The sequence below is a fragment of the Canis lupus genome, chromosome X (genome assembly GCF_011100685.1).
Source record: "Canis lupus familiaris isolate Mischka breed German Shepherd chromosome X, alternate assembly UU_Cfam_GSD_1.0, whole genome shotgun sequence".
In the NCBI taxonomy this organism is placed as follows: Eukaryota; Metazoa; Chordata; class Mammalia; order Carnivora; family Canidae; genus Canis; species Canis lupus.
In genome coordinates this window covers 103,086,412-103,158,500 of record NC_049260.1, presented here as the reverse complement: position 1 = coordinate 103,158,500, position 72,089 = coordinate 103,086,412, and the positions used below count along the sequence as shown (strand labels likewise).

General features: G+C 41.9%; 1 protein-coding gene across 3 annotated transcripts; it reads right to left on the bottom strand.

Moving 5' to 3' along the window:
* Positions 1-32,009: 32,009 nt before the first annotated feature.
* Positions 32,010-63,382, bottom strand: ARHGAP36 (Rho GTPase activating protein 36). 3 transcript variants are annotated; one of them, XM_038586607.1, is made up of 12 exons: positions 63,196-63,382; positions 39,648-39,806; positions 38,386-38,451; positions 37,635-37,870; positions 37,189-37,381; positions 36,923-36,978; positions 36,623-36,773; positions 36,019-36,167; positions 35,628-35,804; positions 35,273-35,370; positions 35,039-35,145; positions 32,010-33,259 (listed from the first exon to the last, which is right to left on the bottom strand). In XM_038586607.1, the coding sequence occupies exons 1-12, from the start codon at positions 63,251-63,253 to the stop codon at positions 33,102-33,104; spliced, it is 1,608 nt and encodes a 535-aa protein (XP_038442535.1). In that variant the 5' UTR covers positions 63,254-63,382; the 3' UTR covers positions 32,010-33,101. The 3 variants fall into 3 exon arrangements, with proteins under 3 accessions (XP_038442535.1, XP_038442534.1, XP_038442536.1); XM_038586606.1 differs by lacking the exon at positions 63,196-63,382 and having other exon boundaries at positions 39,648-39,952; XM_038586608.1 differs by lacking the exons at positions 39,648-39,806; positions 63,196-63,382 and adding an exon at positions 38,641-38,913.
* Between the last annotated feature and the right edge of the window lie 8,707 nt (positions 63,383-72,089).

The following is a 72,089-nucleotide window of genomic DNA, read 5'->3' as shown; positions in this document are numbered from 1 at the left end:
TCCCTTCTCAACAAAGCAGACAGAATGATCTAAAAATATAAATCAGATCATGACATTCTTTTGTTCAAAGCACTTCTTTGGATCTAAATAGTTTTGCATTGTGGTAGAATACAAAATAACATAAAATTTATCATTAGACATATTTAGCACATTAACATTAATCATTACCACTATCTAGTTATAGAACATTTTCATCATTCTCAAAGAAAACCCCATATCCATTAAATATTCACTTATATGCTCTAACCACCCCCTTGGCAATCACTAATCTGCTCTCTGTGCCTATGGATTTACCTAGTCTAAATATTTCATATAAATGGAACCATATAATACGTAGCCTCTTGTGTTGGCCTTCTTTCACCTACCATGATGCTTTCAAAGTTCATCCATACTGTAGCATGGATCAATACTTCATTCCTTTTTTATAGCTGAATAACATTCCATTGACTGGCTACACCATATTTGTTTATCCAGTCATCTGTTTAAGTTGTTTCTACTTTTTATTTTTTTATTTTTGTTTAATTTTTATTTATTTATGATAGTCACACAGAGAGAGAGAGAGAGAGAGAGAGGCAGAGACATAGGCAGAGGGAGAAGCAGGCTCCATGCACCGGGAGCCCGATGTGGGATTCGATCCCGGGTCTCCAGGATCACACCCTGGGCCAAAGGCAGGCGCTAAACCGCTGCGCCACCCAGGGATCCCCTTTTTAGCCTTTAAAAAAAAACGATTTTATTTATTTATTCATGAGAGACAGAGGTGGGGAAGGGAGAGAGAAGCAGGCGCTATGCAGGGAGCCTGATGTGGGACTCAATCCCGGGACTCCAGGATCACTCCCTGGGCCAAAGGCAGGCTCTAAACCACTGAGCCACCCAGGGATCCCCACTTTGTGTTTTTTTTGGCCTTTTAAATAATGCTTCCATGAGTATTCATATATAAACATCTGTTTGAGTCTCTGTTTCCAATTATTTTGAGTATATACTTAGGAATAGAATTGTTAAGTCATATGGCAATTCTATATTTAACTTGTTGAGGAAATGACAAACTGTTTCCTACAGTGGCTGGATCTAAATTCCTCTCAGAGAAAATTCTATACAAAAAACTAAAAGGTCCTATATGATTTACTCTACTATATATTAACTATCTGACCTTACTCACACACATCCCCACCTCAGGGTTTTTGCACTTACTATCTCCTCTGCCTAGAACACACTTTCCCAGATATGTCTGTGTGATGCTCCCTACTTCTAGATTTTTTGCTTACATATCATCTTACTTCTCTAGGTAAAATTGTAACCCTAGTCCTACCACAGCACTCCTTATCCCCTCTTTCCTGTTATATGTGTCCCTGCAGTCTGCTAAGGCTACCATAGACTGAGTAGATTAAACAACCAAAATTTCTGGAGGGTAGAAGTCTGAGATCACACAAGATTTATTTCTTTTTTTTTAAGATTTATTTCTTCTGGAGCCTCTCCCCTTGGTTTATAGATGATCATTTTCCTCCTGTGTTTTCACATCACCTTCCCTTTGTATGTGTCTGTGTCCAAATTTCTTCCTATAAAGACACCTACTATATTGAATTAGGGAGGGCCTACCCCAATGGCCTGAGTTTAATTACCTCTTTGAAGACCCTGTCTCCAAATAAAGCCATATTCTGAGGCACTTGTGGTTGGAACTTCAACATATGAATTGAGTAGGGAGACACAATTCTGTTCATAACAACAGCTTTATATTTTCCTTAGCACTTATTCCTGTCAGACATACTATATATTTTACTTGTATATTAAATGTATTCTTTATTGTCTTTCTCCTACACTCATATGTAAGCTCAGTTATATCAACCACATCTATTTTCCTGACAACATATCCTTAGTGCCTTGAACAATGCCTGGAACACAGTAGGTTCCTAATAGGTATTCTGGGATGAAGGAATATTACCTTCATCAGATTGGAGGCTCCTGAAGACTGGAACTCATTAGAAATGAAAACTATCTCTCTCTCATCATCCAGGCTTTCCTCATGGTCAGGAACCATATCTTCTCCTGACTAAGCTGTGATTCTTCTCTCATTAAATACCAAAAGTAGTGTTTTGCTTTATATGAAATCATTCATTGCAAGTCCAATGCTAAAAGAAAAAAATCAATGCCTAGTGAATAAATTCTCTTTAATGTGAGTCATGTTAACAAAACTATAGATTTATGACCCAGCCATCTACCCTCCCTACTTTGATATTGGGCTTTTGATGTTAATTTGATTCATTTATCTCTTACCAAAGTACAAAACTGCTGAGCAAAGGAACTTTTTGGTGCCATGGAAAATGTATTAAATAAAAACTAAATAAAAAAATGAGTCCTGGCTCCCCATTTGTCCCTAATTTTTTTGTTCAACCTTGGCCACACCTCTTCCCCTTCAAGGGACTCCATTTCCTCATATTAAAAATGAGACGACAGGAAAAAAATTATTCTATGTTCCCAATCTTACCAAATGCCACCATCATTTACTCAATTGCTTAAACCAAAATTCTTATTATAATCCTGGATTTGTCTCTTCCTCATCCTTTATATCCAATCTATCTACAAGCTCTGTCTTGTCCTATCCATTCTGTCTCCTAAATATATCTTCTATCAGATATATACTCTTCATTTCCACTACTACTACCCTGAGGTAAGCCAGCATCATCTCCAACTTGGACTACTGCAATAATCTCATCTTGGTGTACCTATTTGAGTCTTTTTAAATAGTGTATATGGGTTTTTTTAAGTTTCTATTTAAATTCCAGTTAGTTAACATACAGTGTAATATCAGTTTCAGGTGTACAATATAGTTATTCAACACTTCCATACATCACCCTGGTGCTCATCACAAGTACACTCCTTAATCCCCATCACTTATTTCACCCATCCCCCACCTACCTCCCTTCTGGTAACTGTCAGTTTGTTTTCTATAGTTAAGAGTCTGTTTCGTGGTTTGCCTATCTCTCTCTCTTTTTTTCCCCTTTGCTCGTTTTTTTTTTGTTTGTTTGTTTGTTTCTTAAATTCCACATATGAGTGAAATCATATGGTATTTGTCTTTCTCTGACTGACTTATTTTGCTCAGCATAATACACTCTAGCCCATCCACATTGTTGCAAATGGCAAGATTTCATTCATCTAACTATGTTATTCTCCTGTTTAAAACCAATAGACTCCCCTCATTATTATCAGGATAAAGTTCTATAACCTGGTGTCTAAAACTTTTATAACCTGGTCTCTGCCGAACTCGTTCACTTCATCTCCAGCCTCATTCCTCATTTTCAGTCTTTAAGTATTCTTCACATTGGGATATTACTTGCTCCAGAATCTTAACCTAGATGTGAACCTTGTCTACAATCCCCACCAGCTATACACTCAGATTCTTCCCCTTCATCAGACCACTATCACTCATCTGACAAGACACACCTCAGGTGATTTCTCAGGCAGGAATTTTCCCCTTTATCCCCACTTTGAACAAATTGTCTCTCATTTGTGCTTCCACAAAGTTTTGCCTCCACTTATAACAACATTATATCCTTGTGTGTAATTATCTATTTAGCCACCATTCTCCTCCATGAGACAATGAACTCCTTGATAGCAAGAGTAATATTTTATTCATCTTGATATCTCCAGTGCTAAGACCCAGTTTCTCACAACTAATAAATACTCAGAAGCTGAGTTGAAAATGAAGCAAAAGTTCCTTTCTAGGATAAGTTGGAAAGAGTCATGAGCCAAGTCATAAAACATTTGTTCAGGGGTGCCTGGGTAGCTCAGTTGGTTAAGCAACTGCCTTCAGCTCAAGTCATGATCACAGGGTCCTGAGATTGATCCCTGCATCATCAGGCTCCCTGATGAGCAGAGATTCTGCTTCTCCCTCTCCTTCTGCCCCTCCCCACCCAACTCGTGCTCTCTCTCACGCTCTCTCTCTCTCTCTCTCAAATGAATAAATAAATAAAATCTTAAAAAAACAACACTTGTTCAAGTCCCTACTCAGTCTCCTACTAACTGTATGACTGAAGTGTATCTGCGTGAAATAGATGCTAACCAATAACATTTAGTGAGCTTGTACTATGTGCTAGGCACTGTGCTAAGTGCTTTACCTAGAAAAATCTCACTTAATTCTTGCGAACAACCCTCAAAAATAGATATTATTATTATGACTGTTTTAGAGATGAATAAAGAGACTTCATGATGGTAAGTGAACTGATTAAGGTCATAGAAGTTGAGATATGGAGTACTGTGGACTCTACAAAGGAGCAAGAAGGCACAAAGTCTTCTTGCCTCTAGGTTGAGGACAGTGGTGAAGAGAGACAATAATAAATCATGACCTTCTCTGGGGAAGAGGGTGGCAGTGGGTACAACAGGCTTGAGGCCAGCAGCCCCTATACTGCAAGGAGAAACCTTGTTATCACTTCAAGGAAAGTGGTAGGGTGGGCAAAGGAAAGCAGGAATGAAGCTTTATATTTCCATTGGAGCTTATTTTGTGACCAACAGCTGTAGATATTGAGAGACAAGTAATCAGCTTCTAGCTTTGCCTCCTTTCCTTTTTTTTTCCCTTAAAAAGGTGTGTGTGTGTGTGTGTGTGTGTGTGTGTGTGTGTGTGTGTGTGTGTACACGTACTTGGGGGGTGGTTGAGTCTAATTAAGTATGAAATACATACATGGAGCATGGTGGCATTATTTTTCTTTTATTAGCTACTGACTACCTCTCTCCCTACCCCTTCTTTGGCTCCCTTAAGTGACTGCATTTCTCAGGCACCCTGTTCTCCAAAGCCATAGGGTCCCCCAAAGATAACATCTCCAGTTTGTCCTTCCTCTGAATGTCTCGGAGTTTCTAGGAAAAAAAACAAGAGCCATTAACTCTAGGTCTTGGCATAGAGTCACAGGAAAAGTGTTCAACTGGCATCTGATTTGGATCTGAAACTATCTTGGAGGGTCATTCCTCATTGTACTCTAAGATGGTGCTCTCAGACAGAGGGAAAATAATGGAGGGACTGGGTCATCTGATAATTAGAACTTATAGAATAAAACGCATTCTCTATAAAGCTGGAAAATTTATTTTTAAAATGGGCAGAGGAACATAATAGGCATTTTTCCAAAGAAGTCATGTAAAGAGCCAATAGGTACATGAAAGCATGTTCAACATTACTATTCATCAGAAAAGTACAAATCAAAACCACGTTGAAATATCACCTCACATCTATTAAAATGATCATTACCAAAGGACAAGAAATAACATGCATTGGCAAGGACGTGAAGAAAAAAGAACTCTTGTGCACTGTTGCTGGGAATGTAAATTGGTGCAGCCACTTTGGAAAACAGCATGGAGTTTCCTCAAAAAAATAAAAACTAGACATAGAAGTGCATATATCTTTTCAAATTAGCACTAGTGTTTTCTTTGGGTAAATACCCAATAGTGGAATATATAAGCAACTCAAGCATCCATCAACAGATGATTGGATAAAAAAGATGTGGTGTGTTTATAAATACAGTGGAATATTGCTCAGCCACAAAAAAGGATGAGATCTTGCCATTTGTGACAATATGGGTGGACCTAGAGGGTATTATGCTAAATGAAATAAGTCAAAAAAAGACACATACCATATTATTTCACTTTTATGTGGAATCTAAAAAACAAAACAAAACATGAATAAATAAACAAAAAGCAACAACATATCCATAAATACAGAGAATGAGCTGATGGTTGCTAGAGGAGAAAGGCATGGAGGGATGGGCAAAGAGGGTAAAGGGGAGTGAGAAATATAGGCTTACAATTATGAAATAAAAAATTCATGGGGATAAAAGGTACAGCATAGGGGATAAAGTTAATGGTATTGTGATGGTGTTGTATGGTGACAGTAGCTACACTTATGTAAGCAAACTGTAACATATAGACTTATTGAATCAATAGGTTGTAGACCTGAAACTAACGTAACATTATGTGTAACTATACTTCAATAATATATTATTTTATATATAGTATATAATAAAAATAGTAAGTAGAACTGACGATAATCTAGTAATTCCACTTCTGAGTATTTATCTCAAGAAGATGAAAATACTAACTCAAAAAGATAAGTCAGAAAGAGAAAGGCAAATACTGTTTGATAAGACATGTATGTGGAATCTAAAAAGCCAAATTTGTGAAAAAAGAGGGTAGGATGGTAGTTACCATGAGCCAGGAGGTGGGGGAATTGAGATGTTGGTCAAAGGGCACAAACTTGCATTTAGAAGATGAATAAGTTCTGGGGATCCAAGGCACAGCATTGTGGTTATAATTTACAATACCATATTATATATTTGAAAGTTGCTAAGAGACTAGATTTTAAATGTTATCATTGCAAAAAAGAAATGATAATTATATAACCTGATGGATGTGTTAGCTAATTCTACAGTGGTAATCATATTGCAATATGTAAGTGTACCAAATCAACATACTGTATATCTGAAACTTACACAATGTTGCATGTCAATTATATCTCAATAAAATGAGATATTTATGGATATATGTATACACAGTGATTATTTCTTTTTAGTCAGTGAGATGAGAACCCCTAGAAGCAATGTAACAATCAACAAGTATACCTAGCACCCAGATCTGGTTTCTATCACCATTCTCTGATAAAAGAAACCAGGGCTTCTTGAAAAAATGGCTGATTCTAGCACTGGAGCAGGAATTGTACATGACTACTTTGGAATATTTTATAATATCAGAAATAAAAATGATAGTAAATAAAATGGGACTATGTGAAAGGAATACAGGAGCCAATTGAAATGGCTTCTAATGACCAAAGCTGGAACAATTTGAATAACAAAACAAATAAAACAATACAAGTTTGTAACCCAGAAACACAAAATAAATATCCATGAGTCCTTCCTGATATAAATAAATTACTAAATAAATAAATAAGGAAAAAAGGCAAATCTTGGGTGCAGAAAAATCCCAAATAATTTATACAGATTCTGAACCCTTAAGGAGGTAAAGGATGACTCTCCACTCCCTAAGTGCGGGCTACACATAATGACTTTCTTAGAAAGAGTACAGTATGGAAAGAGAAAAAATAATAGTGAAAGGGAATATAAGGGAAGGGAGAAGAAATGTGTGAGAAATATCAGGAAGGGAGACAGAACATAAAGACTCCTAACTCTGGGAAACGAACTAGGGGTGGTGGAAGGGGAGGAGGGCGGGGGGGTGGGGGTGAATGGGTGACGGGCACTGAGGGGGGCCCTTGACAGGATGAGCACTGGGTGTTATTCTGTATGTTGGTAAATTGAACACCAATAAAAAATAAATTTATTAAAAAATAAAACTGTTCTAACATTAAGAAGTTTATTTAAAACAAATCGACTACATATACATAGTCAAAGGGAGATAGTGTAAATATCTTACAATGTGATAAGGATATAACTGAGTTATATCCTTGGAGCATAAAATAAGAGCAATCGAATTTGCAGTGGAACAGAAGAACCAGAGACAGTTCCATAGAAGTGGTTTTCGAGCTGGATTCATTTCATTCTTCCTTGTCCTTATTGCTAGAGATACAACAATGAGCAGTACAAACATGACCCCTGATCTCTTGGGTTTTATATTCTAGTTAGGTGTGACTCAAATAAACATAAGCAAAAAATTAAAATTGTCTTTAATTATGAAAAAAGAGGGATGGTGAAAACAAAAGAAACATTGCAAAGGCACAGAGGTGTAAAGGTACCTCGTGTGTTTAGGGACACAGAGTCTATCATGAGTGGTTCCTGCTATATAAGCAGGATTGGGACTAGGGTAAGCTGAATGAAACACCCAGGGCACAAAAATCCAAGGAGACATTCACTCTTAGATTTATGCCCTAGGTATCTCACCCTATTCCCACCTTTGAACACAAGGTTTGCAATGGGGTGTTGGGAGAAATTAGATCAAGAGACCAGACTGGAACTATATTGTGTAAGGTCTTGTATGCATTAATAAAAAGTTGAGGCTTTAGTTTGTAGTTGGTGGGAAATCATAGGAGATTTTTAAGCTAAAATGAAAATGAGCCAAATCTGTGCTTTAGAAAGGTTGTCTTACAAACTGTGGAAAAAAGGAGTGAAGGCAGTGGAAAACAGGAGACTAGATGGACATTAAGAGGACAACTGGTTTTCTCTTTATAGGACACTTATGTCTATTTTTGAGGGCCAAGAGAAAAAAGAGAGTAGGGAAGAAAGGATCCAAGAATTGAACCGAGTGAGCTCCATGAGGATAAGAACATTGCTGTTTTATTCTCAATTGTAAACCCCAAAACCTTGGACAGTACATGGAAAGTAGGAATTGGAATTTTTTTTTTTTTTTTTTTTTTTTTATGATAGTCACAGAGAGAGAGAGAGAGGCAGAGACACAGGCAGAGGGAGAAGCAGGCTCCATGCACCGGGAGCCTGATGTGGGATTCGATCCTAGGTCTCCAGGATCGCGCCCTGGGCCAAAGGCAGGCGCCAAACCGCTGCGCCACCCAGGGATCCCAGGAATTGGAATTTTTTAATAACTCTTTGTGAATAGATACATGAACAAGTAGAAAATATAGAAGCAAGGTCCTTCAGGACCTAGAAGAGAAGAGATTTTAGGGTAGGAATTTGTCTTGTAAAGGAGAAGTACTTCTCCTTTTCTTGGGAGGAGAAGCTAACATGCAAGTGATAAATCTTCCAGGAAAGCTCCACTCTGAAGACGGTTGTGATGCCTGTGGTCTTCTTAGGGATTGTAGAGGACAGTAATAAGATTGAGGATTGCAAGACAGTAAGGCAAGGTATGCATGGTCATTGGTCAGTTGCAGGATGACTTGTAAGTAATGACCACTAAAAGACATTCATGGCCTACAAGGGTTTTCCATGGGCCAGGATAGCTTCCAAGTTGTTGAACTGTGATTTTCACAGAAGCTAAAACAACTATATCTATAAATCTCCAATATCACCCTCCTCATACACAGGAACCAGAACCTTCCTATGATGGTAAGGAATACATTTCCCTTAGGATTGTTAATGCCAAGTTTGAATAAAAGCAATTCAATAGTGCAACTCAAAAAGTTACATATTCAGGGATGCCTGGGTGGCTTAGCGGTTGAGCATCTGCCTTTGGCTCAGGGCATGATCCCGGGTTTTGGGGATAGAGTCCCACATCAGGCTCCCTGCAAGGATCCTGCTTCTCCCTCTGTTTCTGCCTCTCTCTGTGTGTCTGATGAATAAATAAATATTTTTTAATTTTTTTTGAAAAACCTTTAAAAAAAGTTACCTATTCTATCCAGGGAAAATAACCAAACAGAACTAAAGAGCTACAGTGGGACTAACAATTTAAAAAAAAATAACTTCATTCTTACAGGAAAAAATAGGCCGGATAACCTGGTATTCCCAAAGGATATATTGTTCTGTAAAGTCATCAAGGGTACTCAGATACTCTGGGATGAAACAACACTGGACAGACCAAAGGTTAGACTGAGGAGTTGGTTCTTGGATGGCATAGTCATGCCAAGCTATTAACCCAAACCCCTCTTGCCCTTTATAACTGTCCTGCACTGGAAAGTTGATGTCTGAAGCTGGTTATGAGTCATTTTGTAGATAGTGTCCAAAATACACCCTTCAGCAGGATGTTAATAGATGTGCCATGAAAAATAGGTTCTATAGTCAAATGAATGTGGAAAATTCTGGGCTATATACAGTTAAACTCATGCTTTATTGCGGTGTGTTTTGAAACCTTTAACATAGTAAATGGGTACTATAATTACCCAAGAAGGGATAAAGTTTGCAGTGTTCCCAGTTACTTAACCTGGAATACCTGACTAGTGTTTCACAGACCACCATTTGGGATACATTGTTCTAAAGCATTATTTCTGTAATTCCATTTTTAAAATGCAAATAGAATACTTGGAAAAAGTAATTTACTATTAGCACCCACTTACATATTTGATGGCAACATGTTCCTGGAGAGATAAATTATCAGAAATATACATTGATCTTAGGAAGTTCAGAGTCTACAAGTGGGACACAAGAAATAATAAAACATGTAATAAATATTATGTAAGAAATTACATATGCTGTAAAATGGTGTGGTGTTTTGGATGAGAATGGTGGCGGTGCAAATGGAAAGAAATAGGCAGATATGGGATATATTTTAGAGGCAAGATCAATAGGACTTAATAAAGGTTGGAGGATATAGCATGAAGGAAAAGAGAAAGTTAAAAAAATGACCTGAAGGTGTTTGATTTTGCATCTCATGGATGGTGATGCCACTCATTGTGACGCAGAATGGAAAAAGAGTAGGTTGTGGGAAGAGGAGTTTAACCTATGGGATTTCTAAAGACAAATATTCTCAAGATCATTTTACATGGCTATTATTACTCTCTCCACTCTGCTACATGGTAAGGTGAAGAACCGGTTCTCATGAGAGGTGTCACGTTAAAGATTCTGTCTAAATCATTTATCCTTTCACTTAATCCTATGGTAGCTTAATTGATTAACTGAAATACCAGACATAGCCTACAGCAGTTAGGATTTCATAGACAGAACAGGGCTATTTCACAGAATAAGATTGTTTCTGATCAAATATAGAAGATAACCAGATTATTAGATTAAGATTGTTAAAATTTATAAAATTTCAACATTAAAGGAGTTAAAACATAGCAACTTGTATATAGTTTTAAACTTTTTTCATTTACTCAATCAAACAGTATTTATTTTCTGTCTAGTAATTGCCAAGTTCAATATTGAATTATTCAAAGATGAACCAGTCAATGCTCTTTATAGTAAATTGTTTGGTTTTGGGGTACGTGAGTGTCACAAAAATGTAAAATTAAGTCAAATAGTTTCAGAAATTTTGTGATGGAAGGGCCATAATGCACTTAGTAAGAAAACAATGCTGGAAGTATTCCATATTAGTGGAGGGTGGGCAAAGAACTTGACACTTGAACTCATTCTTGCAGAATAGAAATTTTCCAAGTAGACAAAAGGGTGAAATAGAATACAGATATGATGTTCCAGTAAAAAAGAACATATTGCAAAGACTTAGATATTTGAAATGTATCTTTCAGGTAGTATGAAGCAATTTAAGGATTTTAAGAAGTAATAAATCACATTTATGATTTATAAGGATAACCTTGGCAGTTACATGGAGGGCAAATTGGGAGAGCAAGATTCTTCCTGAGGGCAAGAAAGTCAGTTAAAATTTTCCAAAAGAGTTCAAACAGAAGATAATGGAGCAGAATCTGTGGGTTTGAGGAGGAAACTGATCAGAGACATGTCAAAAAGGTAGAATATAAGAAGCTATTGACTTTCTGTATGTGCAATGGATATCAAGAATGGAGTCTAGGGGTGCCTGAGTGGCTCAGTCTTTTAAGCATCTGGCTCTTGATTTTGGCTCAGGTCATGATCCAGGCCTGAATCAGGCTCCACGCTGGATATAGACTGCTTAAAATTTTCTCTCCCTCTCCCTCTGCCCCTCCTCACCACCTCTGACTATCTCTCTCTCTATCTCCCCCTCCCTCTCTCTCTCTCTAAAAAAAGAATGGAATCTAAAGATAATGCTCTTATTTTTTTCTACACAAACAACTTAATGGTACTATTTTACTTATTTTTATCAACAAACATTTAAATTGAAAAAGAAATTTAGTAACATTATGATATAGTTCTATGTCCACCTAGCTAGCTATAGTCCCCAATTATTCAAATACTTATCTAGATGTTGCTGTGAATGTATTTTGTAGATGTGATAAGCATGTATAATCAGTTGACTTAAAGTAAAGAAGAGTATCCTAAATATGAGTGGGCATAACTGAGTCCACTAAATGGCCTTAAGAGCAGAAATTAGGTTTCTCTGAAGAAGATATTATACCTTTGGTTGCAAATTCAGCTTGTGCTGAAGAGTTCCAGACTGCTTGTCAGTCTGCCTTATAGATTGCAGACTTCCTAGCCCCCACATTCATACATATATGGTTCCTCTTCTCTAGTGGAACCCTGACTGATAAATATATTTCTTGAAATAGATCTGATGACAGATGCAAAAGACCTTTATACTGAAACTTAAAATTATGTTTTGAAAAAAATTCTAAAGACATAAATAAATGGAGAGATAGACTATATTATGGGTCAAAAGACTAAATATTGTTAGGATGCAAAAATCTCTCTAATGAATAGAGAGATTCAACACAATCTTAATGAAAATCCAATGTTTTTGGAGAATTTACTAGGTGATCCTAAAATTCATAAGGAAAAACAAAAGGCAAGAACAATGGAGATTTTGTAGAAGAGGAGCAAAGAAGATAAATTCACTACCAGAGAAGAATACCTATTATAAAGAGATAGTAATTAAGAAAGTGTAAGTTTGGCAAAAGGATAAGCAAATTAATTAATGGAACAAAACCTAGAATCCAGAATCAGACACACACACATATATGCTGATTGTATTTATGAAAAGGAAACTGTAATACTTTGGAGAAAGAATGGTCTGTTTAGTAAATACTTCTAAGTCAAGTGAATATTCATATGAAAAAATCAATTTTGGATAGAATTCCAGAATGATAATTTGAGAAGTACAGAGTATACTACCTCCAGGAAGGCAACCATTTAACTACTATAAATTATTTTTGGAAAAAAAATTTTTAATCTCTGTAAATTTCATAAGTGCCTAAAGCAAATGGTGAAACATCTAATCAAGAAAATCATCTAAATCTCAACAAGAACAATGGGAGTTTGTGGCATGTGAGCCTTGACATGTTTGTATCTCCATCACTATCAGCTCAGTGGGATGGAAACTTTACTCTAGGCATCTGCAGTCAAGAATATAGGCTCCCTCTCCATCTAGCTGCCAGTCTATGACCAGTTTCATCTTGACAGGGGCTGACAACCAGCATCACTTAACAGCCCAAACTCCATATTGCAGAAATTCTATTCTAGGTAGTTGCAGTGAACCAGTCTTCATTCCCTTCACCAGGCTCTACTCATAGAATTGAAACTGTTTCAAACATGGCAGACAGAGTATGTTTGACTCTGAACAAACCTGACCCAACTTTCTAGAAGGTCAGAGGTTATACTTTAAAAGGGTCAAGCAGAGAGCATCAGGGCCCTCTCTGTTTCATGCTCAGAACTTCAAACTTTGTTCCTTGATCCCTTGCATTGGCACATAAGTTCTTCCCAGGAGAAAAGACAGGCAGAAAAACAAAAAGATACACAGATCAGACTAAGGGGACTAACTATCTTGAAGAATATAGGGAAGTTCAAGCACAAGGAGATTGTTGAAAACAACTCAAACTTTACCAATGACCAATTAAGAGAAAACTGGTAGCTCTGTGATACCTACAACAACAAGCTAAAAGATAGACCAACTAGAAATTTATTAACAATAGCCAAACTGTGGAAGGAGCCTCGGTGTCCAACGAAAGATGAATGGATAAAAAAGATGTGGTTTATGTATACAATGGAATATTACTCAGCTATTAGAAATGACAAATACCCACCATTTGCTTCAACGTGGATGGAACTGGAGGGTATTATGCTGAGTGAAGTAAGTCAGTCGGAGAAGGACAAACATTATATGTTCTCATTCATTTGGGGAATATAAATAATAGTGAAAGGGAAAATAAGGGAAGGGAGAAGAAATGGGTGGGAAATATCAGAAAGGGAGACAGAACGTAAAGACTGCTAACTCTGGGAAACGAACTAGGGGTGGTAGAAGGGGAGGAGGGCGGGGGGTGGGAGTGAATGGGTGACGGGCACTGGGTGTTATTCTGTATGTTAGTAAATTGAACACCAATAAAAAAAAAAAAAAAAAGAACTTAGCATGAAAAAAAAAAAAAAATAAAATAAAGATAACCAGGAAAAGATATAAGAAGAGTCCCCATCAGGTCCTACAGCAAATAGGTTAGCTGTGGATTTTAGTAGACGCCCTTTATCAGATTGAAAAACTTGCCTTCTATTCACTGCTTGTCAAATGTTTTTCTTATGAATAGGTATTGGATTTGCAAATGTTTTTTCAGCAACTATGGAAATGGTCATGTGATTTTATCTTTTATTCAATTAATATGCTGTATTATTTTGATTGATTTTTGCATGTTAAACAAAGCTAGAATTCCTGGAATAAATTCCACTTGGTCAAAATGTATAATACTTTTTATATGTTACTGGATGCACTGCTACTATTTTGTTGAGGATTGTTTGTCTATATTCACAAGGAATATTGATCCATAGTTTTATTTTCTTATACTTTCTTTTTTTAATTTAATTTTTATTTTTTTATAAACTCAATTTACCAACATATAGTATAAGACCCAGTGCTTATCCCACCAAGTGTTCTCCTCAGTGCCCTTCACCCAGTTACCCCATTATTTTCTTATACTTTCTTTTTCTGGTTTTGGTATCAAGGTAATATTGGTCTCAAATAATTAGTTGGGAGTGTCCTCTTCTATTTTTTGAAAGAGTTTATAAAGGATAATATTTAAAATGTCCAGTTTTCAATAAAAAATTCCAAGACATATAAAGAAACAAGAAATTACAGCTTACTTAAAAGAAAAAATTAAGAGAAGCTGTCCTTGAGAAAGCACAGACATGAAACTTCCTAGACAAATATTTTAAATCAAATGTATTAAATGTCACATTTTTTTTAATTTTTATTTATTTGTGATAGTCACAGAGAGAGAGAGAGAATGAGGCAGAGACACAGGCAGAGGGAGAAGCAGGCTCCATGCACCGGGAGTCCGATGTGGGATTCGATCCCGGGTCTCCAGGATCGCGCCCTGGGCCAAAGGCAGGCGCCAAACCGCTGCGCCACCCAGGGATCCCTAAATGTCACATTTAAAAATGGATAAACACTTAGAAAGAAGATCAATAAGGAAGTAGTGTATTTGCACAACATTATAAACTAACTAGATACGTATAGAACACTGCATCCATCAAAAACATAAAACACATTCTTTTCAAGTGCACGCAGAACATTTTATATGATAGGTCATATGTTAGGCCATAAAACCAGGCTCAAAAATTTTTGAAGTTTGAAATCTTACAATGTGTCTTCTCTGGAAACAAGTTAATAAAGCTAGAAATCAATAACAGATGAATGACTAGAAAATTCACAAATTCATGGAAATGAAATAAAACACTCTTAGCCAGTTGGTCAAAGGACTAATCAAAACAGGAATTAGAAAACATTTTGAGATATATGAATATAGCATACCATATACCGTACAAAACATACCAAAACTTCTAGTAAGCAATCTTAGAAGAGAATGTTTAACTGCAAATGCCTACATTTAAAAGAAGTAGCTTATCGAAAGATAAATGGATAAAGAAGATGTGGTCTATGTATACAATGGAATATTACTCAGCCTTTAGAAACGACAAATATCCACCATTTGCTTCGACGTGGATGGAACTGGAGGGTATCATGCTGAGTGAAATAAGTCAATCAGAGAAGGACAAACATTATATGGTCTTGTTCATTTGGGGAATATAAAAAATAGTGAAAGGGAATAAAAGGGAAAGGAGAGAAAATGAGTGGGAAATATCAGAGAAGGAGACAGAACATGAGAGACTCCTAACTCTGGGAAACGAACAAGGGGTGGTGGAAAGGGAGGTAGGCGGGGGGTGAGGGTGACTGGGTGATGGGCACTGAGGGGGGCACTTGATGGGATGGCACTGGGTGTTATGCTATATGTTGGAAAATTGAACTCCAATAAAAAAATAAAAAATAAATAAAAGAAGTAGCTTAAATAATTTAACTTTTCACTTTAAGGGACTAGAAAAATAAGTGAAAATTAAAAAGTTGGTAGGAGATAATAAACATTAAAGAAGAGATAAGTTAAATATAGAATATAAAAAGCAATATGTAACTCAACCAACACCTGGTATTTTGAAAAGATCAACAAAATTAACAAAACTTTAGCTTGACTGAGAAAAAAAGATACAGATGCAATCAGAAATGAAAGTGGGACATTACTAATCATATTATAGAAATAAAAGATTATAAGAAAATATTATGAACAACAGTAAACTAACAAATTAAATAACCTAGATAAAATGAGAAAATTTCTAGGAACACACAAACTACCAAGAGTGATTCAAGAAGATATAGAAAATCTGACCAAAGGAAACAATCAACAAAACTAAAAGGTAACCTTCGGAATGGGAAGAAGATATTTGCAAATTATATGCCTGGTAAAGTATCCAAAGTCTATAAAGAACTTATCAAACTCAACACCCAAAAAAACAAATAATCCAGTTAATAAATGGGCAGAAGACTTAAATAGACATTTTCCAAAGATATCCAGAGGACTAACAGACCATGAAAGGATGCTCAGCATTACTCATCATCAGGGAAATACAAATCAAATATCAAATCAAACGTGTGAGGTATCACCTCACATCTTTCAGAATGGCTAAATTTAACAACACAAGAAATAGGTATTGGTGAGGATGTAGAGAAAGAGGAACATTCTGGCAGTATTGGTGGGAATGCAAACTCATGCAGCCAATGTGGAAAGCAGTATGAAGTTTCCTAGAAAAGTTAAAAATAGAACTACCCTACAATACAGCAATTGCACTACTGGTATTTATCCAAAGGATACAAAAATACAGATTCAAAGGGCTGCATGAACCCTGATGTCTACAGCAGAATTATCAACAATAGCCAAAATATGAAGAGAGCCCAAATGTCCATTGACTGATGAATAGATAAAGAAGATGTTATATATGTTATTGATGTTAATGGAATATTATTTGGCCAACAAAAGAATGAAATCTTGCCATTTGCAATGACATGGGTGGAGCTAGGGTGAATTATGTCGAGCAAACTAAGTCAGATAGAAAAAGACAATTGCCATGTGATTTCAGTCATATGTGGTATTTAACAAACAAAATAGATGAACAGAAGGAAGGGGAATGGGGAAAAGAGAGAGGAAAACAAACCATAAGAGACTCTTAAAGATAGAGAACAAACTGAGGGTTGATAGAAGGAGGTGGGTAGGTGATGGGCTAGATGAATGATGGGTATAAAGGAGGGCACTTGTTGTGATGAGCACTGGGTCCTGTATGTAAGTGATGAATCACTGAATTCTACCCCAGAAACCAATATTGCTTTGTATGTTAACTAACTAGAATTTAAAGAAAACTTTAAAAAGAAAAAAAGTGGGGCACCTGGGTGGCCCAATTGATTAAATGTCTGCCTTCTTTTTTTTTAATTTTTATTTATTTATGATAGTCACAGAGAGAGAGAGAGAGAGAGAGAGGCAGAGACACAGGCAGAGGGAGAAGCAGGCTCCATGCACTGGAAGCTTGACGTGGGATTCCATCCCGGATCTCCAGGATCGCGCCCTGGGCCAAAGGCAGGCGCTAAACCGCTGTGCCACCCAGGGATCCCAAATGTCTGCCTTCTGTTCAAGCAATGATCCCAGGGTCCTGGGATCAGACTCCCTCATCGTGCACCCTGCTCAGTGGGGAGTCTGTTTCTCCCTCTGCCTTTCTCCTCACTCATGCACTTTCTCTCTCTCTCCCTCTCTCTCTCCCTCTCTCACTTTCTCTCTCACAAATAAATAAACCTTTTTGAAAAAGGAAATCTGGGGATCCCTGGGTGGCGCAGCGGTTTGGCGCCTGCCTTTGGCCCAGGGCACGATCCTGGAGACCCGGGATCGATTCCCACGTCGGGCTCCCGGTGCATGGAGCCTGCTTCTCCCTCTGCCTGTGTCTCTGCCTCTCTCTCTCTCTGTGACTATCATAAATGAATAAAAAAATTAAAAAAAAAAGAAAAAAAAAGAAAAAGGAAATCTGAACAGACCTACAACAAGTAAAGAGATTGAGTCAATAATCAAATATTTCTCTAAAAAAAGAAAACCCAGGACCAGATGGCTTTACTGATGAACAGTATGGGGGTTCTGCAAATAAAAATAAAAAAATAAAAATATCACCCAGTAATTCCACTACTGAATATTTACCCAAAGGAAACAAAAACACCAATTCAAAAAGACATATGAACCCTTATGTTTATTGCAGCATTATTTATAATAGCCAAGATACAGAAGGAACGTAAGTGTTCACTGATAGATGAATGGATTTAAAAATATGATATATACACACAATGAGATATTACAAAGTTATATTATTTTTATTTATATTTTATTTATATTATAAAAATGCGATCTTGCCATTTGCAACAACATAGATGGATCTAGAGGGCATTATGCTAAGAAAATAAATCAGGCAAAGACAAACACTATATGATTTCACTTATATGTGGAATCTAAAAAACAAACCAAGTGAACAAACAAACTAATAGAGACAGAATCATAAATACAGAGAACAAATTGGTGGTTGCCAGACGGGAAGGGACTGGGGAATGATCAAAACAGGTGAAGAGGATTAAGAGGTACCAATGTCCAGTTATAAGATAAATAAGTCACGGGGATTAAAAGTACAGCATAGAGAATATGGTCAATGATATTGTAATAACATTGTATGATGATAGATGGTAACAACACTTACTGTGATGAGCACAGCATAATGTATAAAATTGTCAAATCACTGTGTCACACACCTGAAACTAATATAACATTGTACATCAAGTACATTTCAATTAGAAAATAATTCATTTGAAAAAATAAAGGAGAATCATTACCAATTTTTCTCAAACTATTCCAAAATATAGAATAATAAGACACCCTCCTAACTTATTTTGTAAGACCAGCATTAGCCTGCTACCAAATGCAGACAAAGACATCACAATAAAATAAAACCACACACCAATACTCCTGATGAATAAATTTAGATGTAAAACTCCCTCAACAAAACACTGGTAAATTGAATCAGCCACATATTACAAAGATTAACACCATGACAAAGCGGGATATATCTGTAATGCAAGGGTGGTTTAACATATGAAAAACAGCCAATGTAATACACTACATTAATAGAATAAAGGAAGAAAATATATTATTTCAATTGATGCAGAAAAGCAGTTGGCAAAATCCAACATAAAGGTCAGTAGACCCTACACTTAGGATTACAATGTAAAAAAATCACAAAAGACCATTGCTCTCACTCTAAGAATGAGACCAAGCTACATGACATTAAAAAGTATGGTGTTTTCTCAATACCATCAGAAAGTTGAGGCTACAAAATAACAAAAATGAACTATTTTCCAGAAAAAGATAAGCCATTCCTGAGAGACTCATGGCCATTTCATCCCTAGAAGAATGTCATGGATAGAAGTAAGATGAAATCTGCTGAACTTCTTAAGGAAACATTAAATATCTTATATTGATTGATGTGACGTTTCAGATTCCCAAGGAGTTTCATTCAATAAGTTAATTTGTACCCATTCACCAACTACTTCCCAAAGTCTTCCTAAGTGCATGGAGGTAATAGAACAAAATCTGATAACAGGGTTAAAGCTGACAGATATCCCACCCCAAGTTGTGTTGTGCAGGAGAACTGAGCAAAACTGTTACGAGAACTGCAGGTCTTCTATGAGTACAAGTCAGAGGCTGATGAACGCTAATAATAGTTGAAAGACAACTCTCCACAACACTCCAAATCTTGAGCTAGTTAGTACAAGATAGCAGCTAAAGTAGTCCTCTAAAGACTGGGGGCAGAGCATTAATGTGATGTAACATCTTTTGAAGCACAAAGAACTAGAGGCAGGACTGGAGAGCTAAGAAGACATATCAAAGAACTGAGACGTTCTCCAAGCTCTGAAATAAAAAGAAATTCTCCATAGTTTTTAAAGTGGGCAGCACGTTGTAATGCACATAAAAAATATCTTCACAGTTCCATCTGTGCTCAGATCCTCTGCTCTGATATAGGGAAAGCCTGCACACAAATGTTTATAGCAGCTTTGTTCTTAATTGTCAAAACTTGAAAGCAACCAAAATGCCCTTCATGAGGCAAATGAATAAACACACTGTAGTATATCCTTACTATGGAATAATGTTAAACAGTGCTAAAAAGAAATGAGCTGTCAAGCCACAAAAAGACATGGAGGAAACTTAAATGCACATAACTAAGTGAAAGAAGCCAATCTAAAAAAGCTATATACGGTATGATTCCAAGTATGTGATATTCTGAAAGGCAAATTTATGGAGACAATGAAAAGACCAATAGTTGACAGGAGTTCTGTAGGAGGTAGGAAGGGATGAATAAGTGAAGCATTATAATGGGATTTTTAGGGCAATAAAACAATTATGTATGATACTATAATGATGAATACATGTCATTATATATTTGTCAAAATGCACATAATTTATAACAAAGAATAAACTATCATGAATTATGGACTTTATTTAATAATAATGTATCAATATTGGATCATCAATTGTAACAAATGTATCACAGTAATGCAAAATATTAAATATAGGGGAGTGGTGCCTGGGTGGCCCAGTCATTTGGGCCTCCCATTCTTGGTTTCAGCTGGGGTCATGATCTCGAGGTGGTGAGTTCAAGCCCTGAGTCAGGCTCCAAACTCAGCATGGAATTTGCTGAGGTTTCTCTCTCTCTCTCCCTCTGCCCCCCCACCTCATCCTGTGCACTCTCTCTCTCTCTCTCTCTCTCTCTCTCATCTATCTCTATCTCTATCTCTATCTCTATCTCCATCTCTCTCTCTTTCACGAATAAATAAATCTTAAAAAAAACAAATATAGAGGAAATGGGGAGTGGTTTGTGAGGTAAATGGAATGTCTATTTTTTCCTATTTTTTTTCTTGTAAACTTAAACTGCTAAAAAGAAGTCATAAAGACTATCAATTAAAAACATTTAAAATGCACTGAAAGTAGTTCTTAGAGGGAAAATTGAGAGGTATAAAATGTACAACGAAAAGAAGAAAAATATCAAATGAACAACCTAAGCTTCCACCTTCAGACACTGAAAAAAGAGGCAAATAAAAGGAAAAGATAAAGATTGGGGCAGAAAGTAATTATTAATAGAAAAACAAAACCAAAGTGTTATATTTTTTGTAAAGATCAACAAAATTGACACACATTTAGGTAGAATGACCAAGATAAAAAGCTAGAAGACTCAAATTACTAAAGAATAAGAGATGGGATTTACTACCTACCTTACAGAAATAAAAGGGTTTATAAGAGAATACCATGAACAGTGGTATGCTAACAAACTAGATAAATAAGATGAACAAATATCTGGAAAAATACAAACTATTGAAAATGACACAATAAGAAATAGAAAATATATATAGACACATAAGAGAAAAGAGATTGAATTAGTGATCAATAACTTCTTATAAATAAAAGCCCAAGACCAAATGGTATCACTGGTGAATGCCATCCAACTACTTTAAAGTTAAAAAATATATATATTTTTAAAGAGTCAACAGCAGTCCTTTTCAAACTCTTCCAAAAAATTGAGAAGCATTTCTTTACAACTAATATTAAGACCAGTAGTATTATCATACCAAAATGATAAAAACAGAGCATAAGAAAAGAAACTACAGACCAATATCCTCTATGAATATGGGTAAAAATTCTTCAACAAAGTGCTAGCAAACTGAATCCAGAAACACATAAAAAAAACACACAACATTCGGTATAAGTTGGATTTATCCTAGAAATGCAAGCTTAGTTCAGATTCCAAAATTGAATCTCTGCAATATACCATATTTACAGAATAAAAGACAAAAACCACACAGTCACCTCAATAGATGAGCAAAAAGCATTTGACAAAATTCCACATTCATTCAATGCTAACAGCATTAAGAAAAAACTAGGAACAGAAAGGAACTTCCTCAGCCTGATAAAGGACATCAACGAAAAACGCCAACTAAAACCTCACTTAATGGTAAAAGACTCTAAGTTTCATCCTAAGATCAGGAACAACACAGAATGTCCATTCTTACACATCTATACAACATTGTACTGAGATACAATCTAGGACAATTAGATAAGGAAATGAAATCAAACTCATCCAGATTAGAAAGTAAGAAGTAAAGCTATATATACTTGTAGATGACATAATATTATACATATGAAGTCCTACAAAATACACAAAAAAACTCTTGAAATGAATAAATTAGTTGTCAGATCACAAGCAAAAGATAAAAAAATCTATTTCAATTGCATTTCAATTACAATTTTCAATTGTATTGCACACAAATAATGAAAAATCTAATAATTAAGAAATAAGTTCCATCCACAGTAGTGCCAAAAGTAAGAAAATATATAGGAATAAATTTTAACAAAATACATGCAAGACATAAGCTTTTTAAACTAGAAAACATTGCTGAAAAAAAGTAAAAGAAATCTAAATAAATGGAAAGATGCTCCATGTTCACAGATACGAATGCATAATTGTTATCAATATACAAATTCAACACAATCCCCATCAAGATTCAACTGGCTACTTTTTACAATTTTACAATCTCATCATAAAATTTAAATAGAAACGCAAGGAGTCCAATACAGCCAAAACAATTTTGACAGAATAGAATTAAGTTGGACAACCCACAATTCCCACTTTCAAAGCATACTACAAAATTACACTAATTAAAAGAATATGGTTCTTATATAAAGATAGACATATAGATCAATGGAAAAAATTAAAAGTCCAGAAATAAACTCTACACATATGGTCAATTGATTTTGATGAGGATTCCAAGACAAAGTAACAGACCTAGATAGTCTCTTCAACAAATGCTACTGGAACAACCAAATATCCATGTGTAAAAGAATGAAATTAGGGGATCCCTGGGTGGCTCAGCGGTTTAGCGCCTGCCTTCAGCCCAGGGCATGATCCTGGAGTCCCAGGATTGAGTCCCACATCAGGCTCCCTGAGTGGAGCCTGCTTCTCCCTCTGACTGGGTCTCTGCCTCTCTCTCTCTCTCTCTCTCTCTCTGTATCTAATGAATAAATAAATAAAATATTTAGAAAAAAAGAATGAAATTAGACCACTACCTTACACCATACACAAAAATTAACTCAAATAGATCACATACATAAACATAAGTTAAAACTATGAAATTATTAGAAGAAAATTTAAGATTTAATTTTTATGGTTTTGGTGTTGACAAATGGGTTTTTTTCCTGCTCTCTCATTTTATTATTTTTTCATTTTCATTCCAGTACAGTTAACATACAGTGTTATATTAGTTTCAGGTGTACAATATAGTGGTTCAACAATTCTATACATTACTCAGTGCTCATCATGATAAATGTACTCTTAATCCCCATCAACAAGTGGTTTCTTTAATATGAAAATAAAGTGCAAGTGACAGAAGATAAAACAGACTTCATCAAAAACTAAAACCTTTTGTAGTGTGAAGTACATTATCATAGAAGTGAGAAGATAATTCACAGGTTGGGAAAAGCATATGAAAATTATATTTTTGATAAATTACCTACATCTAGTATTTATAAAGAATAGTTATATGTCAATAATAAAAAGAGAAATAAAATATAAAAATATTCCATTGTATATATACAACATCTTCTTTATCCATTTACGAGTCAATGAACATTTGGGCTCTTTCTATAATTTAGTTATTGTAGATAATGCCATTATAAACATAGGGGTGCATGTATCCTTTTGAATCTCTATTTTTGTATCCTTTGGGTAAATATCTAGTAGTGCAATTGCTGGATTGTAGTGTAGTTCTAGTTTTAACTTTATGAGGAACCTTCATACTGTTTTCCACAGTGGCTGCATTAGCTTGCATTCCCACTAATAGTGCAAGAGGGTTCCCCTTTCTCTGCATCTTAGCCAACATCTGTTGTTTCTTGTGTTGTTAAATTTAGCCATTCTGACAGGTGTGAGGTAACTTACTGTAGTTTTGATTTGTATTTCCCTGATGATAGCTATGTTGAGCATCTTTTCATGGTCTGTTAGCCACATGGATGTCTTCTTTGGATTAATGTCTATTATGTCTTCTGCCCATTTCTTAACTGAACAATTGATTTTTTGAGTGTTTGGTAAGTTTTTTTAATAGATTTTGGATACTAACCCTTTATCAGGCATGTCATTTGCAAATATCTTCTCCCATTCTGAAGGTTGCTTTTTAGTTTTGTTGATTGTTTCTTTTTCTGTGCAAAAGCTTTTTACTATAACGAGGTCTCAATTGTTCATTTTTACTTTTGTTTCCCTTGCCTCTGGCAATTTGTTTAGTAAGAAGTTGCTATAGCCCCATCAAAGAGGTTGCTGCCTGTGTTCTCTAGGATTTTGACATTTTCCTGTCTCATATTTAGGTTTTTCATCCACTTTGTATTCATTTTTGTGTATGGTGGAAGGTGGTCCAGCTTCATTCTTCTACATGTAACTGTCCAGTTTTCCAACACCATTTGAAAGAAACCTTACTATTTGCAACAATGTGGATGGAGCTAGAGTGTATATTACGCTAAATGAAATAAGTCAATCAAAGAAAGACAAATATCATATGATTTCACTCATTTGTGGAATTTAAGAAACAAAACAGATGAACATAGGGAAAAAGGGAAAGAAGAAAGACAAACCATAAAATAGACTCTTAGCTATAGAGAACAAACTCAGGGTTGCCAGGGAGATAGAGAAGAAGTTGGATGGGAAGGTGGACTAAATGGGTGATGGGAATTAAAGAGGGACTTGTGATGAGCACTGGGTATTGTATGTGATGAATCCATAAATTCTACTCTTGAAACTAATATTGCACTGTATGTTGACTGGTTAGAATTTAAATAAAAACTTGAAATAAAAAATATATTTATATATAAATAGGCAGACTTTAAATAGACATTTCTTTAAAGATTATACATAAATAGCAAATGAACACATGAAAAGATGCTCAGTATTGTGAGTCATTAAGGAATCATAAGTCAAAAGCACAATCAAATGTCATTTTGTACCTACCACGATGGTTGTAATTTAAAAAGACGAAAAACTGGGATCCCTGGGTGGCACAGTGGTTTAGCGCCTGCCTTTGGCCCAGGGCGCGATCCTGGAGACCCGGGATCGAATCCCACGTCGGGCTCCCGGTGCATGGAGCCTGCTTCTCCCTCTGCCTATGTCTCTGCCTCTCTCTCTCTCTCTCTGTGACTATCATAAATAAATTAAAAAAAAAAAAGACGAAAAACTAACAATATTGGCAAAAATATGAAGAAATTGGAAACTTCATACATTGCAGGTGGAATGGGAAAATGATGCAGCTACTTTGGAAAACAGTGTGACATTTCCTCAAAGGATTAAACATAGAGTTTCTATTTGTTTTTTGTTTTTTGTTTTTTGTTTTTTTTAGATTTTCTATTTGAATCCCAAATTCCTCTCCTATGTATTTATCCCAGAGAAATAAAAACATATGTGCACGCAAAAATTTGTACTTAAATGTTCATAGTATCATTATTCATAGCAGTCAAAAGTGGAAACAACCCAAATACCTGTTGAAGGGATAGATAAAGTGTGGTATGTTCATGATATAGAATACTTTACTGCCAATAAAAATGAATCTAGTACTTACATATAATCCAATATGGGTCAACCTTGAAAACATTATGTGAAGTAAAAGAATACAGTCACCAAATGACACATATTATGTGGTTCCCTTTATAGAAAATGTTTGCAATATGTAACTTTATAGAGACAGACCTTAAGTTAGTAATTAATTGCCAAGAGCTGAAGGCTAAAGAGAATGGGGAGTGACTGCAAATGTGTATAAGTTTTCTTTGAGCAGGGAGATAAATGTTGCAAATGTGAAGTGCTTACAGATAACTCTGACAGAAAGGCAAGACTATTGAAAACTAAAAATATATCTATAATACATATAAAACTAAAAATATATATAATGCACATAAAACTATAAAATATATTATATGTATATATATATACATAATTCAGCCATAAAAAAGAAGGAAATCCTGCCATTTGCAACAACACGGTTGCACCTTGAAGGCATTAAGCTAAGTGAAATAACTCAGAGAAAGACAAAATACTGTATGATCTCACTTAGACATGGAATCTAAAAACATCAAACTCATAGAAACAGAGAGTAGAATTGTGGTTGCCAGAGCTGAGGGGTGGGAAATAGAGAAGTATTGGTCAAAGGATACAAACTTTCAATTATAAAATGAGTAATTTCCAGGGATCTAATTCACAGCATGATGATGACAGTTTATAATACTGTATTATGTACTTGAAAGTTGCTATGAGAGTAGAGCTTTAATGTTCTCACCACCACCGCCACATAACAATAAAATGGTAAGTATGTGACATACAGGATATGTGAACTAACCTTATTGCAGTAAACACTTTGCACTATATATGTATCAAATTATCACATCGTAAACCTTAAACTTACACAATGTTATATGTCAATTATATCTCAATAAAGCTGGAGGGAAAATTACAGCAATCAAGAGAGATAGTACTGGGACACCTGGGTGGCTCAGCGGTTAAGCATCTGCCTTCGGTTCAGGGCGATCCTGGAATCCAGGGATCAGATGGAGTCCCTCATCCGGCTCCCTGCATGGAGCCTGCTAATCTCTCTGTCTCTCTGTCTCTGTCTCTGTCTCTCTCTCTCCCTCATGATTAAATAAATAAATCTAAAGAGAGAGAGAGAGAGAGATGGTACTGACATAAAAGTAAACAAATAGAGCATCAGAAAGAGTAAAAAATGCAGAAATATACACAAAATGAATGATCAATTGATTTTGGACAAAGTCGTATAGGCAATTAAACAGCAAATTATAGTCTTTTCAATAAATGTTGCTAGAAAATGTGGATACATGTGGAAGAAAAAAATGAACTTCAATTCATACTTCACACTATATACAAAATCAACTCAAAATACATTGTAAACAGAAAAAGAAAAACTAAAAATATAACTTTTATTTTTATTTTCTTAATATGTATCACATTGATTAGCATCACTAGACTTTGGAGAAATGCGAATCTAAACCAGAATGAGAAACGATTCATACCACTAGCAAAGCCGTAATCAAAAAGATGTAATAAAAATGGCTGGCAAGGATGTAAAGAAATGGGAACTTTCATGCATCACTGGTAAGAATGTAAAATAGTACACTCAATTAAAAAAAAAAAACCTGGCACTTTCTCAAAAATGTTAAAAGTGGAGTTGCCATATGACCCAGAAACTCCATTCCTAGGTACAGTACCTAAGAAATAAAACTGTATCTTCACACAAAAACTTGTACATAAGTTTTATAGCAGAATTATTTATGATAAGAAAAAGGGGAAACAACTCACGTGGCTTTCAACTGATGATTGGATGAATAAAACTAGAAAACTTCTGGAATAAACATACCAGAAAACAGTAGGGGGCCTGGGATGCAAAATTGAAGGACCTCTTTGCTCTCAGGGACCTGCACAACTTTGCAAGTGAGATCCTCCTTAAGTTTTGTGCCCAAGGCTCCTCATCTTCTCACTGTAATGTAGACTTTGGGAGAAATGCTTAGTGATTTGGGGACAGTCAAAAATTCTTACAAAGGACACTAAAAGTAAGATCCTAAGATTTTTTGACATTATGATCAGAACTTTGTTAAAAAAAAAAAAAAACTTCTGCTCTTTGAAAGATTCTGTTAAGAGAATGAAAGACAAGTCACAGACTGGAAAAAATAATAATCCAGAATGTATAAAGAACTTTCAGCTGTCTCAAAAATCTGAGCTAAAGCGAGGCAGAAGATTTGGACAGATACATAACCAAAGGATGAGGTAAAGTATGAAAAATGCTCAGTATAATTATTGAGTAAGTACATGCAAGTTAAATATGGTACATCCATATAATAAAATGTTATTTGGTATTAAAAAGGAATGAAGTACTGATGCATGTTATCATATAGATGAAACTTGAAAATGATATGCTACATGAAAGAAGCCACTCACAATATATCACACATTCTATGACTCCATTTCCATGAAATGTCTAGAATAGAAAAACCTGCAGAGATAGAAAGTAATTTAGTGGTTGCCTAAGCTTGGGGAAGGGAAGGATAGTGACTGTTAATTGGTATATGGTTGCTTTTTGGAGTGGTGAATATAGGATTAAATTAGGCTATGGCAATGGTTGCACAACTCTGTGAATACAATTAAAAATATTGAATTGTAAACTCTAAATTATGAATTCTATAATATGGAAATTATATCTAAATAATTTTTTTAAATATCCAGGAGACTTGTACTCAGGATAAGATCACATAGATCTTTTTTGCTCAAGCTCCTCCCTACTAAATACAACTATAAACCCTGGAAATAACTGCAGAGCAAACCAAAAGAGAATTCTGAAAGATGAAAGAGGAAGATGCACTGACTTGAAATCCCAGGACTGGAGAAACAGCACAATATCAAGACATCCTATGACCTCTCACCCAACAGAAAAAAGTGACCCAGGCCTGCCATTTCCTGAATTCCAGCTTCATTTTAGCAACACAAGGTGGTCCAGGTAGGCTCATTGTTCCTCTAGATCTAGGTGCTCAAGTCCCACCTACAACAGGTGAGCCAGACAGCAGTACAAATCAACAGCAGAAAGATAACAGAAAACTTTCAAAACTTGGAAATGAAACTAACCTTCTAAATAATCCATGGGTCAAAGAGGAAGTCTCAAGGGAAATAAAAATATATTGAGCAGAATGAAAATACAACATATCAACACTTGTGGTACCCTGTGAAAGTACTGAGGCTTACATTAGAAAAGAGAAGACAGTCATGTAAGTTCCTACCTAAAGACTCAAGAGAAGAAGAGAAAATAAAACCAGAATAAAGCAGAAGAAAGGATGTATTTGAGGTGAGTTAGACTCAAAGGGCTGTTATTTGATGGGAATGAGGTAGAAATGGAATATAAATGAGCGGAGAATTAGAGAAGGAGATGACCTGGGGCATGTGAAAGGATTGCTGAGTGGCCTGAGGAACCATCTCAGGTTGGAAATTCTACCTACTAGATACATCAATGTGTGGAGTGCTACTCCTTTCTCTCACATGAGCCATTATTTGATTGCAGAGATCAGATTTACAGAGGATCTCAAACCTGAAAATAACTAGCACAGATGTGGTATTTGGAGGGAAATAGGTTGAAGATGTGGTCAGTTCAAAATCAATATTCCTTGGCATCTGGCTGGATAAGGACAGAAATAAAGAGGAAAGGAAGGGCTTGAGCTACTGGCTATCTCAATGAAGCTAAATAGTAGATCATGTATGTCCTAGCCACTGTTAGGAGATTCCAGTCACAGTGGAGTTGAGTCTTCAGAAGTCCAGTCATTCCCAGTGGTGCCAAGTAGCTTGAAGTACTAAGAATTGAAAGGACAGGGTGGTGAAGTAAGGGTGTGTGGGATGGGTCTTCCATGCAGATATTGTTGAGGTCCACCTAGGGTAAGGAAAGCATTTGGAGTATTGGGGAAGACTGAGGCTAATGCCCACATCTACTCACCACCTTCAGCTCAAACTTCCTGGTTAGCAGTCAGCATTGAGGAGGAACATAAGGAAAACAATAATTTGGGGGAGGGGGACCTGGTTTCAGGGAAGGCCAGGAAGTAAAAGGATTGTTTTGAAACAATCTACTTTCCTGCTTATTATCTGGCTTGTGTGTGGTTTTTTAAACTGAGTGGGGAAAGCACAGGCAAACTCTTCTGGGGACACATTTTACTATTTTGGTCCTGTAAAGTTTTGGGAATGGCAGTCAGAAGGTTTGTCTGAGTATTAATCCAGATCTCTGACCTCAAACATGTTGTTTCCCAATAGAAGCCCTTGTGTGACCACTTATATAAGGTAAGAGTTGGAATGGATGACCTCTACATTTCCCACTGGCTTTAATATCTATGGGCCCTAGATGCAACCTCTAGGGTCCACCTGAGAGAGTAGGTGTCTAACACATTGTCCTATCTACACAGAAAAGACCTATGAGGAAGGAACATGAAACCCTCTTGTTGAAAGTGCAAATCCCATCCAAAAAACTTCCCAAAGATATCACCATGCATCTTCTTGTCTAGAGGAAGAATTCTAAAATGGATGGTCTAGCACGATCTAGTGGTTAAACCTCCAGCTTTGGAGACTGGCTGTTTTCCACTTACCAGATATGTCATTTGGGCAGATTATTTGACCTCTCTGTATTTCATTTTTTTCAAGGAAAAAAAATGAGGATTACAGTAACATGTATCTCATAGAGTTGTGAATATTAAAAAAAGTAATGCATGTAAAGCTTCAAATCCAGTGGCAGACACTTTGGAAAAACTCAATATGTGTCAACTATCATTATAATAATGATTATAATTTTAAAAAATAAAAAATAATGATTATAATTATTATAAGAGGGACCCGATATTACATTTCTGCTCTCTGTAAAACTCGATGTGAGGAAATACCCTAAAGCAAAGTGTGCAAAAATAAATAATACACAACATTTCACCTTCTGAGGCCCTGTCCTCGATACGGGAAATTTCCAAGCATGTCATGAAGTCTTAAGGTTGGAAGTGTCATCAATCAAACAGCTACATGTTATTCTCTTACCCCTAAAAATCATAGATTTTTCAGATGCTTTCAAGTTTTCATTTTTCACTAGTTTAAGTGGGGAATTGAGACCATCTAGCGATCTCTCCTTTTATTCCCCTCCTTTCCCCATTGGAGGCCCTCCTCTTAAGCTTCATTCTTTCTTACTTCTCCTTTGTCCCTCCTCAACCATTTATTCTACTTTGTTCCATTCTCTTTATTCAATCACAGCCTTTTCCATCTTCCATTTTACTCCTTTTTACTCCCTCTTCCTCTTTATCCCATATCCCTCCTCTTTATTCCATGTCCCCAGCCCATAACCTCTGCCTCTTTATTCCCCATCAGTCTTGCTTTTTATACCCCATAAACCACCTTTTGTCCCCATCACCTCCAACCTTTCATCTCACAACACTTTCCCCTTTATATTCCATCACTTTCTCTTCCTCATTCCCCACCAACCCTCCCTTTTATCCCATATCCATCCTCCCCTATATTCCCCATTATCCTTCCCTTTTATCTCATGTCCCCCATTTATTCCATGTCCCCCACATCTCTGTTTATTACCCATCACCACCTCTTTATTCCCCATCACCCCTTTTTATTCCCCATACCCCCTTTTGTCCCCAAACATTCACCCCATTATCCCACATCACCTCCTCCCCTTTATCCCACAACACCCTACCCCTCCATACTCCATCAGCTCTGCCCCCTTATTTCCCATTATCTCTCCTTTTTATCCCATTTATTCTAACTCTTCCTTTCTCTGTATTTAATCAAGCCTCTTCCCTTGTCTTCCATTTTACTCCTTTTAACTCATCACCCTCTTCCTCTTTATCTCATGCCCCCTCTTTATTGAATGTCAACCACCCTCCCCTTTATTCCCCATCACTGCCTTATTCCCCACCACCCCTGCTTTTTATTCACCATAAACCCCCTTTTTCCCCATCACTTCCACCCCTTTATCACACATTACCCTTCCCCTTCATACCTCATCACCTCCTCTCCTTTATTTCCCACCACCCCTCCCTTTATGCCATTTATTCTACTTTAACTCTTCCATTCTCTTTATTCAACTACAGGTCTTCCCATCTTCCATTTTATTTTTACACCTCATCACCCTCTTCCTCTTTATTTCATGTCACCCACCCCTCCCACTTATTCATCACCCCTGTTTTTTATCCCCCATAACTTCCCTTTTGTCCTCATCATATCCATCCCTTTATCCCATATCACCCTTCCACTTCCCCCATCACCTCTTCCTCTATTCCCCATCACTCCTCCCCTTTTGTCCCTATTACCTCCACTTCTTTATTCCACATCATTCTTCTCCTTTATTCATTATTCCCTCCCCTTTATTCATGTCATGTCTCCCCATTATTCCCCATAACCCCTCCTCTTTATTCCACATGTCCCCTCTGCTTTTCCCCCCTCTGCTTTATTCCATTCCTTTTCATCCCTTTAATCCATGTCACCCTCTCTCCTTTATTCCTCTTCCCTCTCTTTCCCCTTCAGCTCCAATCAGTTTCCCAACTCATCAGCACAATTTTCAAATTAAAACACACACACACACACACACACACACACACACACACGGTAAGCCATGAATATGCTGTCACAATACAGATGTTTATTAATGATTAAGTGCCAGAGAAGTTTTAACAATCACAAATCTTCGAGCTCTGTGGTTGTTACCCATTGTGTGATCAATTTCTATCCCTCAATACAATACATTCTTCATTCTGTGGACCTTAGCAGTTGTTACCCATCAATATCAGCTATAATTTTGGATGTCATACATAACCCATATCTGTGTGTTACCAGAGCATGTCCCGCAAATTTGTACCGTCCTGCATAGAGGAACTACAGAGACGATAGGTAAGAACATTTTAATCAGGTGACTTTAACTACTTGGAACTATGTGTTTCTACCTAACTAGCTGTTTTGCTGACAACAGGGTGTGAAATCCAGCTGTCTGTAAAACAGATCTAGGTAATAAAATCAGATTTTTCCTCTAACTTTTGATCCCAGAAGGCTAGTTAGGCTTATATTTGAGGTTTCCCTGTTAGCATGACCTGAGCAAAACTGCACAGAATTTTGGGAGTGGCTGTTGGATGAGCCATTGGTCTAAATAATTTGGAGGGGAGAAAATCCTGAGGTGGTGGAGTTGCTGCGGGGACACGGCTATGAGTTGGTGTGACATGGTTTAGCATTAATTGTTTGTCAGCTGTCAGTAGGCTGACCTAACGTCCTAGCATGCGTCTTGAGGGCCTTTCCAATTGAGCTCTCGGGAGGAAGGAAGGAAAGTCAGGAAAAACATGCAATTCCCTTTTGGGGTGAGGGAAAGCACCTCGAGATTTGTGAGCTTCTCTGGGACAAGGTGTTACCACAAATGTCACATCAATTAATTGAAGGGCTGCAGTGTGGGAAAGCCAAGATCAGGGGTAAAAGAGAAAGGCAAGGTAGCACCAGGGAGCCTGGGCATGACACAGAAACACCTCTGCTTTTACTAGCTAAAGGAACCAAACATCCCCAGTGAAGGGGCTGGCTGTGTGTTTGGAATTCTCAGCCTGACCCGAGCATCAGGTGGAAATCCTTCTTACCCTCAGATCTTTACCTTCAACAGTCTCCTCAATGTTTCCTGTGACATCCCAGGTCTACCCCCACCCTTTTCCCCTGTCCGGCACCTTATAGAAGGAAAAACATCTAAGGAAAGAAGTAGCCGATGCCAGTTTTGGCCTCCTTCTCCCGGGGCACACGGAGCAATGGGCGGTCTTGCTCCAGAATGGGAGGGTTACCCGCTCCTTCCTCATCGTCATGGGAACGGGCAGTGCCGGGAGGCACAGCTGGCTCCTCAGAGGAACCTGGAAAATAGCAACAATGTTAACTCCTTATATTTCTAGACTTCATACTTTGCATAGCACCCAAGGGACTAAGACCTAATTTTGCCCTTCAAATGCAATATGAGGCAAGAAGCTAGGATAGGAATGACTATCCCCATTTGACATGTTAAGAAGACTGCGGCCTAACAGTAGAACATAGATCTCTAAATCTAGGCCCACTGTGGAAGGTGGTGGGGATAGGGCTGAGTTAGAGAACAGAAAGAGTGAGACAGATACCCCGTGCTCAGAGCAAAAGGACAATACCACCAGGAAGGTGGGGAAGAGGGAGGCCTCCTAATAACCACCACCACCCTACAACCAGCCTGACTAGTTTCACTAAGCAAATGAGTAACAAAGCTGGAGCTGGAAGCTTACAGCACTTCATGGAGGGGAGAAAGCAGGTGTCGGTCATCAATGACTCTGGGGAGGACTTATGGTCCATGACTTGGCCAGGCCAAGATTTGTTTTTAAGGAGGGTGGTATCTACAGGAAATGTAACATCTGCATCTTCTGTATGGAACTGGATTGCCTTGGGATGCCAAGCTTCTTTAGAGTCAAGATCCTTAGGCATTGGGACAACTTCCATATTCATGATTTCTTCAAGACTGACAGCCAGGTCTGGCTGAGGGTCTGGAATTTTGTTGAGAATGGAGACCTCTTCAGGCTCTGGAGCCAAATTGGTAACTTCATCCTCTTCAAAAGTGTTGGCTTGGTCTTTTTGAGAACTGGGAATTTCACTGTGGACTTTAGCATCTCCAGGCTCTGGAACCACATTAAAAACTGAGTTGTTTTCAAGACTGGGGTTTTCTTTAGAGTCTTGGATTCCACTGACATCAGAAGCTTCTTTGTGCCCTGGGATTTCTTCAGCATCTGAGGCTTCTTCATCGTTTGGGATTCCACTCATAGCTGAAGATTCTTCTTGGTCTTGAATTTCATCAATCTCAGTCACATCTTTAGGGCTTGTTACCACATAGAGAACTGGGACCTCCTCAGGGATGGAGTCTTCTTCAGAGCCAGCAATTCCATTGATTTCTGGAGTTTCTTCCTGATCTGGAATTGCATCAGCATTTAAGGATTCATCATCATTTGGGATTTCATCAAGAGCTGGGACCTCTTCAAGATTAGGATCTTCTTCAAAACCTGGGTTTTCATCATTACCTGAAGCATCTACATGGTCTGGGATTTCATGGGTGTCTGGGGCTTCTTCATTGGTTGGGATTACATGGAGATAGGAAATTTCTGCAAGGTCAAGATTTTGGTTGTCTTCACAGTCTGGTCCTTCTTTAGGGTCAGGATTTGGGTTTTCTCCAGGATTCGGGATTTGCACATTGGGGGCTCCTTCAGGGTCTGGGACCATATCAAAATATGGTATTTCTTCAAAGTCTGGGATTTCAATGAGTTCAGGAGCTTCATCATCAGGGTCTAGAATACCTTCAAGGGGAGGAAGATCATCAAAAATCAGGGTATCATCATTGTCGTCGTCATCATCTTCATCTTCTTCATCAAGCTCTGGGATGCCTTTGAAATGTGGGCCTTGAATCTCAAGGTCATTTGGGATCTCAAGACCTTGAACTTCCCCAAAGACTACTCCTTGATTGAGATACTCATATACTAGCTCTTCGTGGACTGACACATCTTCCTCAGAGGACTCAACTTCCTCAAGGGACTCATCTTCAGCAAGGACCTGGCCTTCACCAAAGGATTGACCTTCAGCAAGGGCCTGATCTCCAGCAAGGGCCTGACCTCCAGCAGGGAACTGACCTTCATCAAAGGGCTTGCTCTGACCAAGGACAGCTGCCCGGGCTTCAGCAGAATTTTCCACTGGATCAGAAAGTAAAGCATCCTCTTCCATCTTTATGCGTGCACTCCTGGATGGGAATGAATTTGAAAAAGCGAGTCAGTTTTTATCCTTAGTTTGTCTAACATGATGGTGGTCTGGGATTAGAAGGAAATTCTGCACCAGGCTAAGCTTAAACAAACCAAGAAAACACTCACTGGATCTTCCTCAAATTCCTGCGTCTGATAAAGTCCAGGGCTTCAGGACTGGATTTCCATACACGCTTAGCAACCTGCTTCTGAATATGGGGAGGCACCTGAGAGTAAAATGAGCAATGTTAGCCTTTATTACATGACATTTTTATTTTTTTATTTTTTTGCATGGCATTTTTAAATTTACACTCATCCTTATCAGGACTGAAAGCACCATGACCAGCTAATGTAGGAGGAATTTCTGGGAGATTTGGTGGCTACCTTCTTTGGCTACCCTCAGGGATATATGTACAACTCTCCCTTGCCTTGAGAGTAGGAGAGAGATAGCTGTGAAATAAATTTGCCCAGAAGTTCCATTTACCTGGAAGAGGATATCCCAGTTATCAATCATGGCACGGACCACATTGACAGAAGCAACATAATGGTCAATCCCCAGTCTTGTCTTCCTGGACTCCCTCTTGGCAAATCTCCCTTTCTTCAGGAGAGCAGATCCAAACACCAGAGCCAAATTGGTGGAAGTCATACGGTTGCCTGAAACCTATGAAAAGGAAAGCAGAAAGTGATTGCCTCTGAGGTGCTGATGGAAATAACACCAATATAAATGTTTCATTTTGTTCTTGTTTCCCTCTCCCACTGTGTGTCTCTGTCTCTGTCTCTCTCTCTCTCTCATATATTCCCACAATGTCCCCTACTACTCTCTCATTGCCCTTTTCCAGAGTTGGGGTTTTTGTTGTTGTTGTTGTTGTTATTACCAACTGTCCATCAATGCCAATGGAGTCCTCGCAGTTCTCAGTAATTTTATGCAGGGCCTTCAGCAGACGCTCCAGGGTGTCACTATGGCAGGGTGGCATCAGGTAAACCAGCAGTTGCAGTGCAGAAAGCTGATCCTGCGGCTTTAGAGCTAGAAGAAGGAAAATAGGGGCTGGCTCAGGGGGCTAGCCTTGGCAGCAGCCAGATACCAAGAGAGATGTGATTATGCTAGAAAACTGAGGAAATCTATGGAGAAAGTACCCAGGCATCTTGTCTTTGCCTATTCCCAAAGCATTTGAACTCAGGAACTCTAAAAGTAAGAAAGTGCTCCCATCAAAACCAGACCCCTTCTATAGAACCTAGGTTCTTCTTTGCCCTAAGAGGACACGCGCAGCTTCAAGAAACTCTAGAGAAATTTCCAAACAATAGATTTATGATGGAATATTAAGAGATACAGAGAAAGTAATCTGGATATGTGTTTTCATCTTCTGATGTTTCTTCTGTTTTAGTTCCTTGGGGTCCTGCAGCCAGAGCTCTGTCCTGATACCCCTATATCCCCCCTACTACTTCCTTTCCTTGCCTAAGAAGGGAGAGCAGAACACTCACTTGCTGTCAAAAGGAAGGACATGTACAGATCATCTGGCAGCAGCGAGTCCTTCATGTCACGGAAAAACTCCTTGAGGAGTGCAGCCACATCATGCACATTCTGAGTATCATCCAGCACTACATCCAGACCTTGATCAAATTCTTCACGGAGCTAGAAAGAAGAGAGAGAATACATGGACCCTCTGCCCTGCCCACCTCAGGCCCCCACCAGACATGAACACACCCCCACCCCCCACACACACACCCACACACCTGCTTTTCCTCACTCAAGGAACAGAAGTATAAACATAACCAATTTACCTCCCGCACTCTCTCCTCCGAGTATTCCAGAGTGAAAATCCCCACTGTGCTTAAGCCTGAAAGAAAAAAACAGGGGATGCTAAGTATATCTGGTCCCCCTCTCCCTGGCATTTCCCTTCTCCCCAGCTGAATCCCAACCCCAACTGGTGGCAGGGGAAGGTTCCCATCCTCAAACCCATTTCTCTCCCCATTTCTAGAACACCATTCTTCCCCTTTAATTGCCTCCTACCTTGATTTAACCATCATTTTTTTTTCGGTCCCCTTACCATGTTTTTCAATGAAGCTGCAGCAAGCCTCAACAACCTGGGGTATTTGTTTAGCAATCGGATTGAGGCTCATTTTCCTTTTGGATCCCAGAAGTCGCTGGCCAATTGGAAAGGAAATCTTGGAAAGTTGCAGGGTCTGCAGCAGCAGGGCCCCATCCTCCAGTTCAGCCAGGCTGTCCACAGATACTGCACCCTGTAGAGAAACCCAGAGTGTCTTAAAAATGGGCGCGGGGGCTGGAGTGTCCCTTTGGACCTTCCTGAGGATTCGGTCACATTAATAATAGGAGACATTCTCTCTGTGGCAAGCCAGTTACACCCCTCCAATATGTTCCGTTCAGCTCCCCCTCCCTCTGAGGACACAGGCCTTGACCCTCCCATCCCATTCACCCACATTCCTGGATGCCTCAGGAAGGGTCACTGCCTGAACCCTGGAGTGTTTAACTCACTCGACGTCCACGGCGAGTAAACTCCCGGGGCAAGGAGGGCTCATCCCGTCTACGACTGAAAAAGCGCCTGATGCGGCCAAACATCCTTTGCACCACGTTTCCCCGACGACGGCCTGCAGCCTGACCGGTGGATTCTTCAATCTCCATCGCGGCTATTAGTTCAAGATGCTTGCGGCGGGTAAGCTCATTCACCAGCACCTCTTCCAGACGAATGCCAAATGTCTTGAGTGATACAGCTGGGGAGCCAGGGAGAGAAAGAATGAGAAACGTCAACGCTCCGCAGCGCTTAAATCAGGAGGAACTGCAGGGGCTGTGGCACACCTCTCAGCAGCCGCTGGCAGCCAACCCCACCCCTCCAGACCCGCAGCGCCCCTTCCCGGGGAGTGAGCCAAAAAAGACCCTGCAGTGGTTTGGCGAAAAGACTCCTCTCCACTCAAACTACCCCGATGGAGCTCAAGGTCCCTGCCTTAAGTCCTGCCAGGGGATGACAGCCTTGAAGCAGTGAGGGCAGTTTCTTCTGGGCGATCCGTCTGAGGTGGATGCACTGGGAAGGCTTAGGCAGATCAGTTGGGACCGCCCTGTGCCTGTAGCCAGTGGGCCATTTCCTGAAATCATCCCCTACGGTGTTGGGAGGGGGAGTGACCCCAAAATCAGTGGGCATCGCCCAGCCTCCAGTAACCAGGGACTCAATGGCGGGGGGGAGTGGGCAGCGTTCCATTTATTTCCTACCAAAAGTAATAGAGCCCCTCACCCCTCTGCTGTCCTCTCAGAATCAGGAACCACTTCTCAAAGGTGTTTGGACGGTCAATATGTAGAGCTATGGGAAGAGAAAAAAAGACACGCGCACTCACACAAATTGGATTTAATCAATGTCGAAAACATCTCAACGTATTGATCCACAGGGAGGGGTATAGCAAACAACTCAGTCCAGGATGCTGAAAGTGTTGTGTTTGCTCCCAGCCTCAGTTTCCCCGTTTGACAACGGGACCAAGCCTATCTACCACACCTGAGACTCGAAGAATTTAACCAGATCAGATGATCGGAGGCGCGGCGTGAGCACCGCACACCGTGTCAAGCAGGGTAGTAATTCCACTCAAGGCTTCAAGCATCAATTGCTGGCTCCATGGCTCCCGGACAGTGCAACAGGCTAGGGGAGGGGCTCCGCCTGCGGCGGCAAGTAGGGGTCGCCAAGTTCCTATGGATGCGCTCGCGCCTGGGCTGCCGTCCGCTCCCAGCGCCGCAGTCCGAGAAGCGGCGACTCGTACTGTCCTGGCGCTCAGACCCCCGGCAGCCAGGTCTCCACGACCCTCGCGTGGCTACCTCAGGCCACGCCCTCTGAATGCGCCTGGCGAGCCCGCCGCCCCCACACTTCTCACTGCCGCAGGGGGGCCCCTCGGCCCGTGCGCCCCCTCCTTCCCACCTCCCCCTGGGCGGCCGAGTCCGCTCGCACTCCCGGTCCCCGCACTCTCAGACCCCATCCAGGGTTCCGTACAGCCCGCTCACCCGCAGCTGGCTGAGGTGGGCAGCGCTCGCAGCGCACCTCCCGCCAACGCTCCCGCTCCCGCTCCAGAGCCCGCACCGCCCTCCCGCTCTGTGCCGGGATTGGCGTGTGTCTCTCCCAACTGTCTCGCTATCTCCCTGGACTCGCCATCTCTTGAGCATGCCGTCTCTGTGCGTCCCGGTCCTTTCTCGGAGTGTCCCTCTCGCACTGACTTGTTCGCGCACCGCACCTGGTGCGTCTGTCTCTTCACCTGCCCTCTGTCCACCTGTCTGTCCCTGCCATTCGCCTGTCTGTCTGACCGCCCCTCCAGCCCCCAGGTTTTGACCCAACTCAACTAATCTCGACCTCCCCCACATTCAGCAAATACCCTTCAACTCCCGCTTCCTCAGTTGTCCCGGCACCAAGGGACCTGAGAGGGAGCCTCTCCTACCCTCCTGGACCCCCGACTCGGCCCGTCCTGCCCGGGGTCCGCTCGCCCGAAGGAGGGGACCCCACGTTCCGGGCCAGCTCACCTCTGTTAGGTTTGAATTCAGAGAGGAAATGTCTGGCCACGAGTTCGTGGTAAGCAGTCTCTTGCAGCTTCAGACGCTCCAGCTCCGACAGACTGTGTATCGATATCATCTTCGTCCTGCGGTCCGGATTGTGTCCTGGGGCTCCTCCCAGGACGTTTACTAAAAAAATAAAGGCGGACAATAACAGCAAAGGGGGCATGATTCTGGGGCACAGTGTCCTTGCTGCCTTCAGAAAAGGAATGCAGCCACCCATTCTGGAATCGATGATTATCAAGGCTGCATCATCCAATTGTCACTGGACCTGGTGGAAGGAGCTATGGGGGGGAGGGTGGCAAAGGGGGAGGGAAAACTGGGAGGCGGCTTCACCCTCAAGCAGAGCTGCCTCTGGTTGCTTATTTAAAAAAAAAAAAAAAAAAAAGAACTTAAAAAAAATCAGCCCTGAACCGACAGTCCAGAAAACAGAAAGCCCAATTAGGCAAAAGGAAAAAAGGGGAATAAAAAAAAAAAAGAAAAAGGAAGGAAAAAGGATTAAAAGAAAACCAACCAACCTTACTCATAATTTTGAAATGTACACTGAGACAAGAATAAGGTAATATTGTCCATCAATTAACTAGGACATTGATGGAGTTCATTTTTATTTTTTAATGATACTACTCTATGCTGTCCAGGTTGAATGAAATGGGCACATCCATCTAGGTTAGGAGCACTGAAAATTTGTACAGCTCTTCCAGAAAGCAAACTGGACACATAAGTATGGAGCCAAATATCATCCCCAGGCCCTTTGACCCAGTAATTCCCTTCTAGGAATCTATCCTAATGAAATCTTCCTTCAGACAGGAAAAACTATATGTACATGAGCCATAACAGGAAAGCATTTAAGGAAAAAAGCTAGCCCAGCAACAAGACTAGTTATATAAATTATGGAATGACCACAGTCTGGAAAATTATGTAATCATTAAACTGATGTTTACAAAGAGCTTTTAAATAGCAAATACAAAATATAGAATTGTATTAATCATGATTACAACCATGTGAAGGAAAATATGCACAAAAATAAAAGAAATGCACCCCAATACAAACAGCATCTGTATTAAGTGGTAGGATTTTATTTGCCTTATGCCTTTTCTCTATTTATCAAAAATTGTACAACTTGATTATATTTTTTTCATGAACAGAACATCAATTTGTACCAAAACAAACAAACATCATGTCCAGGCCATTTCTAATGAGACTCCCTACACAGGATTGGTGATCAGAGTTAAGTCTTAGTGTATTGGCAAACCTGTTCTATATGTCCCTTCTCCATGGTACCTATCTCAGGCTCCTCTGGGGCTTCATAGGATCCCCCAGTGGGGATCTCTCTGGACCCCATGCAGTATTCTTTCCTGCACATCCTGGCCTCTGTTACTCATTTGCTCTTTCATTCATTTTTTAAAAAATCGATATGAACTGCCTACTTTGTGCCAGATACTAAAGATTCAAATATGAGCAAGATAATGCTACTCTTTTCATAAAGGATCTAACAGCGAAGTGAAGGAAATACGCAAGGCAGCAACAATTTACAAAACCTTGTGATAAGTCAATGGCCAAGACATAAACAAAGTACTGTGAGAGCAGAACATCTAAGTCAGCCCTGGGGGCAAGGGGTGTGGAGAAATGGATGTCCAGAGAGAGAACAGCTTGTGCAAAGGCAGAGAGATGGGAAAGAGGTTGTTATATTCTTAAAACTGTCCAAAGGGGATGGAAGGAGATAAATCTGCATAGGCAGGGATGAGCTCAGGGATGGCCCTGTAAGCCATGTTATGGAGCTGGACCTTCTCCTGAAGGCAGTAGACAACTACTGCAGGGTTTTCAATAGAGAGTGACAGAGTCAGAGCTGCAGTTGGAAAAAGCACAGGAAGCAGTGAAAACCCGGGTTTGGGTAGAGTCTGAAGCAGGTAGATGAGCCAAGAGGCAACGAGATGCTGATACTAGCCATTGTCACTGGGGCTGGGGCAGGAAATGGATTTTATGGGTAGAACTGATGGAACTCAGAGGAATTGTGATAAAAAGGAAAGAATTTAGGACAGCTCCAAAGGTTATGGTTTGGAGTGAGTGAGTGGATGTTGGTTCTTGACAGAGAAGATAATTTGGGGAACTAAACCTTTTGATAAGAAGGGAAATGGTCACATGTCATTTTTTTTCTGAGCTCCCCTTTTCCATGGAGTTTTATGGTAACATTCTATATATTATAGTTGAGTGGGGGGAGGGAGCTTAAATCCCAAAGATCAGGTACATATATGGCTTTGACAAAGGAAAAGTAAGTAGGAGTTTATTATTCAATAATCTAATACATGAGCTCTGTCCAAAAACAAACACAAGCAAACCCACAGACCCACAAAAATCCCACCCCTCTTTTGTTTCCAAAATTTTCTTTGCCTACTTTCCTTGATGACCAAAGTCATGCATATCAGTAATAAATTCTTGCCAGATAACTAAGGTGCAGTATGAGAAAAGACCAGGAGTCTTTCTATGGCTTCAGAACTGAGCTAGCAGGAAAATCCTTAACATGGATTTTTTTAAAGCTATTTTGACTGCAAAGCACCATCCCCTGGACCCAAGGTGAATGCCTAAGCCCAACTACTAAACTGCATCCACAAGACTGATCATTTTAACCAAAGATTATGCACAGCACCCACCTCAGTCCTAGACTAAGTCTCTAGCAAGCCCCCATTCACAATAGCAGGTCCATAACCTATTAGTCCAGGGTCTCATCCTGACACACACAGCCTAGTTCTGGCTGAATTTTTCTGACATTACTCTCCCTTTCCCCCTTTCCTCCCCTTTCCCCTTGCCCCGATCCAGACATTTATGTACCTGTTTTGGAGTTGCAGCTCCTTCTTCTTCCTCCGCTTCCCAGATCTGGTCATCCAAAGAGTAGGCTGGTTCTTTTACCCAAAATCAAGATGAAAATCGATCCCTCTCTTCCCCCAAAATAAGGTAAGAACAAACAAGAAAACCTCAAAACAACACCAGCCAAAAGAGAGAGAGAGAGAGAAAGAGAGAGAGAAGCCTTTGAGAGATGAGTCAGCCTCGATGCTTACAATTACGAAGGAAATCAAAGGCCTTAGAATAAACCGTTTGTCATTGCCTCCTGCTCAAAGATAGAGGGCTAAACTTAAGAGCAATCATATGCTGCAGTTGTACCAGTAAAACTGACACTGTCTTGCTTGCCTTCAAGTCTCCCAAGGCACCAGGAGAATACAGGACAGAGCAGAGTTAGGGAGGCCAGTGTGCCCAAACAGGAAGCAGATGGAAAAGGTGTGTAGGGGGGCAAGTAAGCCAACTTCTATGCCACCACGAGACAGAGAGGCAGGTATCAGGTTTGTAAGATCTGAATACTTGTCTTTAGGCCTGGTTTTCCAAGCTCCTCATGGGGAACAAGGTGCCAAGAGACCTCTGGCTCCAAAGTGTCTTCCCCTTCCCCCTTCAGCATGGGGCTGGCCTGAAGTGACCACAACACCAAAAAATACACAAGCAGGAAGGGGAAAAGCAGGACCTATCAAGCAGTACCTATCAGTTTCAGCCTAGAATTGAAGACATTTGCAAAAATAATATCCTAAGACAAATATCTCTGGAGTTACAGCTAGGTAGAACCAAGTGCAAAGCCAAGCTTTACCATTTGTTACCTGTGTGACCTCAGGAAAATCAGTTGAATTCCCTGAGCCTCAGTGACTTCCTCCATAAAATGGGGAATTGATGCAATACCCACTTCAGCAGTTGTGTGAGAATTAAATGAATAATGTATGTGTGATATTTAGCATTGGTTTTTAATAAACACATTGATCTTGAAGGTTCTTTGCAAAGGGTCTGAGTTTACCAGAAAATATCATGTTTCAAAAGTAATTATATAAAATTAGAATTTGTATCAATGCATACAACATCTTACTCTGTTCAAGCTCTGCTAAATTTGAATTAAATTAAAACAGGTAAAGAGGGATCCCTGGGTGGCGCAGCGGTTTGGCGCCTGCCTTTGGCCCAGGGCGCGGTCCTGGAGACCTGGGATCGAATCCCACGTCGGGCTCCCGGTGCATGGAGCCTGCTTCTCCCTCTGCCTGTGTCTCTGCCTCTCTCTCTCTCACTGTGTGCCTATCATAAATAAATAAAAGTTTAAAAAAAAAAAAAAACAGGTAAAGAGGGCAGCCCCGGTGGCTCAGCAGTTCAGCGCCTGCCTTCGGCCCAGGGCGTGGTCCTGGAGACCTGGGATTGAGTCCCACGTCGTCGGGCTCCCTGCATGGAGCCTGCTTCTCCCTCTGCCTGTGTCTGTCTGTCTCTCTCTCTCTCTCTCTCTCTCTCTGTGTGTCTCTCATGAATAGATAAATAAAATCTTAAAAATAAATAAATAAATAAATAAATAAATAAATAAATAAATAAATAAATCAGGTAAAGAGATCTTGGGAGACTGTTGGGAATAGATCTTTCTTCTTCAATCTCCAATGGCATCAGGTCAAGTCTTTAAAAAAAATCTTACAAATTTAGGAAAACTAACTATATAGCTTAATTTTTCAAATGCTAGTATTCATGTTAGTAAAATGCCTATATGTCTCAAAATTTGTTTTTCTTTTGAACCATCCAATTTTACATTGTCACTGGCAAAAGAAAGCATAGTTATATCTAGATCAGTCAAGGGGCTAGGATATTAGCAGATGTCGAAAGAGAGAGCTTGAACAATGAGCAGAGGGACACCCAAACCAAGTCTCCAGCAATACAAAAAGGGGAAATACACATAAGTGGCGGCGTCAAGCTTGTTCCTCACGTCCTCCCGAAATGCATGGCACAGATGGAAAAACAAATTAACCAAATTAACGTCAGAAAGGTCACCCGCTTCAACATTGTGAGGACAGAAATGCTTTCATCTGGGCATAAATTCACAGTCCTCACAATTTGGAGGACTCCATTGCTCCCATCAAATAGTTTGGGATAGCAGAGTGCTTACTAGTAACCACCTATGAGAATAAAAGTAGGGGCTGCACTGATTCCATCATTTGAATCCTTATAAACTAGGCACTTTATGGCACCATCAGAATTTTGCTCCAAGCCTCTGATAGCTCCTTGGAGTTTGAGACATTGATAGTGGATGAGGGTGAGTGGCCAGCAAGCATTGTGTCTAGGTTATTCAAATGTCTACAGGCAGCGACAATGGATAAAGACATCCCCAATAATATATCACAACATGGGAAAAAGACACAGGTCTCTAGATGAAAACATTTCGACACTAGTTTGGTCTGCTGGCACAATACCTCACCTATCCCTGAGCATTACTGAGTTAGCCTCTAAGTTGTTATCCTGTAACCGGCATTTAGGCAAAGGCTGCAGTCATGTTGAACAAAATGGCTCATTTTATCCTATGCAGTAATTGTACCCCAAGATAATTAAATTTGGGGACAGTGTTCTTCGATATGTAGAGTCAGCTTATCACACCATAGCCAAAACTCACAAACTGGAGGTAGTGTTGTTAAAATATATTGAGAAAAGTTCTGGCTTCAGGAAAAAAGAATGTTTCAGGAACTGCCTAGTATATTAGAAAAGATCAGAGAGAGAAGAGACCTTAGCCATCACCTAGTCCAAAGCTTCCTTGTTCCACAGTTCAGAAAATTGAGGCTCAGAGAAGGACAGAAGTTTGCCCAAAGGCACACAGCAACTTAACAGCAGAATCTAGAAAAGAACCCAGTTCTTCTCAGTCCTAGGGCTCTTTCCACTGCCCCATACACCTTTACTCTTAATAGCTGCCAAATAACACATAGCTAACTACTGAAATCAAAAGAATGGACACATAATCAAAGTTTGATTCCATAAGCCAGAAGAGGTCGTATCTGAAGGTAGACAACCACCACAAATTACAATCTCTTTGTAAAATAAGAACAATCCTCATCCTATAGAATGTAGGATGCCCTTTTTAAATGTTATTGACTAAAGAAACAACTGGAGCCCAGGATGGTGAAAGGCAATCTTTATGCTACAAACATCCCAAAGGATAGTGCAAACGAGGTGATGTGACACCTAATACAATGAGCTATAGATATTCTCACTATTATCTGCAGGATGTGTCAGAGCGCACAGTAGTATTGGCATCAGCAAGCTGTGTAACAGTTTATCTGTTTTCCCCCTTAGGTTGTTGCTTTTATTATGCCATGGCAGAAAAAGTAAAAACTAAGATGTTCCATCAATAGGAGGGAACGTGTTTTTAAATGTCTACTTTGTCTCATACATCTCATTTTTCTCAAAAGCTTTCAATATGCTCATTATGTCTGGGTCCTAGCACACAATAGGTGTGCAATAAGTGTTCCTTAAGTGAATCATAGGATTATAAACTTTGAAGGTTTTGAAAGAACATAAATGTCTTGTAATTAAAACAGAAACAGCTATTCATGATTCATGGATAAATGAATCATGCTATTTTATTCTCACAACAACGCCTGGGAAGGAGGGAGGTTGGGTATTATGTTTCCCCGTTTTACAGAAAACAACAAACTAGGGCTAGGGAGAGGTTGTGACTTACCTGTAGTTGCACAAAAAAGGCCATGGAGGAATCTGATCTGGGAACCAGCTGTCCCTATCTATCCTCAGGCCAGGCCTTTGCCTTTCCCACCAAATCATGGTATGTCTTGGTTGTTCACCTGCTGTCCGGAACTGGAACAGTCTGAATTGTGACTATCTTCTTTCCTAAGAAGGCAGCTGGATTTCTGAAGTCTTATTTATACACACTATTCTTTAGAAATGGGAATAGAGGTAGATTAGATAGATTTATCAATTGATAGATATGATAGGTAAATAAGATGATAATAAGAGAGAGAGCTGGCTCAGAAAAATAAGACTATTATGAAAGATAGAAGACAGGAGGAGATAGAGGAAAAAGGCATCAAAAGGCCTGTGTGTTCCTCCCACCACATCCCTCACCCTGGCCTGCCCCAAGCTGACAGTGTGCCATCCTGAAAAAGTCCTGACATACGGACTGGAACTTGGGTTCAAATCTCAGCTCTGCCACATGTAAGCTCACACACTCACCAACCAAGTGACCTGTAGCAAATTATCTCACACTTCTGAGCCTCAAGTTCCATCACCTTACAAAATAAGAATCATGATACCTGTTAGGTGTGATTGTGGTAAAGATTAAATACAAGGCAGGGCAGAATGAAATAATCCCCCAAAGGGCACAGTGCTGTACCAAAATATCAGAAAGTGAAATCTGAGAGAAAGACTGAACAGAAGTGTTACTATCTGGAATGAGGCATATAGTGTCTCTCTCTGGAGAGGGCCCTTGCACCGTTCTTTGAAAGCAAAAATGGGTACTCACCCCCAGTCAGCTGGAAGCATACTTTTTAGAGGGGATGCATTAAACTGTTTCTTCACTGGGTCTTTCAGTGCGTCTTACCTTGAGATGCAAGGTAACTAACTGTGGGGAGGGGGGCAGGAATGGGCTTTTAACCTAGGCTGTGAAATGTAGACAAAAGGGAACTGGCTCACAAAAGGGACTTAGTCTCTCCCTTTGGCTTCCACAGCACAGTGTGCAAGCCATCCATGTTAGAGATGGGGGAAGAAAGTAGGGAGACATATGGAGTGGAAAGCCCCAGTTTCTGCCCTTGGGCTCTTGCAGCCTAGTTGGAGGTCACACAAATGTCACAAGCCAGAAGGCCTGTCAAGAAAGGCCCATGGGCCTAATATCATTCTTCTCTGCACTAATTTAAATACATCTCCTCTACTTTTTTCCTTTAAGAAATGCTAAGAACCGACTATTTTCTCAGGTCTGCTAGCACTAGGAAGACCCTTACTCAGCTGTAGGTTTTCAGTAAACTCTGATTCATTGTTCCTATCTTCTCAACAACCCTGTCACCTTAAGCACCCCCCTTTAAAACACACTCCCTTTCAGACACATGCATTGGCTCTCACAGACATCCATGCACACACACACATTCTCAAGCTCTCTCACATATGTATTTTTAGACATACAGAGAGAGAGAGAGAGAGAGAGAGAGAGAGAAAATGAATTCGCTACAACAGAGAAGGAGGGAAATGAGACTCTGCCATCAAGCATTTGTACCTGCAGACCACAGCTGGGGCTTCTACAGAGAGGACATGAGACAGAAAAGACCAATGGAGACACTCCCCCAAACTATTTGGACAGACCCCTAGGAAGGAAACCTTTAGAATAAAGTTGTTCTCAGAAACTGTGGTAAGAGCTTCCTTTTTTCCCTTCTTTGTTTCCCCACCCCCACCTGCTTTTCTTCTCCTTTGATTGTCTCTTCCCCCCAACAGGCATCCAATTTGCTGCCAGTTTTCTTTTTCAAAATCCTGTCTGAGTGGCTGTCATAGAGAATTGGGGCTGTGGGAGATGTTTTCCCAGTCGATGTCATGCTAAGAATGGTATTTTAGAACTACATTAAAATAACCACATTTTTAAAAAAATATCAATGTCTGCCTAACTACCTATCTATCCCCTCTTCAAAATTAGACCACCACCTTGGCTATGATGCAGGGGGAAAAACCCACCAAAAACAAAAACAAAAGAAACCTAGACCAAGAATCAGGAGCCAAGTTACTTAGCAGCTGAGTGGCCTTGGGGAAGTCGGTGAGCATCTCCAAGCCAAAACACAACTGGGGTGTTTTATTATCAGCTTGTTTATCTAAGAGCAGGGCAGAAACACAGCTCTCAAGTCTGCAGAGTCTTTGATACTTCCACAGGACTTTGTCAACTCCATGACATGGGGTCACACTGCCTATGTCCGCATTTGGGACAGAAAGGCGCCCTTCATCCCTCCGCGGGCCTAAGGGCGCCAGAGAGCCAAGGGTCTAAGCACATCTCCCTGTCTCTCGCTCCTGGAGCCCCAGCTCAGGCTGGCTGCCCTTGACCACAGCTAGGTGACAGCGGAAGAGGCGGCAGGGATGAGAACCCTCGTGGCGCGGACATTGCGCCCTCTGCCTGGGGTGCTGGTCCAGGGCCTCCGGCTGCCACCAAGCTGCGAGCACGGACTTCGGGCTGGGGTGTGCCACAGGCGTCCCGCCCCTGTGTGGCTCGAGAGAGCGCAGAAGCTGCAAAGTTCAACAAAGCCCCGCGGCGCGCAAAAGACCCCTCTCAGCTCCCACTCCCTGCCGGGAACTCAAAAAATGAAAATTTGCTTGCGAGAGCTAGGGGTTAGAGCATTGAACGCGGAAATCTGGAACTTGTGTAGCACTCGCCGGCTTCCTCTCCCTCCCTCACGTGGGTCCTCCACTTGGAGGGACCCTCACCTCCCACTCTAGCCCCTCAGTGGGCTGCACTCAGGCCCCAGGAGCCCTGCCCCTGCACTACCTCTTGGCGACTCTCCTGGTCCGGCCAGGGAATCAGTGGCTGCGTGACCCGTTGGTCAGTCGTGCGGTTTGGCCGCGGCCTGTCCTGGGACGAGCTGCAGGCTCGGCTAGCGCTTGGCTCTGCCGCTCAGATTCCCCCACTCTGTATAAAGCTTTCCGCGGTGGGGCAGGGGCTGATTCATAGCAATTTTCAACGCAGCAGCCAGCTCAGTGCCTTACGCATACCTGTTTGCTAAATTCCCTGGGCTACTCCCACTGTTTCTCGCTGTACCCCACAATCTTCTCTCCCTTTATTCAAAGCTGATCTCTCCTTGGAGATTCAGCTCAGGAGTCCCTTCCTCTGAGTGCTCCAAATTTCACCTCCCCTGGTCATGCCACACAATCTCACATTACAAGCAAAGGAAAGGCAGAAGTGGAGGTTTAAATGGCTAAGAAACTTACCAAAGGGCACAGAGCTAATTAGTGGCAGAGTTGAGAGGAAGACCCAAAACTCCTGGATAGAAGCTCAGCGCACTTTGCTACCCTTCATTGCTTCCCTTCTTCCCTGATTGGTATGGCATTGGAGGGCAGGGAACATCTCTTGTTGGCCCTTTGCACACAGGGACTGCACCAGCTATAACCTCCTCCCCTCCTTGCCTCACTCTTTCTGCTCCTTGTTTCCTGTTTTGTCCAGGGCCTCTGCTCTTGCAAACTCAGAGACAAAAAGGTCATTTTGTTCAAAGTCCCGTGCAAGAGCAAACAGAAGCTGACTTTGCAAAGTCCTCTACCCACCTGGATGAGGATGGTCTCAGTAACCTCCCTCCTGCAACACACACACACACACACACACACACACACACACACACACACAACTATAGCCTTCATCATTCTTTTTGTAGCTTCTTGGCACCTTGTGAAATCAGAAGGCATCCACACCTGCCCAAACCATCTTACCTTCTAATACCTCTTCCCAAAACTGCTGCCCTTCCAATCTGCAGCCCAGCACTGGTATGTACAAATCACTGTTCAGTCAAGCAAAAATATATTATTCACAAGTACTAAATATTCTCATCTGATGCGATGAGGGTAACACGGGGTTATAAATGCAAGCTCTCAAATGGGGAGATTTCAAATATGCAATTACACCCCCTCCCAACTGGATTTTTCTCCTCTCCTGGACAAAGTAAATGGACAAAAGGAGGAGGGTATTGTTGACACAGAGGGACAGGAATAGAAAAGAAAGAAGAGAGTCAAGAATGTCACAGAGACTATGGGTGATCCTGGCAAGAGGGAAAGAGTAGGAGGCAGAGCCTGGGCAAAGTAGAGAAGGAATGAAAGGGAGGGGAGAGGAACGTGGGCTGCTGCTGACTTGAGGTGTACACAGATACTGGGGCAGCCCAGGGAGACATGGACTGCCTCCCCAAAAGCTCAGGGAAGTGGCTCTCAGATCTCCTGGATTGGAAAATTAGATCCAGGAACCCCATGGCAAGTCCCTTTTAACTACCCTAGCAAAAGGAGAGTTTCTGGCTCCAGCAGCCACAGGGGTGGCGCTCTTTGCACTTGAAGTACCACCTCGCCACCATCAGGACCAGGAAGATGCCCTCTTTTCCTCCTCCTTCCTCCCACCCCTCCCCCCCACAGTAATTCAATAAATCTTACCCAACACAGGAATGTAATTTGAATGCTCAGGGCAGTTTTCCTTTCCATTGAAGAAGAGGATCTCTCCCTCTCCTCCTGCTGCAAATGGGCTGGGTGCTGCCCCTTTATACATTCTAGAGCACCAGATCAGGAGAGGGGGAGAAAGGGAGGGAGCAGCAGTTTGAGGCTGGTCCAAATTGTCCCTGGCATCTCTCTCTCTCTCTCTCTCTCTCTCTCTCTCTCTCTCTCTCTCTCTCCTGTTGGATTTTTTTCTGTAGCCCCTCCTTCTGGCCCTAGCAGCTCTGCTCCCCTTCCTCACTGCAGCATCCTGCAGCCAATTTCCCCACCTTTGTGATAATGGGACTGATATTGGGGAGCATCCTTCTGGTGATGCTTGCTTTATAATGTAGGATCTTAGACTGATATACCAGGGAAGGATTTTAGTTGGGAGTGGGTGGGTGTCAAGAAGATGAAACAAGAAACCCATTCAGGTAGCCAACTGCCTTGTCAGGAAAGTAACACAAGTTGGTGTTAGGGGCAGTTGGGAGACATGATTTGAACCCCAGTGCACAGAGAGTCAATTTAGGCAGAAGAATGGCAGGTTGTCGGCTTGAGTTATAGTGATCGCCTTGGTAACATAAATACTGCACAATATAATAGTGAAAAGGTAGATCACTGAATATCACTCAGCCTCAGTTTTCTCAACTGCAAAATAGGGGAATAAATGCTCACCCCATAGCACCATGGGGAAGAACATGTGAAATAGCATCAGTATGGTACATATGGCCTGGCACAGAGGCCTTGACCCCTGGACCACCTTCTGGTGTTGGGCACAGGAGGGAAAAGGGCTTCCCCAAGGTCACATAGCAAGTAGCAGAATCAGGATTGGAATCTAGGTACCCCAAACACCCCCCCAAGAAGGGTGCTTTCCACCTCACTTCCTACTCTAAGAAGGCTGCCAGCGCTATCCTTGGGGACCTGGCTGGAGTGGAAGGGGGTGGGTGGGTTAAGAGCCGATTCTCTGAAGTTGTATACAGAGACTCTACCACTTAGCCCCAGCCCAAGGGCTCAGGTTTATGCTTCATCCCCCTGCTCATCATCACTCAGGTAATCTCCCCATGCCATCTTGGACTGATTCACTGCCACTGTAGTGCCACCTCTGCTGCTCAACTCTGAGACAGTGAGTGACTCACCCTCTAGCTGGCCAGGGCCTCTGCCCTCCAGGAAAGAGGCTTTCTTCTTAATTGACTGCAGAAGCCTCAGCCGCAGTGGAACAACGCCCTTCCAGACAGGCTTCAGGATGGAGGGCTTTGAGGAGGAAAGGAATAGCTCCCTACCCCAAAGCTACCACCTGTCTTCCCCACAGCATCTGGGGTGGCACTACTGGAGTCCTCTCTCTAGATTCCTTATGATAACTCCTTAAGTGTCCTCAAGTCTCAGCATTTCCAAAAGATTTTATTCAGGACATCTCTTGGTTGCATGTAATCCAGCCACAGTGTTGGACACAGTGTGTGGCACTGTGCTGGACACCCACAAGACATAAAGTAAGAGGAGATGTCCCTGGTCCCCAATGAGTGTTCATTACAAATTTTAAAAAAATTAACCTGGCAATTTGGTTAGGACACAGGGAGAAATAAATAAATAAATTAGTAAGTACCTGTGAGTAATGGAGGTGATGGACAGAGGCGCCTCACTGGAGTCCCAAGGACTGGGGCTGTAACCTGGAATGTCTTGTAACTATCAAGTGGCATCACTAAAATCACTGGTGCAAGCATTTCCCTTAAACACAGAACATCGCTTAAGGAATTGAATGCTAACTTTTTTTCTGGCATTGCTTAGGGGCATCGTCTGGTGGCCATTTATCCCTCCCCCTGATTCTCCAATTCCCCAAACTTTCAAATCTTTATATCTGATTAGGGTTGGAGAGAGGAGGAAGGGCTAGAAAGGAAGGGAGTTCTTCCAGATCTTAACTGGGATAAACACTTTGCATGTGTTTCCTCCTTCCAACTTCACAACCACCCCGCCAACATACCTCAGTGACTTGCTAAGCTAGTCACCTACAAAGCCACAGAACAGGGATTCGAAGTAGAACGACTCTGAAGCCTTCAGTACGGCGCTTTACACAATGCGCCGCAGGAGACAGATGTCCTCTTCCTCCACCTCTCCTACCCCCGCTGTCCAGTATATTGTCCAGGGAGGAAAGCAGGCGACCGGAGCCAGGTAGTCATCTGGATGCAGAGCCTTCTGGAATAACCCCTGTAGCAGGTAGCCTGTACCTCAGAGTTTCCTGTGGGGGCTACCTCGCAGTGCAAAGCACCTTTGGCAACTCTACCGCCCCCTGCCGCCAGTGGCTCCACAGCCTTGGCCGCAGTTCTCGGGAGAGCTTGTGTGCTAAGAAAACAAAAAAACAAAAAACTCACCGGTTGCCCAAGAGCTGTCACAGGCTGGTGCGGGCTGCAGATAGCTCTACCAGATTTGGTGACATAAGCGGGAGGGAGGAACATATATGACGCCCTACTATGTGTCCAGCGCGGGGTCAGTGATTTTTATGCAGAAAATTAGTTGCTTTGCAAAATAGTGAGTTCTCCATGAAGAGAAGTCTTCAAGCTAGGTTAGGACAGGTTTCGCAAAAAGCTTCTCTGCAGATCTAAACTCCTTACTTCTTGAAACCAATAATGCCCTCCACCCTTAAGAGTTGTCCACTCTCCCAAAGATAGGAGGAAAAACACCCCCTGGGGGGCAAAGGTCAAGGCGCTGAAGGATCTGGGGGAGGGTACGGTAGGAGGAGCCTCCCGGGGGGTCGATTATACGAGGAAGCAGGGTCCCCGCGGAGCCCTAGCGCTAGCCACCCGCCGGCGGATTCCCCCAACCTTCCAGCTTTCCTAGGTTGCAACTGGCCCCCCGCCTGGACCCAATTCAATCCCTTTACTTGGGACTGGAGAACAGGCGTTAAGGGGGCAACACCTCAGGTCAAAGGGAAGATAGCGTCTGTGCCTTCACCGCCTCGCCGGCCCATCCCCCTTCCTTCTTTCCCCTCCTCCCCTCCTCGCCCCCTTCTCTTCCGCCCAGAGGGAAGGAGGGGGCGGGCTGTGTGTGTGTGTATGTATGTATGCATGTACGCGTGTGTGCGCGCGCGCGGATGCGGTTCGTCTGTGTGTGCGTTCGGTGTGTGGCTGGGTGTGGGGTGTGGAGTATATTTGGTTTGCGCTCGGACGTGGAGCGTGTGTTTTGCGCAGTGTTTGTGTGTGCATGCTTGTAAGTTGTACATTTCTGCCGGATTATAGTGTGACTATGTGGGTGCGATCTGGATGTGGGTGTGTTCGATGTATGATTTCTGCCGGGTTCGTGGTCGTGTTGTGGTGAGTGTGTATATGTGTGCAGTGTGTATATGTGTTATGCTCATTGAACCTTGTGTGCATAGGTGTGTTTGATGTGTGTTTACCCTTGGATGTGCTATGCCAGTGTGAGTTTATGGGTGGTGTTTGTTGGGGTGTATTGTGTGTGAGTGAGTTCATGAGCAAAATGTCTTTATGTGAGCCTACTTAAGCTGTGTGTGTTAAAAGGTTCATGTGCATGAAGGTATGGAGTGTGTGTGTGTGTGTATTTGGGTGTGATGTGTTCATGTGTGGGGGGAGATGCATGTGGCCAGTGTATGGGCTCAGATGGAGGGCTGGAGACCATGTGTATTTTGGAGTGGAGTGCTGCCTGAGCAGACTGGTATAGTGTGTGAGAGAACTGGGTTGTTAAGAGAATCCAAGTGACTGCGCTTGATGGGTGTTTTTTTTTTAATTGGGGGAGGGGCGTTGCCCAAGGACTGGGACGAGAAAGGAGGTAGGGACCAGAGACTCTGGCAGGGTCGCCGCTGGCTTGACCTGCTGTGTCTGGGTCCGCCTGCCCTTGGCTGGTGCGTCATCGCAAGGCCTGCTGGGGCAGGGTGTGAGCTTACCTGGCTGCTTAGAGGAAAGAAGAGGAGGGCGCTGCACGTGATTGGCCAGGTAGGGCACCTAGGGGCGCGGTGCAGGGGCTGGTGGGAGCAAACTGGAGAGATTCTTGGTCACTCGCCCAACACCCCTCCCCCCTGGAGATCCCAGTCCTTGCCTAGCTGAGCCCAACTATTTGCTCAGGGCCTTGCTGTTTCACATCTCCTTGGCTTTGTGTGGGCAGATCCAGTTGCCTGGAATCTCTTTTCCCCTGGGCCTCGTGACAAACTCCTACTTATTTTTCTAAGACCTAACTTAAGAGTCACAAAACTTTCTCTGATTTTCTCCCTCCCAGTTGAAGGCTCCCTCCTTTGAGCCACCATAATTACACTCTTCATACTTCTCATGACATGATCATACATAACTGGATACATAACTACAATTATTGGTCTCTCCTTTTAAACTCTGAGCTCCTGTAGAGAACGTCTGGGATATAGTAAGAGTAATGGTAGTGATCATCATAATAACGTTACCATTTATTAAGTACTTGCTGTGCACCAGGCACCAGGCTAAGTGCTCTTACAATCATTACCTCTTCGAGTCCTCACAATGACCCAATGAGATAGGTGGAGCTATGATTATCGCTATTTTATACATCACACATCAAGCTCAGAGTAGTAAAGTAACTACTCCAAGATCACACAGCCAGAGGGAGGTGGAGCTAGTATTTAAATACAGGTTTGCTATGTTCCCTAAACCTTTTTTCTATACCAGGCAGCCTCACCCAGTCTCCTGATTCCTGCTAGGCATTGAAGTCTCTATCAAACAGTATCATTTCTCAACAAATCTTTCTTTTGAGTTTACTGACAGCACCAAGAGTGCTCAGCATAATTACTTTCTTTGTCTCTCAGATAGCTGATACCTTCTCCACCTAATTACCTGCTTTGTTGACACCTCAAAATCTTTAATTACTCTAGGCTCATAAGCACCTCACCAGCTCCTGTTCTGGGAGCTCTCCTTAGGCTGGTGCTGAAAGATCAGAGAATGAGCATTGTCTAGCCATAGGGTCAGGGGAATTGGGTATGGAGAATGATGGAGGCGAGGGGTCAGAATGGAGTGAGGGAATGATTTCACAGTTCCCCCAGGCCTGTTTTTACAGCATTACCACCAGAAGTTGGTATGCAGTAAATTTCTTTTTTTTTTTTTTATTTATTTATGATAGTCACAGAGAGAGAGAGAGAGAGAGAGGCAGAGACACAGGCAGAGGGAGAAGCAGGCTCCATGCACCGGGAGCCCGACGTGGGATTCGATCCCGGGTCTCCAGGATCGCGCCCTGGGCCAAAGGCAGGCGCTAAACCACTGCGCCACCCAGGGATCCCGGTATGCAGTAAATTTCAAGCAGGACAGTCATCTCCATATCAAGCTGCACATTGAAAAACAAGCAGATTCCCCCCCCCCAGAAAAAATTCCTGAATGGCCCTATTTTGTATTATTCATGTTTGGTGGGGGAAAGAGGGAGCACTGTGCTTGCCTAATGGGGCTCATGCTGCTCTAATGCCTTCCAAGCAGCCTCATATGAGAAATCCAAATTAAAACAATACATGGGGGGAACACATTTATGGCGGGGTGTCAGGCCAGTCACAGCTTCCAGCTCAGCCCCTAGGGAACCAGCCTAGACTGCTGCAAAGAGGTCAGGGGGTGGAGAGAGAGGGACAATTCAACTGTGGTGAGTCACTTCACCACTTTTCAGGGGGGAAAGCGAGAAGCATGATTTAAATTGCTACAGTTATTATTGTGCCCTCTCAACTGGCACAAATGAGCCTGGTGTGTGGCCGAAAAGCAGCTGGAACATCCATAAAACTTCCCTGAAGCTGGGCCTGGGTCAGCACCTCATCCTGGGTGGGCAGGAAAACCATTGCCTAAACTAATATGTAGCCAGAAAGTCTCCTTTTGAAAAAAAAAATGGAGCGGGGTGATAGAGAGGCCAGTCTCAGTCACTCAGGGCACAGACTAGCTGAAGCCCTTGGTAAGTCCATATGAGGAGTTCATCAGACTTTCATTTCTCCCAGCATCTAGTCTCAGGCATTTGGCTTTCCTGCAGCTGTGGATCAGTCTGACACCTCTTCTGAATATACCAGCTTCTCTTCCACTTCCTCAAAGTCACTCTTGTGAGCCCTCTCCCTCTTCTAAGTTTCTCTTCCTGCCTCCCATCCCAACACACACACACACACACACACACACACACACACACACTACTTGGAGCTTAAAATCTGCACTATGCCTTTTTCTCTTTGGAGTTTATAACATGAGGATTATAAATTATATGGAGAATTGTAAAGGTGGAAAATGCTTTAATAACTCCCATTACTCTCAACTGTAAACAGAAATTTGCTTGTTTTCATATTAAAAACAACCTGTTAGGGGCAAGGTACAGATGTGAATTTTTTTATTGAGGAGAGAGATCTTGGTTTCGCCATGAGAGTAAAGCCCTTTAAAGATGAGAATCTTTGACTTTTCCGTAGGGGCAGAGGAATTTTGGAGTGAGAAAGCATTGAGTTATATCCCCGGCTCCATCGCTTCCTTGCTGTGTGATCTTGGGAAGGTTACTTCATCTCTCTGAATCTCACTTTTTTTTCTTATGTATATTGGAGATATTAACACCTGCTTTAGAAATGCTCAGAGGACTGAAAGGGGTAGAATATGGAAAGCACCAGCCAAATGCCTAACGTGCATAGAAAACATTCAAGAAAAGGTTAATTCCCTCCCTCACTGTACTCCCCTCCACCTTTACCGTATACCCCAGTGTCTCAACCACTTTGTTCAGCGACTGAAGCCGACTGACTGAGCTGCCAATTTTCCTCATTACTTATGTGTCTGACACTCTTGAAATAACCCCTCTTCTTTTAGGACAATGTTTTGATCAGCCTAATGCAGCCCGGGAAGAACTGGACCCTTAGTCCAATTCTCACTCTGCAGTTTCTCCTGGCAGTGTTAATGAGACCAAGGTTTCAGTGGTAATACTCCATGCAGGAAAGTTTCAAACTACCTGCCCAGTATCTAGACTCCCCCCGCCCAGTTATGAAATGAACTCCCCAACCCTCACTGCAGGCCCATTCCGGACCCTGTCTCCTATATATACATGCTGTGCCATGGTACTCAAGGGAATGACAGCATGACTATTTCCTGGCGAAACTGCCCCCCCCCACTCCTGCTTGGTCTTCCTTATTCACTGCCACCCTAAAAATTAAAAAGGATTTCAAAGGCCACTTCTTCTAGCAGCCACCAAGGTTGGGAGGCAGATAGGGTGACGAGAGAGATGGTGGGTATTTTTCTGATATCTATTTTACAGCACTTAAAATACAGCTCCAGTTAGTTGTTTATCTGTTTGCAGTTAAAGGAAAGTAAAATCTACCCTTAGCCTAAAATCTAAAATGGTCAAGTGAGAGAAGACCCCTCTCTATGCCCTTCCCTCCCTGATGCTGTTGCCTCCCTCTAGAGACAAAAGTAAGTCACTACAAACAAAAGCTGCATTTAAGAAGGAAGTGGTAGGAGGTTAAAAAGTTGAGCATTGGGGTTCTGTAGAATCCCCTAAATTGAGATTTGAGGTCGGAAAAAGCTCTGAGAGGCTGGTATCCAGGTGTTCCAAGTCTTTGGAAGATGCCTTCACCTTCTCCTTTTCCCTCACCCCTCTTATTAATCTTGCATGCTACCCCTCACTGACCCCAGACTCCAGCATGCAACATTATCTCTTCGGGAGTCCTTCTGAGGATTTTGGAATTTAGAAAAACTTCTCCAGCGCCTACCCATCTCTGCTTCTGAGGAGGCCCATAGCCTCTGCTTTGAGGAGGGAAGAAGGAGGGTTAGCAATGAAGGGTCAGCGTACCACACCTCTGGTGAAGCAGGGGTTTAGAATAGGCTCTGGCCATTTAATAAGCTTCCCTGAGTGCAGGGACCTACTAGTGGCTGGGTATTGGGTGCTCATCCTGAGGAAGCTGTGCGGTTTCTCAAGAGGTGTATCTGAGATATAACAGTAGCTGCCAAGGCTCATCAAACATGCCATCTACCTACTTCTGCTGATACATGTGAGAACAAATGATACTGCCAGAAAGAAACAGAAAGCATCTCCTAGTGACTCAGAGGGCCAGCAATGAAGACACAGGTGGTATTTGCACTGCATCTTCCAGTTGAAATGTGCATTTTTTCTCAGAAAGGAATCTACAAGTAATCAAATAGATCAAAGATCAGAATTTGGACTCTGGGCAAGGGAACAGCACTAACATCATATTGACTACCTAGCAACTGTTTGTTGTATATCAGCATAGGGCTAGGAGCTTTGCAAATGTGATCTCTTTTAATATCATTCAAGCTTTGAAATCACACGAAGGCAGGTCAGAATCCTTGCTCAGCCACTGTGTGGCAGTGGACAAGTTACTTAACTTCTCTGAGCTTTTGTGTTTTTGTTTTTGTTTTTGAGCTTTTGTCTTTAAAATAAAGATAAGAATACTTACCTCGGAGACAGTTGTCATGAATGTTAAATGAAATCATTTATGTAAAGTGACTGGTTCATAGTAAATCTTTGGAGAAGGAAAAAAACACATCTTTTGATACCTGAGCCATAGAGTATTTAATGTAATTGATATACCATATGAATATGATTATTCTTATTTATAACCTGGAAATGTAGGCATTATTATATCATTTGAAGAGAGGTTAAATAACTTGCTCCCCGCAACACAGGGCAAAAACAGGCCTAGATCTCAAACCAGTTCTGCCTCTTCCCACCCAGTTTTAGAGGACATTTTATGGTCATTGAGAAGAGGCTGACTTGATCTAGTCATTACATTTAAGCTACAATTTGAAGGGGAAAAAAAGCCCTTAGATTAAACACAGTATAGTGGGATTCTAGATAATCATCTGATTTATTTGCATATCACAGGCCCTGTATTATCCTTTTTAAAACATTTTTAAATTATAAGAGTAATATAAAAACAAACGTGATAAAGGTTTTAATAAACAGAAATAACAATTATGGCACCCACTTAATAGAATCTCTTACTTTACTTTGTTGCTGAATTTTCTTCCAGTCTTTCAAAAATGCATACTTGACACAATTATAATCATACCGTTTCCCACATTGCTACATATTCTTCATGAACACCATCTTTATGGCTGTAGACTAGTCTAACAAGTGGTACATCGTAGAGTCTGTTTAACCATTCCACTAGTGTTGGACGTTTAGGTTGTCCTAGTAGATGAGCATGAATAAAAGAATGATGTTGCTTACAGCATTGCCATAATCACCCTCAGGGACCTGGTGTCCTGTTCTATCAATGCCCAATATGCTTTTCGTCATTCGATATTTAAGTTTGATGAATGTCAGCAATACCACTGGAGCCTGAGGTACGTTCTGCAAGAGTATTATTTTCTGCCAGTTTTCATCGCACAGATTCTGTCTTTAAGCCTCATGGTGGGTAAAGTGGCTAATCTGAGAGCGTCACATTTTTTTTCCTATGGGAAAATGTCTTTTGAGGTGCAAACAAATGATTTACAAAGGAATTTGGGGAAGTCCTACCATTGGTGAATGGGGGTGCTCATCTGATAGCATGACAGGGGGAGTGGGATGTCGCACTGGCAAACTTGCCCCAGCTCTGAAAAAATAATCCTGTTACAGCTGAATCGGGCCTGGTCTCAGCAAATTGATTGGGTCCCATCTCCAAGGAAAGATCAAATTTGTATGTAAAGTGGGCTCCATGGTCCCTTCAGCTTTAGAGTTTTGGCTGCTTTACAGAAGTTCAACTGTCTGAGGCTAAATCCAATGCCAAGAGCAAACTGGAAGAGAGAATTTCAAGTGGGTCAATCGTGCTGTCCCTTTCCCTGGGAAAAAAGACCTTTCTGGGCCACTATTCTTCCCAAATCTCCATGATGCCTCGTCCAGATGTCTTCATATGGTTGTCCATTGTCCACTACCACCATCAAAAGATTACTCTGACATATCAACTATCTTCTGGGAAAATTGGAGGTGGGTGGGTGAGAGACATTTAAAATACTTCTCCCTACTCTATCCAGCCAGTGGCCAGCTACTTCCCTCCACCTCTGACTCCAGAGGATTTCAGGAATATATCTGAAGGGAGGCACCCATGGCAAATTATAGCCCTACAGAATATTAATAGTTATGTTGTACAATCACATGAATAGTTATTATTCATATTGCACAGCATTGGTCAGGGAAGAGAGTAATGAACAGGTTCTTACCTGGTCAAAAAAAAAAAACTGTACCCAAAGACTAATTATTGCAGAGTGCTGTCCTGTGACTTAAATGAGATTATACATGTAAAGGAGTGAGCCCAGGGCCCAGCACCTGGGAAGGGCTTCACATATATTGGCTGCTATTATGAGTAATGGAGCTGGTGTGGGCAGTGGCATGCTACCAGCATATGTGGGGGAACAGGTCTCACTAGAGTAGACATTCAGTAGCAAATCTAAGATCTCACACTTGGGTTCAAACACCAACTAAATACAGAATGCAGACACTGAAAAGAACTTGGCTTGACTGTAAAAAAAAAAAAGTAGCTTCAATTGAAAGTACTTCCAGTATGAATAAACTATTTGTGTGAACTGTGTGGTATGTACGTGAGATTTATGTGTAGGATGTGCACATGTGATATGGGTATATTGTACTGTGTGTGAAAAGCACACGATGAGAGTGAAGCATGTGTGTTTGTGCATCCGTGATTTGAATGTGGGCATGTGTGGGTGTGGGAATGTGTACGTATGTGCTTATTTATGACTAAGTATCTGTGTACCATGAGTGTCATGTAGGCTTCCAAAAGAGGGAAAGTCAGCCATCCAGGACTATATTTACAGGGGCACAGCTGGAAATCCTCTTTTGGCCAGGTCATTAGGCATTCACAACTTGGAACATGTTCAAAGAAGAGCAGCTAGATGCGGGTAGGAGACTTGCAGCCATGTCACATGTCCAACAGATGAAGAAACTGGGGAGGTTTGGCCTGCATAAGAATAGGGGTGAGTGGGGGTGGGGGAATGGGGAGGGCTGGCACTCTTCCATTGTGAAAGGATCATGAAGGTCAGTGCCAGGGCCAGAAGGACATAGATTTGGGTTCCATTTAAGGAAAAGTCTTCAAATGTAAATAGACATGGATGTCTTTAGATAGGGATGGGCTTTCTTGTGTGATATTAACCCAGTCCTAATGGGGTTATTCCTAAAGGAAACTTCCTATTCGTGATCTCATTAGAGTCACAGACAACCTTGTAGGCCAGGTGGGGGTGGAACAGTTCCCCTCCCTCCTTTTCTCCAACAGGGTGCCTGGGCCATTAAGGCCTTAAAAGGCATTCATAAAACTCCCTCCCCCCTTTTTTCCAATTTACTAAGCTCACATAAACTTGAACAAATGTACAGAACAAAAAATTAAACTCTCTGTGTGTATGCAGATATCTTTCCTTCTCGGAGATCTTGTGGCTTGCCAGAGACTATACTTGAATTTGCTAACCACGCTGCAATCCCTGAGCAGTAGTCAGACTCCTGGGATGGTTCTCAGCAGGGTGCTGAGGCTGACAAGAACTGAAAACAAGTTTTTGCTGAAATAAGTTGTTGAGGCCCACCCTCTCCCTGCCTCTCCTCCCCCGCCTGTGAGGGGGCAGAGGAAAGAGGAGACAGCCCCAGGTTTTGTCTATGGCTGGTGACCAATGACGCACTCTCACCAATATAGATTTTGGAGGTGGAGACTATGGAAAAACAGGTGGCAGTGGGGGCAGGTGGCAGCCTGGAAGGGGTGGGGCCTCCCAAGGGGGAGTGAAGGACAGTGTGGGTAGGGGTCCTGGGAAATCTCAAAAAGAAACAAACAGTCTTCTGAAACTTTAAGAAGGAAAAAAAATCGGTTTTCAAAAATGTGCTTTATAGAAGCAGTTCCAGGAAAGGGGTGAAATGCCACCCACATATTTTGATCCGTGCTGTGATCTTTGCACATCTATGGCCTCAACTCCACAGGGAAAGGGGAACAAAGCATTGATTTCAAGCACCCAAGTAAAGACCCAGGCTAAAGACCCCAAGCCTCCGCCCCTGGGCAGTTTGGGGCAGTGGGCAGTTGGCAGGGCAACAGAACCAGATTTGCTGCCGACTCCTTGTATGACCTTGAGCAGGCCTTTTGCCATCTCTGGGCTTCAGTGTCGCCATGTCTTAAATGAAGGGGTTGAATTCGACGACTCTAAGAGGCCCACGGTGATATTCCGTAGTTAAGGTTGGGATGCTAGGGACAAGATTCGGCCAAAAGGACCTCCCTCCCCCCTCATCTTCATCGTCCCTGGGCCCTGCCCGCGCAGCCTGGAACATTCCCCCTCGGGGCTTTAGGGCCCTTGGGTTGCGGGGTGGCGCGTCGGGCCCCAAGGCTCCGCGGTCTCCCCGCGCGGTGAGCCAGCGGCTCCGCCCCCGCGCTCACCCCGCGTCCTGCCCGGCCATTAGCGCGATTGCTCGCGGTTCCCGGCAAAGCTGGTGATTTATGCGGGGCCTCGACGGGGCAGTCCCTGGAGCCAGGAACAATTAGCTAAAAGCCAGCGGGAAGGGAGACGAGGGGGCGGCGAGCCAAGCCCCAGGGCGCCCAACCGGGGCTGTGGCCCGCCGGCTGCCCCGGGCCCGAGCGCCCCAGCCCCCAGACTCGGTGGGCCCAACTCACCACGGCGGGGGCGGGGCTCAAAGGCCGAGGCGAAAAGGCAGTCCAGGATCCACGCCATGACCCGCGCCGAGTGCCGGCCGCCTTGCAGCTGGCTTCCGCGCCGTCCCCGCACAGGGCCGCCCTAAGTAGCCCCCGGTGACCACGCCCTGAGCCGCACCCTGCACCCAGCTCGGAGTGTCTTGGTCACCGGACACCTCGGGCTTGTCACGAAGGGGGCAGGGCCTCAGGGGAGCGCCCCCCCTCCCTCCGGAGGAGAGGCCGCTGGTCCGGTAGCCCCTTCCCCCACCCGGAGGGAGACCAAGATGCAGCTCCTGTCCCCGGGAGCTCACTCTGAAGGCGAGACCCTGCCCCTACCCCGGGGAGCCCCGAGTCTGAGGGGAGACGCCACCCCAGCCCCGGTGAGCCCCGAATCTGAGTGGGAGGGGAGGTCTCTGCCTCCAGGAGCTTTTGATCAGGTGCGTAAAAGCGGGCCTGTCCCCAGGAGCTGGAATTTGTAGGCGAGTTGGTGCACCTGTCCCAGGGAGCCTCAGATCTGAGAGGGAGGCTGTATACCAGCCCTACAAATCCCCGCGATTGCGAGGACACATCATCTCAGCCCTGGGGAGACCCAGTCTACTGGGGAAGCGGTGTCTGCCCCAGGAGCCCTGAATCAGAAGGGAAGGAACCGTCTCAGCCCTTGAGAACCTTCTGTCCTAGGAGAGGCATCACCTCAGTCCTGAGTAGCTCCAAATCTGATTTTAAATCACTGTTCCATTCTACAGAACCAAGAATGTGAGTAGGAGAAAAGAGCTTTGCCCCCTCGCCCACCCAAGGAGCCCCAAAGCTGAGACTAATTTTACTGCCCTTGCCTTTGCGGCTCCCTCAGAGAAGAGGGAGATGCTATGCTTCCTGAGAACCTTCGTTTTTAGGGGATTAAACTCCAAGTGAGATGAAAGAACGCAGTGTCAAGTATATGTAAGTATGGAGTGCCCCCCAGGTGCCACTGACTTACAGATTCCGCCGCCTATACTTTTTGCTCAGGGCCCTGGCATAGGAGGGGCACCAACATTTATTTTTAGAAAGAATTTGATATCTGATATTTCAATGGGGGTGGTGGTACTATGTTGGATTTTATTATACTTCTTCTATGACTTTGTATTTTTAAATTTTAAATACATATGGGGGCACGTACCATAATGGGTTCAGTGTTTAGGGGCATCTGGTAGTAGTAAACCAGCCCTGAGCTGCTTAAGTCCAGAGGCCCAAAATAATTTCTCCCCCAATCCTCCATTGGCAGTGGTGGAGACGTGACTCTGTGCCTTGTTTTTCTCCACTGGGAGAAGGCGCTCTGTAGATCAAAATTCTAGTGAGGAAGTAGCAAGAAATATGAAAAATCCTCTTCCAACAGCTCGATTGCAGGCCTAAGGAGAGGAAACTGCAATCACAAGTCCTTTGGGGAGAGCAGTTCTTACATTTGCTTTGTTAACCACTGATATTAGCATTAAGGCAGCAGAAGGGGTGCATAAAGTGGAAGAATCACCTGTACTTTGTCATGCAATTCTTAGCAAAGTTGAGGTCTAGTCAGAGTTTAAAGGGTTTCCTTCCACTCATTTTCCTTCCTTTCTGGGAAACATGGTACCTCCCTGCCTTTGCACCAATTTTAAAATCATTTCCAATTTTCTCTGTATTCTAAAAGCAATCAAAGACAACAAACATTCACCATACCTGCTCTTTTACCAATTTCTGCTGTACAAATACCCAGTCATCCAAGCCAAACAAGTCTGACATCTAGAAATGTCCAGTTTCAGGCCTTGGATATTGAAATCTCAGCCTTACCTCTTCCCATGAGCTTATCCACCACCAGCTTTTGTCATGGCATCAATGGGTTTCTTGTTTTTTTTTTCCAAGATGAAGGAGGTGTTTTTTTTTTATTGTTGTTGTTGTTTTGTTTTGTTTTGTGTTTTTTTTTGTCTCCCTCCTGGGGCGGCTGCCTGCCCAGTCCAATCCAATGGGCCTCAATAATTAAAGTTTCTCTGCTTCCAGGATAGCTCTACTAGAGGTACAAACTCCTGACAGCTGGCCTTTGTTGCCTTTTTCTGAAAGATATGATGTGGTAAAGGAACAAAGCTAAGGATCCTTACAAACCTAGATTGAAAGCCCAATTCTGCTATGTACTAGCTATGTAATTGCAGGAAAACTAGAAAGCCTCTCTGAGGCTTGGTTTTCGTCATCTGTCAAATGGGGATATTAATGGCTGTGAACAGGTTCCAGCCAAACTAAGGCTAACTCTTTGGGGAAAAAAAGAGGGAGAAATATAAGTTCAGAATTCTCAAGAAAATGTACTTAACCATTCGAGTTAGCAATTTCTCCTCTCCATTTTTTTTGACCCACCTCCTCTGCCACTTAATTACTTAGTGTTCAGTTTCCTTTGAAAATCTTTACCCTTAACTAAATGTCACATAAAAGGGGAATGCATTCATCTATCAATCCATTCACTCATCTGACAAATATTTATCAAATGTTCTTTGTATGCAAGATATTGAACTATGTATATAATGTTGGTTCACTGAGTGAATGATTGCACAACTGTTTTTAAGTGTATAATTTGAAAACCTATACAATAACCTGAAAATATACTTATGATTATTTTAAATGAAAAATAATCAACATGCAAAATGTATGCACATTATTATATAAACAGTACTAATAAGCTTATACATAGGGGGAAAAAGGCTAACAGGAAATTCACCAGAATCTTAATATTGATCATATTTAAGCAATGCAATTATGGGTAATTTTTAACTGTTTTATTATTTCCATATTTTAGTATTTTCCAAACTTTCTTTAATAAACATATATCATTTCTGGAGTTAAAATACACTACTTATAGAAAAACAAATCTGTAACCTTGTCTGTGCTGAAGAAAGGCTAGGGGAGTGACTGGTGCCTTGAGGCTGGGGTCATGCAGAGCACTGGGGCTGACTTTGGAGACCCAGAAAAAGCTGAAAGTTGCGCCGTGAGTAAAATGCAGGACTTCTTTCCTGTGCAGAGGCACATAACCAGTTATTACTGCTTCTTCCCAAGAATGCAGAGCCTCTTAGCACCCTCCTCCACCAGTCAGAAGCCTGCTAGCCTGAACCTGCAACCTCTTACCTAAGGTATGTACTCACAAGGGGCCTGTTGGGTATATCTGCCCTCACCCTAACAGTGCAAGGCATAGAGCTTGACAGCTTGTGGCCTCTGCAGGGTCTTTCATTGCAATTCCAATTAAAAGCCAAGCACCATGCTCCTTACTTCTACTAGGTCATTGTCTACCATGAGGTCTTTCACAGAAAGAAAATATATTTTAACTGGGATATTTTAACGATGATGAAATCAAGCTGGGGGCTTGTTGACTGTGAGAAGGAAGACTTCAAACCTTCCTATTTTTTTTTTCCTGAAGCTCAAAAGCACTTGTCACCCAGGCGAACAGTTGTTAATTAAATGAGATTTCAAGAATGAAAGCTGGTCATAAGTTGGAGTTTCACAAAATATGGCCCATTGGACCAGATGTAGCAGAATCACTTTGGATGTGCTGTAAGGATGCAGATTCCCTGCCCTCATTCGAGACCTAGTGAATGAGAATTTCTGGGCATGGGGATCAGAAAACTGCATTTTTAGCAAGCTCCCCACAGGGGCTCTTATATCCAATACAATTAAAGAAACTCTGGTACAGTGGAAAGACATCTTTCCCTGAGAACCCTTGAACATGGTGTCTCCTCATTGCACTCCAGCGACAAGGAGCACTGGGGCAGCCTTCTGGGGAATGTGATCCCTTTCACCCTACTCTACTTCCCTTTGGTGTGTGGGTAAATATATAACAGGAGAAATTGAGCAAACCTTAAAACTCAGTGGGGACTAGTGGCAAAAAAAGCATACTCCATAAAAGTTATCCATTTGGATTTTCTGAGAACCCTGGTATATGCCTATATAGCATTTTTCAGTCTGGCTACCTCATTTGGACTCCCTACTTGTTGGGTTCCTTGTGTCACACAAAGACAGCTGAAGTACAGTGGAAAGAGCGTGGCATTTAAAGTTCAAATATCATGGGAAGGGAGAGGCTGGGCATCCTGACCTACTGGCTGGATGAGCCCAAGTAGGTCAGCTACCCAACCTGAGCACCAGGCTCCTCTTTATCTAATGGAGATCCCCAACCCCTGCTCACCTCCCTCAACAGATTGTTATGAAGGGCTCCGCAATTTCAGGAGGGAGATGACAAGGGACTCTGCCTCCAGGCCTGTGGATGGAATTAGCAGATTGGCAACCCTGTCTCCCAGCACCTCCTTTAGAGGAGTCCCATTAGAAGGTTTACGTGGTGTACATAGGGATCATATGTGCTCTTGCAAAGGGGCTATTAACCTTAGGACCTCAGGACTTTGCCTCTCTGCTTTTCTGTTTGGGAAAGATTTATCTGGGTTCTTGGTAAACATAGCGAAATTCTGGCACGGGGGGTTGGGGGGTAGAGCTTCCTCATTTTTCAAATGAGATTATACAAAGAAAACTGGAAAAAAAAAAAGAAAGAAAACTGGAAGTTCCTTTCTAGCTACTTAGCACTCCTAGAATACATTGCTTCCATAGCACATCTTTTCCTGCCAGAACTCGATTGCTTCCAAACTTTTCATATAACCAAAGCCTGACAAGGTCCTGGCACTATCGTCATGAGGTAGAAATAGGAGAGAATTCTTCCCACTTTTAGTTAGAAAAGCTGAGGCAAAAAACAGTAAGTGACTAGCCCAAAGCACCGAGAGGATGAGAGATGAGCCAGGACCAGCTTCCAGATCTTGTTCCCCACCCCCATCACCACCCCGTTCTTTTCCAGTACCCCTCACTAGATCCCAGGAGCTGTCTGTCACAGTGTGCTGACACCACTCAGGGAAATGCAAGTTTCATCTTGACACCAGAAAGACGGAGCTACGATTACGCTTCAGTCCCCAGGGAGGCAGAGAAATTGCTTTTAGTTGACAAGTGCATCTCCCACACACATACCCCCTCTGGTTGAATAAAAAGATAAAATCAAGTTTAAAATCCCAAATGCTCACTTAATTTTGTAAAGCATTTTGCTCTTTGAGCTAGGGGTGGGCAGGATGAGACAATTTTCCAACTCGAGAAGTTTTAACAAGGTTGGGAAGAATAGTAGAAAATAAGGGGGAGCACAGAAACACCAGGAAGAAGAAAAAAGTATAAAAGTGATCTTTCACTTTTGTGCCATAATCAATATGAGAAAATGGAATTGTCTGAAAAAACAACCAGAAAAACTGGGGTGTGTGTTTATGTCTTTTAAAAACAGCAAGAGATGTGAGCCACTGAGATTTCCATTAGAGATGAAAATTCTGGGGCTTCCAGTAACAAGAGATTGGGGGCTGAACAGGAGGACTGTCCACTTCCATGTTAACAGAGATTTCCAACCTGAGCTTCACTTGCTCAGAAGGTCATCTCTGCAAATCACTTGCCTTTACGTGTTTAAGTGTGGCAGCTACCAGTGTGCTCTCATAATCTATTTTCACATCTAAACCTCATACAGCTTGGAAGGTTGGCAGGACAGAGACTAGCACAATTCCCATTTTATAGATGAAGGGACCGAAGCTCAAGGAAAGGTAGTGACTCACCCATGGTCATTCTTTTTCTTTCTTCTTTCTTTCTTTCTTTCTTTCTTTCTTTCTTTCTTTCTTTCTTTCTTTCTTTCTTTCTCTCTCTCTCTCTCTCTCTCTCTCTCTCTCTCTCTCTCTCTCTCTCTCTCTTTAGATTTGGATACTGTACTTGAACCATTGTCTGTGCCTCCTTTTTTGTGCTTGGCTATTTCTTGCACTACCCATATCCATACTGAAATCTGGTCTTTAGACCTCATTTGCTTTCTGTCCCCCTTTGCACATCAGAGACTAGAGACATCCTCCTAGCTGAGAATTACAGAGCCCTTAAAAAAGCTTCCCGGTTAAAAACGTCCTTATTCTTAGGAGATATATGCTGAAGTGTTAAAGAAAGAAGTATTATGGTATTTGCAATATACTTTCAGAGGGAGACCATGAGCAAGAGCAAGGGGAGGGAGAGGAAGCGGGGGGGGGGGGGGGAGAACATGGCAAATTGTTAATGAGGATATGTACAAGTATTTATGTGCCATTCTTTCAATTTTACTATCTGTTAAAAAGTTTGAAAATGTAAACGGGGGGGGGGGCAATCTCTCCATCTAGGTAGCCACTCTATCTGCTTATGCTAAAATCTGGGTGTCAAAAATAAATAAATAAAATAATAAAAAATAAAATCTGGGTGTCAATGGCACATCCCCTCCTACAGGATCCCACCTCAAGAATGCATTAAAAGGGCCCAGCATCAAGCACAGAACTAGCTCAGCAAGAGAGATAGGCAGGACCCATGAGTGGTCTTGATGTCTTAGATGGAGCTTGGGTGCTGGGAAATGGCCATGTGTGCTGAGTGGGAGTTTAGGGTGATGCATTTCGTGGCAAAGCAGCTGAATGGATGCCCTAGAAAAGGAATCCCCCAAAAATTTGAGATGGAATTTTTCCAAAAATAGATTTAAAAAAAATTTCAGGGTTTGCTTATCAGGACTGGAAGTGTCATTAGAAATAATCTGGTCCAACCTCCTCAGATTGGGGCAGGGGTCACTGAGATTCAGGGAAGGAGAGTGACTTACCCAACATTCATTGCCCAGCAAGTTAGTAGCTGAAATGGGACTAGAAACCAAGTGTCCAGCCTTCTAGTCCAGGGCTCTGTCCATTATATCACTCTGTCATCCCACCTTGGGTTCGTGGGCTCTTGAAATGTCATCTGCTCATCCTAGGGCTTGCTCTCTTCAGACCAGCATGGCACTCGGGGGATTTGCAGTCAGTGCCAGTCCCTGCCGCTGGGAGCAGAGCCAGACGCCTGAAGATGGCACCTGTCACATCCTATTGGAATGAATGACCTCCCTCTGAAATTGAGATGAGCCGGATGGAATCCGGGAGTGGTACCTTGAAAGCAGAGTCAGTCCAGGCCTGTGTGGCTCATGCACCATGAACATTTGAGGCTGAGGAGTTTCCCATCTTTCTTGGACCCCAAGTGATTTATTGATCATTCGCAGGGCAGCCACTCTGGTTCATTGGCTTAGCTGCCATTACCCCTTAAGGGGCGGGGTAGGGGGTCTGCCTGCCACTTCCCCTAGTCTGTCTGCTCACAGGATTGGTTCATGGGACAGCTTAGCGGACCCTCGTGAGCCTGTCGGGATTAATGGCACTTGACTGTAGATCATGAGAAATCACATCAGTAGCTGTGGGTGGGGGTGGATGGAGCAAGCAGGAGGAGGGCAGAGGAGAGGAAGGGAGAAGAGCAAAAGGGGAAAGAGAAAAAGAAGAGGGAGAAGGGGAGAGGAAAATGCAAGAAGGAATTGTCTGACATTTCTCAGCCTGTAGCTGCTCTCACTTTTAATCATCTCCTTTGTTAATTGCCATTTGTCAATCCGATAAGTCTTTCTCACTATAACTCAATCCTAAACAACTCAAGTCTTAAAAAGGGACTCAGCTTTAGACCCAGAGCCCCAGTTTACCCTGTCTAGTGATTGTCTTTCTCCCCTGCATTCCTACCTCCTGGGCACTGTGGATGCATATCTGAGCACTAGAACTGGCCCCAGGACAGAAGGTGCTGAGGGCTGGCTATATTTGCAAAGCTGCTTTGGGTCTGGCACCAGCCCAAGGCTCCCCTCTCCTGCCTTCTGGGGCCCAGAACCCTCTTCTACTTTCAACCACCCACGGCTTGTAACTGCCCTGCTGTTCCACTCTCCAAATCCCAAGACAGTTGTCAGACTATAAGCTAAGGGGCAAGGCAAGGAGAAGTCACAAGAACCGTATCTGCCTAAGACCAGGGAGCAGCCATGCCTGAGAAGAAGGGCCGTAGCTGAGGCCAGATTAAATGGCAGTAAAGCCAATATGACACATTCAACAGGCTGTGTGTGCATGTCTGAAAGCTGAAGACCAGGCTATACTCAGAAAGTGCTTTTCTTGTCCTCAAAGAAAGAAACATCTGGCTGGTATTAGGGGTCTTAGAGTCTACAAACATTCCCTGTATATTTACCTGGCTTCCTCCTTATAATAGCCCAGTAAGGGTGATTCTTTATTATTCCCATTTTTATAGAAAAGAGCAGGGGAATGGAGCTAACGTTATTTTTCTACCTGTTTTGTACAAACGCCTTCTACACATTTTCATTTAATTTCCACGACAACCCTGTGAAGTAGCTGTTCTTAGCCACATTTTACAGATGGGAAAACTGAAGCTCAGAGAGATGCCTAAGATCTCAAGGAGTGCATAATTTACCTCCTCTGCTATTTCATTGTTCTGTAAATTTGATCATATCAAATTTAGTGAGCAATACTGGGGAGGCATATAAAAGGTATCACAGCGATATCATAATTATTGTTTACATATAAGTTTTTTTGAGTTTGCATTCCTATGAAACGTAATGTCAGGCATATAAAGAGCTGAAAAGGAAAATAAAACCCTTCTGTTTCCAAACATTCCCTGCCTTTCCCCCTGCATATGTAATAATAGGAACTGATTATTCTGTGATTACCATGTGCCAGGCATTATGCTCAGTGCTTTCCATGTGTGCCTTCAATTAGTACTCACTACCACTCTGTGTGGTAGGAACTACTTTATAGCCCAATTTATACATAAGGGAGTCGTGTCCCATGGGAGTAAAGTAACTGGCTTAAGGGCCCCTAGTTAGTTTGTAAAGTAATTGAAATTTTAAGTCAGATTGGTCTGATTCCAAAGTTAATGTTCTTTCAATGCCAGTAGGCTGCCTTTCCAAGAGGATAGGGAAACTAAGGCTCCAAGGAATTAAGTGATGTCAAGTCTCCTGACTCTGGATCCTATATTTTTTCACTTCACTC

Coding starts and splice junctions, on each gene's coding strand:
- ARHGAP36 (XM_038586606.1), bottom strand. CDS start 39,900: ATGGGTGGCTGCATTCCTTTTCTGAAGGCAGCAAGGACACTGTGCCCC. Junction 38,452..39,647: donor TGAATTCAAACCTAACAGAG/GTGAGCTGGCCC, acceptor CTCTTCCCATAG/CTCTACATATTGACCGTCCA. Junction 33,260..35,038: donor GAGCAAGCCCTTTGATGAAG/GTCAGTTCCCTG, acceptor GCTATTTTCCAG/GTTCCTCTGAGGAGCCAGCT.